Source organism: Zingiber officinale, chromosome 2B, assembly GCF_018446385.1.
Source record: "Zingiber officinale cultivar Zhangliang chromosome 2B, Zo_v1.1, whole genome shotgun sequence".
In the NCBI taxonomy this organism is placed as follows: Eukaryota; Viridiplantae; Streptophyta; class Magnoliopsida; order Zingiberales; family Zingiberaceae; genus Zingiber; species Zingiber officinale.
Genome location: NC_055989.1, coordinates 15653140 through 15725228, shown reverse-complemented (window position 1 = coordinate 15725228; position 72089 = coordinate 15653140). Strand labels below are relative to the sequence as shown.

At 38.7% G+C, this 72089-nt stretch overlaps 4 protein-coding genes across 5 annotated transcripts; 1 reads left to right on the top strand and 3 right to left on the bottom strand.

The window, feature by feature from the left end:
* Positions 1–226: 226 nt before the first annotated feature.
* On the bottom strand, positions 227–3822 carry LOC122045391. 2 transcript variants are annotated; one of them, XM_042605598.1, is made up of 11 exons: positions 3478–3822; positions 3237–3416; positions 3052–3165; positions 2638–2973; positions 2396–2572; positions 2039–2326; positions 1847–1969; positions 1755–1779; positions 1141–1688; positions 765–1079; positions 227–671 (listed from the first exon to the last, which is right to left on the bottom strand). In XM_042605598.1, exons 1-11 carry the CDS (start codon positions 3670–3672, stop codon positions 387–389), a joined length of 2586 nt encoding a protein of 861 aa, XP_042461532.1. In that variant the 5' UTR covers positions 3673–3822; the 3' UTR covers positions 227–386. The 2 variants fall into 2 exon arrangements, with proteins under 2 accessions (XP_042461532.1, XP_042461529.1); XM_042605595.1 differs by having other exon boundaries at positions 1141–1779; positions 3478–3821.
* Positions 3823–43379: 39557 nt separating this feature from the next.
* On the top strand, positions 43380–44617 carry LOC122045390 (transcription factor MYBC1-like). The gene has a single exon (XM_042605594.1). The coding sequence runs from the start codon at positions 43477–43479 to the stop codon at positions 44326–44328; it is 852 nt and encodes a 283-aa protein (XP_042461528.1). The 5' UTR covers positions 43380–43476; the 3' UTR covers positions 44329–44617.
* A 2258-nt stretch (positions 44618–46875) lies between these two features.
* Positions 46876–48560, bottom strand: LOC122045389 (cysteine proteinase inhibitor A-like). The gene is made up of 3 exons (XM_042605593.1): positions 48253–48560; positions 47977–48160; positions 46876–47095 (listed from the first exon to the last, which is right to left on the bottom strand). The coding sequence occupies exons 1-3, from the start codon at positions 48355–48357 to the stop codon at positions 47088–47090; spliced, it is 297 nt and encodes a 98-aa protein (XP_042461527.1). The 5' UTR covers positions 48358–48560; the 3' UTR covers positions 46876–47087.
* A 1349-nt stretch (positions 48561–49909) lies between these two features.
* Positions 49910–63292, bottom strand: LOC122045387. Its single transcript, XM_042605592.1, has 8 exons — positions 62926–63292; positions 61950–61983; positions 53243–53476; positions 52673–52762; positions 50675–50740; positions 50508–50599; positions 50311–50358; positions 49910–50243 (listed from the first exon to the last, which is right to left on the bottom strand). Exons 1-8 carry the CDS (start codon positions 63219–63221, stop codon positions 50126–50128), a joined length of 978 nt encoding a protein of 325 aa, XP_042461526.1. The 5' UTR covers positions 63222–63292; the 3' UTR covers positions 49910–50125.
* Positions 63293–72089: the final 8797 nt, after the last annotated feature.

Here is a 72089-nt window from a genome sequence, read left to right as displayed (position 1 = left end):
AAAGCATATCAAGGGCTCATCAATCTAATGGCCTAATATTATTTTTTGATATCTTATGTAATAGTTGTGAAAGAAACAAGGAATATTTTCTGTGTATTCCTGATAAGGAAAGCCTATTCTACAAATTACAAAAAATGATGGATCCATTTTTGATAATTATACAACATGGTCAGTCCTATTTTTTTAAAATGTCTCGAGATTCATACACAGAGACAAACGAACACTATAAAAAAGAATATTCACCTACGGCCACAGCTACATTACATTACATTACACGAGATTGTTTGCTTTACATGTAAGGAAATGAGTAATTCTCTTCAGAGATAAATAGCTATGAAGATCTCTCGTACAATTAAGTTGGAATTCAGAAAAAAAAAATCACTTCTTTACTGAGGAGGAGTGTTCCACAGCTTCTTCTGTTCCTCATAGCTCCCAATGACTGCAGACTGCTTCTTGTCACCCAACAAACTCGCAAACACATTGTAGTATGCTTCGCTGTCGAGATCATCTACTATGTCAACTGGCTTTCCATGTCTCTCGTCGACTCTAATCTGCCCATCCTCGCTCATGCTTCCGGTTAAGATTTTAATAGGCTTTGTTTCTATCACTGGATTTAGCTTAGAATGATCGACCAAGAAAACAGCTCCAATGAGTTCCCCCAAAAACATGTCCTGCACGTAGTAGAACACAAACAAGCAATATCTGAACATTGGAACAATTAATCATCATGTTCTAAACGATTGGCCAAAAAAAAAAGAGAGTACCACATGATGGTAAAGTTTTGATTCATCCTGTCGTAATTTGTGGAGCAACGATAGCAACCGACGCACGAAATTGGATTCAGGAGTCTTTTCTTCAAGTCTCAATGTTTCCAGGATCCTCTTAAAGGAGGCCACCTTCCGCTGAGCGCTGAGAGGAAGAAGAGTGATCGAAAGGTCGGACCTGAACACCTGCTTCGCTGCTGAAGGATCGAGGAACATGTTGAACTCTGCAAATTTGTTTGTGGGCACGGTGAAGACATTTCCAGTCTCATTCTTCACACCCCCACTACTGACTTGTCCTCCCACTATGTAGACACGCTGCAAGAACATGAATTGAGCCTATGAAATCTGCAGCATAATTTGTCAATCCAAGTCTAACCTCTATGATTTTAGCTGCATTTTTGTCCCGTGCAATGATGCTGGCTAAGTTGGTAAGAGGCCCATTCGTCAGCACACTGATCTTGTTCCTCGGACTCGATGCTTCTGAAACGGACCGCCAAACTTCCAGAGCTAGAGGCTGCCGGAGCGAAGGTCGATCGGTGTCTCTTGGAGCTCCAAACTCGACGGAGTTTTCAGCCGTGTACCTTCGGGGACTCCGGGGCAATCCACGCGCCAGTCCGAACAGAGTGTCGGAGTCGATGAATCCGCCGCTGCCGTGCGGAATGGCCTGTGCGAACTTGCAGCCGAGGCTCGGAGTGCCTAGAGCGGTGACACTTCCCAGACCCACCGGAATGTCGTCGCGGCCCATCATGTGAAGAACGTCGTAGATGACGTCGATCGTCGCGGCATTGGCCCAGCCATTGCCGTTCACTAAGATTCCCTTGAGGTCGATCGTCTCACGAGGCGCCTTGAGGAGATAGAACAGGGCAAGAAAGTCTCCGGCACTCATGTCCATGTCGAATACCACAGGCCTTCCCCTGCTCCGACCTGCAAAATTCGGCTTATACAGAGTTTCTCTGTAATAAGGAAACTGCGTCGGCCAGTTGAATCGACCTGAATGGCGGTGGAAATTGAGAACCTGCATGAGCAAATGAATCCGATGATCCAAGCTTGTTTGTTACTGAAACAAGCTCCGAAGTACTCACATCCAAGAAGCTCTCGAAGAACTCTCTGTTCAGTGGACTACGAACATCCTGATTAGGTTTCGCTCTCTCCGCGACCAGCACTCGAACAGAATCCGGGCCGGTTACCTCCTTGGTGTATCCATCCTGCAACGAAATCCATCGAATCATTGAAGAAGAAGAAGGGATCGTACTTCTCACGGAAGCTTGAATTACCTCACATCTTCCTCTGCCACCGTCCTCAGGGATGCAAAATGGATCGTCGATTCCTGTTTGAACATGCCCACTATGCACTCCCAGTTTCTGCAGATTGAACTTGGGAACGCTACGTCCGTCGAAGAAGGGGTTCGAGCCGTCGTGCACGCCGTAAGGCTCGTTTGAAGTGACCACCGTCATGTTGATGAACTCCATCTCCGCGAACTCATTTTCTCCATCATAATCGTCGCCGTTTCTCATGATCGACACCGCCACGCCCGAAGCAAACGAGTCCCACATGAAGTAGCTCTGCTCCACCTCACGATTGTTAGAAAACGATCCGTAAACCCCTCGCAATCAATAACTGGATCTCCTTACTGTGTAGAACTGGTTATCGAACCACGTATCGCGAGTCATTTTCAGCGACTCGAAGCAGTATCGCGCCTCGAATGTTCCTTGCCTGCGTTCGAATTCATCGAAGAAGTTCTCGGTTATAGGAATCGTGTTGGTCGCGTCCAGTGGCACGAGGGTTACTGGAATCCCGGAATGGAACACCTGCAGTACCACTTCAAGCCCTCAACGTGCACGCACGACCAAGAACAGGACAATCTAACGAATACCTGGTACGCAGCGAAAGGATCGCCAAAAATGTTGGACTCTGCGTAGGGATTGCCGGCGTATGCTGTGAACAAGTTGCCGTGATCGCCGCACTGCCTCGGCTTGCAGGAAGAGCTTCCGTTGACAGGGCAGCATCCCGTGGGGTTGCTCGACCTCACGCCTCCGCCCATGATGAAGATGTGCTCGATGTTGGTCTTCAAGCGAGGGTGGGTCATCAGAAACAGCGCGATGTTCGTGTGCGATCCGATCGCGAGCAACGTGGTTGGCCCTGCGGAGATTGCGTCGGCGAGCACCCGTTGAGCTGTGGGCTGCTTCAGGGGGACGTACCTCCTTTTACCCTGATGCCATGCAACTTGAGTGCTCTTCTTGCCCGATCGAGACGGACGGCGTCGGATTATTGAGGAATTTAGACAAACCTGAGGGAGAAGGCGCCTCCTGAAGCCGAAGTTAGTGTCGACGTCTAGCCGTCCGCCGGAGCCGCCTATGGGAATGGCTTGCCGGTACCGGCAGTAGCTGGCAGTCGACGTGCCCTGCAAAGCGAGGAAAGGGGCTAAGTTTAGGCAGCCACCGCACAGTAGTGCGGCGAGTCGGTGGTCGATACCTGCTCGATCAGAGGATGATAGCCGCCGACATCAGGAAGTATGGTGCCGTCGTCGAGGATTCCGCCGTCGCCGCCGACTCCCACCGGAATTTCGTCGCGGTTCATCATGTAAAGAATGTCGTAGGCGTGATTCACAGCGTGGCCGGCATCGGACCAGGCATTCGCATTGATCGTGACAGCCTGAAACCACGAGTGAAGAAAAGTATACAGAAAGTGATGGAGGTGACGATTCTTGACAAACCTTGAGGTCGAAGTGCGATCGGTTCTGCTTCAGGAGATAGAGGAGGGCGAAGATATCGTCGGTGTCCATGTCAGTGTCCAGGAGAATTCTCCGAGGTTTGCCTTCCGCCGCCATGCCGGAGTTCCAGGCGGCGGCGGCGATCAAACTCACCGGAACAAGGAACGTGAACAGAAACAGATCCTTTCGGCCGCCCATGACGCTCTTCGCTGCTGCTGCTGCTTCTTCTTCTTCAAATCAAGCAATCAAAGGCGTTCACCAAACTAAAGATTCATGGAACATCGAAGAAGAAAGACGACAAAGAAGGAGAGTGTGAATTTGACCAGAAATTTGGTGCCATAAGTTGAAGTTTCAAAAACGACTTGTATTATTCGGAGAAGAAGACGAGAGGTAACATCGACAGGCAGAGACAGCAGAAATACTTTTCAACGGACGCAATAATTATACAAGTAAAGTAAAGTAAATATAATCAAATTTCACAATCGATAAACGCCATCGATCGATTCATATGCCACAATGTGTCATTTAAGATACTAAGATGTGAGCGACGTGATTGGGTTAATTCGGAATGCCATCGCCCTTCGTCAACTCTGCCACGCCATTGCACCGCAAACTATTAAACGATTTTCCTTTTTTGGTTAAGACTTGTATGTTTTGTCCGATATTTAATTATAGATCATACGTCTCGTGATTTAATGTGAATCAAAAGTCACGACCTTTTAAAGTTTATTCGTGACCGCCGATTAAAACGATCACAAAACTCTAGACTATGTTGCTCCGCATCAGCTATACTTTAGATAAATTATCTAGTAAGAAAATCAGGATTAATCAAATGAAACATGATATATATATATATATATATATATATATAAACAATACCCTTTCCTTGATGCCTAAGAACAAAGAGCAAATCTTGTTTTCAAGAATAACTCTAAAGTTGCATAGGTTGAGAAATATATATATATATATATATATAAACAATACCCTTTCCTTGATGCCTAAGAACAAAGAGCAAATCTTGTTTTCAAGAATAACTCTAAAGTTGCATAGGTGTTTTCTCAATGTTAATTAATCGTGTTTGGAATCTGAGTTAGACGAAGGATGGATGAGCTGTTGCTAGCATTGACGGAGAGATGACTGGGACACCCTTCTCATATGCGCCCATAACAACGGATTCTCACGTGGCGCTGACGGACGACGATAACTGAGTCGGCGGTACTCGAACTCTGCGCACACTCAGACAAGCACACGGAACGTTAGAGGGTAGAAACAAGGAAAAACCCCCGGGACAGGCCCTCCGACGCTCAAGTCAGATACTTTTCCCCCAGAAGAACAGTGTATGAAGAATAAAGAAAAGTAGAAGACAAGTGCGAATGTGCGAGAGAGCGTACTTGCATAAGGGAGAGGATCTCCCTTTTTATATGACAATACGTACCTCTGTAACCTGATTGATGTTAGGATATGTCGGGTGTTAGGACCTGTCTGGTGATGGAGGACATGTGGCACCCTCTTGTAGACTGGAAGAAGTTTCCATTCGTAGATGATTGCAAACCATTGGAATATTCCCTGACATACAACAGTTATTCCCTGACAGACAGTTATGATTCCCTGACTTTGTTGTCGTGTAGCACCTTCTGTCTTGCCTGGGTATGACTAGGGCAGCTCGGGATGATCTGTCAAGTATAACTCCGGGCCTAAGTCTTGAGGGGCAGGGACAGCTATGGTGAGATCGCTCTAGAGCTGATCGGGAATTGACCTACTGAGAGAACCAGACTTGGGTATGACCAAGCTGTGAAAACTCGACCAGTTGGAGCAGGTCAGACATCACTCTGACTGCATATCCTGATTCAGATCTGGGATCCTGATCTGTAAGCACCCAACCGGGCATCCTGTGTCTGACGACACCCGACGGTCCTACCTCTTCTTTCCCTAGCTGCTGACAACCACGTTTCCTTGACTGTTGACTGTCACTTCCCCTTGACTTCTGACTGTCACGTCTCCTTGACTTCTTACTACCATGCCTTTTTGACTTCTGACTGTCACATCTCCTTAATTCCCAACGATCGAACCCTACCATTATGCACCGTATCATTAATTATAGTCATTAAGTTAATCAACAATCATAATTCTCATAGGCGGGAAGTTGACACACTTGTATTTTTTTTTTAAATATCTGACTAATTTTAGAGATAGACTCTAAACCCGAAAAGTTAGCATCCTTTTGCTTATAAGAATCCTAATCAGCCTTTCTAAATTCCTAAAAAAGGAAATTCTTTTACAATGTTATTATGTTCTTGCATTAAAAATAAAATTGTCACCTTCTTTTAGGATGACTCCATACATTTTGAAAGGAGTGAGTAAATGATGGAGGATATTTACTTTAATACAGCGGCTTTTTATAGGAAGAGATAAGGTACCTAACAATTTATTTTTTTACACATTAAAACTTAATCTTAAAATTTATTATAGGAAATATTTATATAGATATCAACTATGTCAAATGGTGAGGAGATGTTATCACGTTCTTGATAAGATGTGAGTTTGTTAGTTGCACTTGTTTAGAATGCAAGATAACAATCAAGCAAACACATGCAAGAGAAGTCAACCGCAATCCACCTTTTTTTTAACTAACTAAAACACAGAAATAATTTAAGAGGCTACTTTTGAGAATTTGTTTAAGGACCAACGTGCATTCCATGTGGGGGAAATAATTAGGCCATCATGAACTTAATTACGTTAATCAATAGGGAGGAGATTATGTGCTTTTTCAACTAAATTTTATTTAATTAAAAAATGTGGCTTAACTCCACCCACACTCTTAGTCTTTTCATGATATTTTAAGCACTAAAAGAACCTCTTTTTCTTTCCACAAAGTTTAACTCATTAAAGACCTTGATTTTTCAAAAGTCATTCTTAGAGTTCACATTTTTCATAAGATAGTTTTCACTTTTCATACTTTCCACGGCTTGCATTTGATATGTCAAACAGTTTGACGTACGAAACTCTCATTGAGATGGGATTTTGGAGAAGAGTATATTATATGTGGTCTTTAATTGGTAGTCGTATAGACTACATAAGATTAAATTGTATAGTATATTTTAACAATTTTCTTTAAAATTGTATATACTGAAAATAATAATAATAATATATATATATATATATATATATATATATCTCTATATATTTATATATCTATATATATATCTATATATATATATATATATATATATATATATATATATATATATATATATAGTTGATTTTGAGCAAAAGCCCTGGTGTAGGATTATTTTTCAAGGTATTGCATAGACGGTAGATATATGATATTTCTAGTATAACAGTTACCCGTTGAATCTCACAGGAACTCATGATCTAAAATTCATTCCATCATGCGTTTCCTGTTTGTGTACTTGAATTTACCTCCCTCTATACTCATGGGATCGACTTTAAGGGGGTTATTTAAGGGGGCCATACTTCACTGAAGCAAGGGCTCGGGGAAGCATTGCAGGTCTACATTCAACACTTCAATCATGTGACAATGGGCATCCCAGCGGTCTCCTTATATGTATTGGTGAACACCTTCACTTAGGGGCTCACCGAGGGGGAGTTCTTCCGATCGCTGATTCAAAAGCCGTCGAGGGACTTCGACCACTTGCAAAGGAAGGACACAGAGTACATAAATGTGAAAGAAGCTCAAGCAGCTAGAAGAAGGGAGGTGCCGACCGAACTCGCAGTAGAGCCTGAGCGGCGTTCGTCGAGCAGCCATCAGCCTCCCAAGGGGCCTCGATCGGGGGGAGCACAGTCACATAACGAGCCAAGGACGCATGTCATGCAGCATGTGGCAGTCGGTTGCCCAAAGACTGCAAAAGGGAAAGTGTGGATGTCAATGTTCTGTTCCTTCCACCAGTCGATGACGCATAATACACGGAACTGCTACGACCTGACGCCAATAGCTAGTAGACCGAATCCGCATGGGATATCGCCACTGATCCTCATCTCCTGATCGACAACACAGACGATGATCAGCCTGGCGAAGGGAGGAAGAAAGGACGATGGTCGAACCACGCCCTCATCAATCTCAGAGGGGGAACAACCATAGTCCTACCCGAGCTTCTGCCGAGCGGAGCAAACCTTCTGTTGGTGCAGGTTGCACTAATAATTTAATTTTGATATATGACAAATAGGCTAAAATTAGATGTGGTGTTTGTCTAATTGCTTTACCGAGTGTGCAGGAATTGACAAATCCAAAAGATTGGACAGCAGGATGAAATCTAGCTAGGTCCGGTGAATCGGATAGCTGGTGCAAAGTCCAAATAGGTTGACGGGTCAACCGGATATCTGGTAAGAAATCCAAATAGGTCGACGGACTAATCAGATATCTGACAAGAAGTCTAGATAGGTCGACGAGTCGACCGGATATCTGGTAGGAAGTTCAGTTGGGTCTACAGACCGGACAACTGGCAAATTGGTAAGTAAAGGTAAGTCACTAGAGGAAAGTGACTCGGTGAGGACGCGTCCTATTTGAGGGGATAGTAGGTATCGGTCTAATTTAGGTCCATTTCAGAGACCTAAATTGAGACCCTGATTAGATTCTGGTCTCGGGAAGACAGGATCTAACTCATAAATCTTTATAAAATATTCATGAATATATTTCTCTAACTCTATGTTGTAGAGAAAAATGTAGACCTTCGAATTCTATACACGTAGCAACTGACAGAGCTTGATTCTGAGTTTGGAGTTAAAAGTTACGGCCTTTGGAAGATTGTTGTGTCAGACCAGCAGTCGGAGGGGCTTTCAAGTAGTGGAAGGCGCCTTGAGCTTGCTTTGTGTTGGTGCAATATCCCTCAGGTCAAGGGTGACCTGGTTAACCAAGCTGAGTCTTGGTTAGGGTTTAGATGTTTGACAATAAGATATTGATCGAAGAAGAGTCAAGTAGGTCAAGGTTGACCGGATACCTGACTGGGAAGTCCTAACTGGCATGTTAGGCAGAAGGAAATTCTGGTGAGTGAAGCCAGGTGAAAGTCCTAGTGAGTGAAGCTAGGCAGAAGGAAATCCTGGTGAGTGAAGCCAGGTGAAAGTCCTAGTGAGTGAAGCTAGGCAGAAGGAAATCCTGGTGAGTGAAGCCAGGTGAAAGTCCTAGTGAGTGAAGCTAGGCAGATGGAAAACCCTAGTGAGTGAAGCTAGGTGAAAGTCCTGGTGAGTGAAGCCAGGCAAGGAAGGAAATCCAGATGGATCAAGGATGATCGGACATCTGGTGTTGGGAAGTCCAAGTAGGTCAAAGGGATTGACTGGATACTTGGCAAGGAAGGAAGTCCAGATGGGTCAAGGTTGACCAGACATCTGGTGGAAGTCCAAGTAGGTCAATGGAGTGACCGGATACTTGGCACGACGAGTAAAAGTCCAAGTGGGTCAAAGGATTGACCGGACACTTGGTGGGGAGTCTGGCAGGTCAAGGGAGTGACCGGATGCGAGGCATGATGTACCAGCAGGTCAAGGTTGACGGATGTTGGTTAGGAGGTTTGGGACTTGGTTTTGGGCAAAACCAAGTTCGGATCGATCCGTGGATCGATCCAGATGTGGATCGATCGGTGGATCGATCCATTTCTTCACAATCGATCCACGGATCGATCCGTGGATCGATCAGAGGTCTGATCGATCAGCCGTCGACGACCTCAGTCCCAGCAGATCCGGATCGATCCGTGGATCGATCCAGCGCTTTTCGAGAGGCGCTCTGAATCGATCCGTGGATCGATCCAAAGCCTCCCCGATCGATTCGGAACATTCGAATCGATCGGGATCCGACCGTTGCGTCGGGTTTAAAGCCGCAGGCGAGCGTGGTCTTCGGCATATCTTCACGAGCTCTTCTTAGATTCATTCCAGCTCCTCCACAGCTCTCTACAAGCACGTGATCGCCAGTTCTTGAAGGTTCTTGGAGGCTTTCCAAGTCAAGAGGCGGATCTATTGCAAGAGGAAGAAGTTAGGGTTAGGGTTTTTACTGCACATCTTGTAAGCTTTTGCTTAACTTGTATTTCCCTTTCTTCTTCTTGTATTGAGAGTGTTGTAGGGCTTCTCCGCCTTTGGTAGTTACCATAAAGGAGTGTTATTCATAGTGGAGGGTGTGTGCGTTGGTGTGGATCCTTGGATTAGTCACCTCTTGTGAGGTGGATACCAAGTAAAATCCTAGTGTTAGCGTTTTGTGTTTGTTTCTGTATTTTCCGCTGCACATCCAAGAAGAAACAAGCAACGCCAAGCAACGAAGCGCACCGAGCGAACGCGACGAGCTATTCACCCCCCCCTCTAGCTACTTTTGGTCCTAACAAATGGTATCAGAGCGAGGCCGCTCTTCACCGGAATCATCGCCGGAAGGGTCAAGCATATCAAGAAAAGCTAGAGGGTGAAGAAGTTGGAGCAAATTCTTCAAGTTCAAGACTTCATCAAGCTCAACTTCAAGATGCAATTCCAAGATGGACTTGGATTTGACACAAGGGTGGCTCCACCATACACTTCCACAAGTTTTGATTCTTGGAGATCAAGAATCGAAAACTTTCTTATGATGGAGATAGAGCAATGGTTTGCTCTAATGGAAGGCTTCAAAGCTCCAACGAACTCCAAGGGCAAGCTTCTAAAGAAAAGCAGATGGAGCTCGGAGCAAATTCAAAGGGGCGAGGCAAATGACAAAGTGACCAAGCTTTTGGTCAACTTATTGCCTAGCCACATCTTGGCTCAAGTTGGAGAATTCGAAGATGCCAAGGAGCTTTGGAGCAAATTGGCCAAGCTTCATGAAGAGATCCCCTCCACTGTACGAGATCAAGAAGAATCCAGAGAGGGTGACTCTTTGGAGCAAGACCAAGAGGAGGACTCCGAGGTTGAGAGATGCTCAACCTCCGAAGAAGAGGAAATCCAAGAAGCTTCATCCTCAAGGGAATGCAACGAAGGGAACAAGGAGAGAGCATACTCCTTGTTTCATATTCAAGATGATGAAGCCTCCACCTCTAGGATTGAGGGGGAGCAATCCTTGGTGACACCGGATCAAGAAGAAGGAGAAGCTTCTACATCCGGGTCAAGAGAAGAAGAGGAGGAAGAAGCTTCTACCTCCACAAGTCAAGAAAAATCAAATGGAGGAGAATCAAGGTCCGATCAAGAGGAAGCTTCTACCTCCGGATCCAAAGAAAAAGATGCCACCCCTACAAGCAAAGGTATAAATATTTCAATTAATAATAAAAATCATATTATATGCTTTGAATGTAGGGAACATGGGCACTACAAGAGCAAGTGCCCTAAATTAGCCAAGAAGAAGGGCCAAGTGGCACAAAAGGGCAAGGTGAAGCCCAAGGAGGCCATCCCCAACACAAAGAAGAGCAAGGAGCATATTATATGCTTCTCTTACAATCAAAAGGGGCATTATCGTAGTCAATGCCCCAAGGGGAAGAAGAAGGTCAAGGCTCAAGGAGGGACTAGTCAAGGGGGAGCCTCCAAGGTAAAGAAGAAGGTAACATTTATTGAGCCTACTCCTTTACATTATGGTAAAAAGCATGATAGGTCTAACTTTTATCATTTTAATGCAATTTACCATAAGAATAGAAAGCATGAGGGCTTTAAGGAAAAGCATGTGGCCCTACATGCTAAGACTATCACTCCTAGGGTTAGGAATGTAGGTAATAGTCTAGGCAATAACTCTAAGGATTTTAGATACAAGCCTAGAAACCAAAATGCTCATGGACTTACTGAAAAACCAAATTCTAAGGATTTAATGATAGAAAATCAAGTCTTGAGATCAAGACTTGATAAAATGGAAAAGGCCTTAAAAAGGATGGAAAATATCCTAAAAGGGCAAAATGAGCAAAACCTAGGGCTAGGAAAGTCAAAGCCATCAAATAGCCATAGAGGTTTGGGATACAAACCAAAGGCTAAGAAGGATGTGCCTAGTTATCATAGGGTTCCATATAGTTATGGAACAAACCCTAGGTTTAGTGGTCAAGTCAAGAATACTAGGGAAGTCATCCCTAAGAGTATTTTTGCAACCAAAGTGACTAAGACTTCTAAGAAGTCTAAGAAAGTCACTAACAAGGTCACAAGGAGGCTATCCTAGGGTTGACCTAGAAAATGTGACCAAGGCTTCTAAGAAGCCCAACAAGGTCACTAGGAAGGTATCTAGGAAGTTATCCTAGTGAGTACCTAGAGCATCCAAGGAGCACCAATAGGTGTTGGGTTCCTAGGAGCATCTTCTCTACCCATAAATGGGTTAAGAGTGTCAACTCCAATTAGAAGGGTAGTTAACCCAACTTTGAGGAAATTGACACTCAAGGAGCATTTTCAAGGTTTTGTTAACCTTTGAAAATGAAATGGAACTATTATTTACTCCTTGAAAGAGTAAAATGTGCCTAGTGGTGAAAATTTGATTTTAATCTTAAAAGGCACATATTGGGAAATTCATAAGAGCTACCAAGTTGGGATTTTGGTATGTTCTTAGGAAATTTAAGGCAATCCGGGCCTTAACTTTAAAGTGCTACTCTTGTGGAAAAATGAAATATGCCAACATTTGAGGAATATGCTTAATTTCAATTGGCATAAATTAATCAAGGGAATTAGAAATGCCAATTTAGGTTTTGGCGTTTTCTTGACGCACTTAAGGGCAATCTAGGTTTAAGTTGTAAGTTTAGCTAAGGTTTTAAGGATACTTAGATAGTTAATCTAGGTATATTTTATTTATGCTAAATCTTGCCATGATTGTTTGCCCATCATATGCCATGACATCATGTCTACTTTTGCATTCATGACTTATTATGAAAAATACAAAAATACCATATCATGACATTCATACATCATGTAGTTATAGGATATTTTCTTTTGAAAGTTATTTCCTTTTGATGTATGCCATAACATTATCATGCATTAGTTCAATTCCTTGTAATTAAGGACAAAAGGCATTTAACAACAATTATTAACAAGTGACATCCTTGGTGGATATCTAGTATATATCTAAAATGCCTAGATAGATATGCATGATCCCTAGAATAGGGCAAAACCAAAATCTTACATCTCACAAGGACTATAAGATGACTTGTATGTGTTTTAGTGCACATCAGATACAAGTGAGATGTTAGGAAGATGAACAAAACTCAAAATGTTGATTTAGTGCATTCTTTTGAGTTTTAGGCTCATCAAAACACATAGTTATGTGTATTCCCATCATTGGGAAAGCTAATGTACAAGTCATGTGCATTATGCCCAAGGAACATGATGGGATATTGGTTTTGAAAATATTTTTAAAATGTTTTTGGAAAACCTTGGTGAAGGCTATCTTTTGATAGTAATCACCATTGAATAGTTAGACACAAACTTGAAGAAAACACTAAAGTTTTGCAAGTTTTCAAGTTTGTGTCAATCTTTGAAAATATGATGTATTTTCATAGAAAACTATTTTTCCTTGATAATATATGCCCTAAACAATGTCTACACGAAATTTCATAATTTTTGGATTTTTGTAGAATTTTCTAGGGGTTTCTGAAGTTGACTGAAATGGAATTTCAGCAACTATCAGAGCTCCGATCGATCCATGGATCGATTGGAGTGCCCGAATCGATCCATGGATCGATTCAGAAGGCAAATCCCGCGAGCAGTAGCTCGCTGGATCGATCAGCCGATCGATCCAGGTAGTCTGAATCGATCAGTGGATCGATTCAGAAAGGTTCAATCGATTGGAACCCAACTCCAATCGATCCAAGTTGCTGATTTTGGCTGGGAAAGCCTGATTTCAGCACTTTGAACCTATTTTAGTCTAGGTAACCATTCCAAACCCTTAAAATACATTTGTATACATAAAAAGGGTGTTTTCGTGTTGAAAACAAGGATGGAATGGTAAAGGAAGGCTAAGTTGAAGTTTAGGTTGAGGTTTGTTTCAAATTTTGAACATTTGAACCTCAAAACTTCTAAATCTGGGTTTCCTAAAGGTTTAGGGATTCCAAGTCATTGTTGGTGCAATGACAGAAGTTACCACCATGTCTTTAGGGGAGGACTCTTTAAAGACATGATTTTTCATAACCTGGAAGGTGGTTCCATTGTGAACTTGCTCAAGGTTGAGCATTTAAACTTGAAATGGGGATAAATGGGGAGTGGATATCCTCATCATTTCAAGTGGCAACTCAAGTGGTTGAAAATGCTCAAGGTTGGGTATTTGTCAACATTGAGGGAGAAGTTAAAGATAATGAAGGGTATGGGACCTTCAATATTGAGTTGATCACAATGAGTGAAATTGTGATCACGATGAGCAACTCTTCAGGGGGAGAGTCTTCAACAAATGGAGTTGTTGAAGTGTGCCCAAAATTGGAGCATAGGTTGATGTGTGTCCAAAGACGGGTTGATGTTTTTGTAGGGGGTTGATGTGTGCCAATAGGGGGAGAATGAAAGGAAGTAAGTTAGGTTTTCATTACCTAGAGGGAGTTTGCCCTCTTAGGGGGAGAATGGAAAGCTTAATTTATGGGTTCATTACCTAGTGGCATGAAGAAGGAGGCTATAGGATTAGCCTAACTTACATGTGGGATTGTAAGTGTTATTGTGGTATTGTCAAACATCAAAAAGGGGGAGATTGTTGGTGCAATATCCCTCAGGTCAAGGGTGACCTGGTTAACCAAGCTGAGTCTTGGTTAGGGTTTAGATGTTTGACAATAAGATATTGATCGAAGAAGAGTCAAGTAGGTCAAGGTTGACCGGATACTGAGCGAAGTCCTATCGGCATGTTAGGCGGAAGGAAATCTGGTGAGTGAAGCCGGTGAAAGTCCTCTTGAGTGAAGCTAGGCGGAAGGAAATCGTGAGTGAAGCCGGTGAAAGTCCTAGTGAGTGAAGCTAGGCGAAGGAAACTGGTGAGTGAAGCCAGGTGAAAGTCCTAGTGAGTGAAGCTAGGCAGATGGAAAACCCTAGTGAGTGAAGCTAGGTGAAAGTCCTGGTGAGTGAAGCCAGGCAAGGAAGGAAATCCAGATGGATCAAGGATGATCGGACATCTGGTGTTGGGAAGTCCAAGTAGGTCAAAGGGATTGACTGGATACTTGGCAAGGAAGGAAGTCCAGATGGGTCAAGGTTGACCAGACATCTGGTGGAAGTCCAAGTAGGTCAATGGAGTGACCGGATACTTGGCACGATGAGTAAAAGTCCAAGTGGGTCAAAGGGATTGACCGGACACTTGGTGGGGAGTCCTGGCAGGTCAAGGGAGTGACCAGATGCGAGGCATGATATACCAACAGGTCAAGGTTGACCGGATGTTGGTTAGGGAGGTTTGGGACTTGGTTTTGGGCAAAAACCAAGTTCTGGATCAATCCGTGGATCGATCCAGGATGTGGATCGATCAGTGGATCGATCCAGATTCTTCCCAGCGAACAGAGAGCTTCTGGATCGATCCGTGGATCGATCCAGAGGTCCTGATCGATCAGCCGATCGATCGGGACGAGGCTGCTTCGCGCGATAAGCGCTGGATCGATCCGTGGATCGATCCAGGCGCTTTTCCAGAGCACAGAGGCGCTCTGGATCGATCCGTGGATCGATCCAAAGCCTCCCCGATCGATTGGGAACATTCGAATCGATCGGGATCCGACCGTTGCGTCGTGTTTAAAGCCGCAGGCGAGCGTGGTCTTCGGCATCTCTTCACGAGCTCGTCTCAGATTCATTCCAGCTCCTCCACAGCTCTCTACAAGCACGTGATCGCCAGTTCTTGAAGGTTCTTGGAGGCTTTCCAAGTCAAGAGGCGGATCTATTGCAAGAGGAAGAAGTTAGGGTTAGGGTTTTTACTGCACATCTTGTAAGCTTTTGCTTAACTTGTATTTCCCTTTCTTCTTCTTGTATTGAGAGTGTTGTAGGGCTTCTCCGCCTTTGGTAGTTACCATAAAGGAGTGTTATTCATAGTGGAGGGTGTGTGCGTTGGTGTGGATCCTTGGATTAGTCACCTCTTGTGAGGTGGATACCAAGTAAAATCCTAGTGTTAGCGTTTTGTGTTTGTTTCTGTATTTTCCGCTGCACATCCAAGAAGAAACAAGCAACGCCAAGCAACGAAGCGCACCGAGCGAACGCGACGAGTTATTCACCCCCCCCTCTAGCTACTTTTGGTCCTAACACTTTGAAGGTGCCTTCCAGTGGATAAAACTTGCAATTTATAGATTTTATCATCATCGAAGATAGGGGATAATACTTGCTTGTGGAGGCGCCTTGGAGGAGGTTGAAGGCGCCTTCCACAGCCTATATAAGCCCTGTTTGTGCATGATTCAAGACACAACTCACATACAAGCTTCTACGCATCCTATTGAGGTTTCGACTGCTCCAGCCTACTGTTGTGACTCTGCTACAACACTGTTGCACCCGACTACTGCTGAGGAACCGACCGACATCAAGCCTAAGCTGACAATCTTCACAAGTGTTGGATAACGAGCTGTAATTTGTGTATTTAAGTATTTGCAATAGGACAAGTGCAAGGTGTTGCACTTGTTCCGGTTTTTTATACTCGATTCCCTTTTTCGGAGGTACCAGAAAAGATATTTTAGTGGATTGCCCATCGATAGGTCCACGGGAACTGGGTCTTGGAGTAGGAGTCGCCAAAGGCTTCGAACCAAGTAAAACCGAACGCGTGTTATTTTACTTGTTTTTTTATTTCCGTCTTTTCTCGTAGTTTTCCACTGCGTACTGAGTTCTTAAAAATGAAAAAGACCAGTTTTCAAAAAACACGTGATTCATCCCTCTCACGTGCGACTCGTTCTAACAAGTGGTATTAGAGCAGATTCTGCTCTGAATTGGTGGAACTACCAATCAAGTCAGAGGGAATTATTTTATTTTCTTTTCAAATTTCAGTTTTTTGTATTTTATTTGAATTGGTAAAGTTTACCTCTTCAAACAATTCTTTCTCGTTCGATTTTTACTCGATGTTAGTACAACACAACTCGAGTCATCGATATTTCTTTTTTTTTACTTCAAACTTTACTAATCCAAGACCTATTCTTGGGACATTCCTTCTGATTTTTTTTTGCAAGAAAAATGGATCACAAATAGATGCTCGGACGAAACATCAACGAACCACCACCACATGATCAGGATTTCAACTACTGGAGGCAAGGAATGGAGTGCTTCTTGGAAAGCAAAAAATATTGACTACTTGCTGATATTAAAAAGGGCTTCTCGGGATTCAGAGTTGAATAAAAAGGTAACTGAGTCAATTTATACTATTTTACCTAATAATATTTTATGCAGATTAAAAAGGTTCGAGAATGCATACGAGCTTTGGACCCAATTGATCAAGCTTCACAAGGAGCCATTGAAACTAGAGGAGCAAGTCAAAAGTGAATCCAGACTTGAGTTAAACCCAACGGAGAAGACTACAAAACTAGGAGTTGCACTTAAGGTTAGTAATATTTACCAAAAATATACATGTTAATTTAGATATTTCTAAAAATGTACATGAAAATAGTGTATTTGGCATACTTCCAAAAATATCCCTAGGATATTATCTAATAAAACAAATCTAATTACTTTAGAAAATTTAGAAAATTAAAAAATAATTAATAACTCTAAAAATTCAAATGATCACCAAATCAATGTAGACAAAATCAACATATTTCTTAACACGACATTTAATAAAATAGATAAAATCAATTTGAGTAACTCTACTTCTAAGAAAAATTCAACTAATAATACTAAAAATATAGCTTTACACAAAAATAATTCAAACAAATTAACAAATTCAGAAAAGTTAAATATTAATCTTAAAAATTAAAATTTAAACTTAAACAAATCTGAAAATTTAAATGATAATAATGATAAAGTTAATATTGATCTAGATAAAATTAATAAATTTCTTAATAAAATATTTAATAATCTAAATAATATCAAGACAAATTCAATTCAAAATCAAGACAACAAGTTAATTAATAAAAATTTAAATCTGAAAGATAATTCAATTAATTTAACAAATTTGAAATTAAAAATTAATAAAAACTTAAATAATTTTTAACCAACAAATTTAAATCTGAAAGAGTGGCTCTCACTTGGCTACCCGGATTCATAAACTCTAGTACTTAAGCCTAGAGGTCTAGAGTTTGAATCTTGGGGAAGACAAAAATCCACTGGCCAGGGGTGAAAAGTCCTAGTGAGTAACGGCACGGTCGACGGTCGACGACACGAGGGTCACCAAATGGGCCGCCAAATGGGTCGGGTCGTTACAAAAGACAATTTAACCAACTTAATTAATTCAAAATTTAAAACTTAAACTTACATTACAATTAATTAAATCTTAATTAAAAATTTTATTAACCTTAATTAAACAAAACAAAAGTTCAATAATTTAGGGGAGGCACCAAACTAGTTCGTATATCCAAAACAATAACTTACCCGGCAGGGTAATTAGGACTAGTTTAAAAAGGGACAAAAGTTTTGTTGGATCGTGAAAGTCGCTAGAGGAGGGGGGTGGGGGTGAATAGCGATCGAAAATTCGTAGCGAGTTAGAGTAAGCAGTCGAAAAATAAGAGCAAAACAATGCTAACACGAACCGGTTTTACATGGTTCAGAGCCTTCGTCGACTCCTACTCCAAGGCCCGCACTCGTCGAGTGCTTTCGTTGAGCAATCACTAATAGTTTACAAAACCAGATTACAAATGTAAGTACAAGAACTTTAGAGAGAAAATACCGACAACAATACAAAAAAAACTTGAGCTGCAAGTTGTTAGAGAAGCTTCGCAGAGTCGCAGAAGCACAGCGCAGTAGAGCAATCGTTGGAAGACGTTGTTGTTCTCAGCTTTGGTGGAGGCCTTCTCTTATAGAAGTGCTCCGGGCGCCTGGATCCCTTCTGGGTGCCTGGACCATGACGTAGGCCCGACCAATCAGCACGCTCCTCGTGACGACAGGATAGAGTTTTGCCTTCCGAGCGCGCGGACCGATTTCGGGCGCCCGAACCAACTCCGCGCCTGGATCCCTTACGGGCGCTCGGACCAACTCCGAGCGCCTAGATCCCTTTCGAGCGTCCGGACCATCTTTCTCCAGAAAGTCCTTCTCCTGCAAGAAAGTGTTAGTCCGAGGCAAAAACAAAAGCTAAACTACTCTGCAAAACAGAAGTTAACACAACTATAGTAAAAGAGTAGTAATTAGATTCAGTCTTACCGAGACTAGAATCTAGTCATGATCTCAACTTAGATTTCCGAAATAGTTCTAAGTTGGATTGACGCCTACTGTTCCCTCGAACGGGGAATGCGTCCTGATCAAGTCACTCACCTCTAGTGACTTATCTTAACTTACCTGTCAGACGCCCTGTCAACCCGTCGACCCGTTTAGACTCCATGCCAGCTATCAGGTCAGCCTGTCAACCTAGCTAGACTTCATGCCAGACATCCGGTCAGCCCGTCGACTAGTCTGGACTTTGTACCAGTTATCAGGTCAATCTGTCGACCTAGCTGGGCTTCGTGCCAGACATCCGATCAGCCCGTCGACCAGTCTGGACTTTGTACCAGCTATCAGGTCATCCTGTCGACCTAGCTGGGCTTCATGCCAGACATCCGGTCAGCCCATCGACCAGTTTGGATTTCGTGCCAGCTATCAGGTCAGCCCGTCGACCTAGCTGGACTTCGAGCCAACTATCAGGTCAGCCCGTCTACCTAGCTGGACTTCGCCTGCACACTTCGTCAAAGTGTTAGATCACTATGAAACTAACTTAACATACTTTGTCATTCATCAAAACCTGAGTTAGACCGTTAGTGCTAATCACACTAACAAGTTTTGGATGATAGTAAGTTAAGGAAACTCTGGCTATGCATGTCTAGAAAGATATGGTTTCAACCTAGTGCATTTGGCTTAGTGGAACTAACTGAAGTTACCTCTTACAGATCCTAACTAATTTTTGAATAATCGCCTTGTAAAATATTTTGAAAATACATCATTTGAAAAAATAGTCTATTTTCAAAATTATATTTTAAATTCTTTTGATTTTTTTCCTTAAATTTTTTTTTTTAAAGTTTCCTTGAAAATATTTTAAAAATATCTTTGAAAAATATTTTTAGAATATTTCAAAAAATTATTTTTGTTTGGGAAAAGTTTACCTAAAATTTTGTGAAACTATTTTTCTTACTTTAAATTTTTCTTTAAATTACTTTAAAAATATTTCTTCGATAAATCTTTCTTTAAAAAGTACTTTGAAAGTTTGTCTTAAAAAATTATTTCGTTAAAAGTACCTTGGAATTTTTTTTTAGAAAATTCTTCTTTAAAATTACTTTCAAAATTAAAAAAAAAAATCTTTGAAATTATCTTTTTAAAATATTTTTTAATTTTAACTTTTGATAATTATTTGCAAAAATCTCTTTTCAAAGTTAGAACTATTATTCAAATGAACTTGGTATCCAAAATGTTTTCTTAAAAATATTTATTCCTCCCTAACATGAACCTGAGTTTTTACCTTTGTAAAGTTTTATTTGAAAACATTGCTTGCAAAAGTAGTTGGTTTTTCAAACCTTGCTTCAAAATTCCTTGAAATACTTGACATAATTGTTTGAAACTTGCTTGAAGAAGAAAGTTTGTAAAATCCTACTTGCTAAACCTTTATTTATTTAATTACGCTTTATGCATTCTTTTTTATATATGCCAAAGGGGGAGGATAGTGGTTTAGGTTAGAAAATCAACTCACTTTAAAACATTTCATGCTTAATGCTTATTTGTATTTTTTTTCTAACTTTAACCCAGATTGTCATTACATCAAAAAGGGAGAGATTGTTGGTGCAAGTTGCACTAATAATCTAGTTTTGATGTATGATAAATAGGTTAAAGTTAGATGTAATGTTTGTCTAATTGCTTTATCAAGTGTGCAGGAATTGACGAGTCCAAAGGATCGGACACCAGGCTGAAATCTAGCTAGGTCTGTGGGATCGGATAGCTGGTGCAAAGTCCAGATAGGTCGATGAGCCTACCGGATATCTGGCAAGGAGTCCAAATAGGTCGACGGGCCAGTCAGATATCTGGAAAGAAGTCCAAATAGTGTTGGTTGCTACTCGGAAAACCTAGAGGTTCCACTGTACAAAAATTTTGTACAAAGGTCTGAACCTTTTCCTAGCTACCATGTGTTCTTTTAAATTAAATTTTGGATCGCCTGCGGAACTTAACACGTTTGATCCAAAACTTAATCTATTTGTTCTTTTAGGTTTTGACTTGGATCTCCTGCGGAACTTAACACGTTCGACCCAAGTCACCTTAAGTTATTAATTTCATTAAATATTAATTTCCATAATTGGTTCCCAGTACTGACGTGGCGAGGCACATGGCCTTCTTGGATATGGGAGCAACTACCACCGACTAGACAAAACCTCTTATGGAAAACTAATATTTAATTTCCTAAAATAACTTTAGGTTAACCGAAAAGAACAATCAAATTACAAGGAAAAGAAAAAAAACAAAAGAACACAACATCAAAAAACATATTCGAAATTCTAGAATCGTAAGCCTCTTGTATTTGGTATTATTTCCATAAATAACTAGTATGATGCGGAAAGAAAAATTACTAGTTATGCCTTTTAGAAAGACCTCTTGATCTTCTACCGTATTCCTCTTCTAACCTCGAACGTTGTGTGGACAACGATCTTCCGAGATGAGAAATCACCAACCACCTTCTTCTCCTCCTAGCTAGGTTCGGCCAACAATAAGAAAGCTTCACCAAGGAAGAAGATCAAAACACCAACCAAGCTCCAAGAGATGCTAGCTTTCTCTCCTTCTTCTTCTTCTTCTCCAAGTAGTATCCGGCCACCACAAGAACTCCAAGAGGGATGAAGTATTCGGCCGCCACAAGAGGAAGAGAGGGAGAGGATGATGGCCGGCCACAACACCAAGGAAAAGAGGGAGAGAAAATAATAGAGGTTGTGTCTTGTGAAGGCATCCTCACCCCTTCTTTTATATTCCTTGGCCTAGGCAAATTAGGAAATTTAATTACAATAAAATTTCCTTAATTCCCTTGACATGATTTAATTGAGAAAAATAAAATAAAATTTCCCCAATTAATCTCTAATGGCCGGTCACCTCATGTAGAGCAAATAGGATAATTTTAATCAACAATTAAAACTTCCTTATTTGTCTTTGGAAATTTTTTTAAAAAATAAAATTTCCTTTTAAAATCTCTTCATGGTTGATAAAAAGAAATTTCCATAATTTTAATTTTATCAACATGTGAATAATTTTAAAGAGAAAATAAAACATCTCACCAATCTACAAATAAGGAAAGAGATCTAATCTCTTTCTTTAATCTTTTATAGATCTTTTACAAGAGAGATATTTTAATTTAATTCTATTTAATAAATTATTTCTTCCACATAATAAAAATTAAAATTAAAATTCTTTTTTAATTTTAATTTGGCCGGCCCCCACTAGCTTGGGTTCAAGCTAGGGCCGGCCACCCCAATGGCAGGCCCTAGCTTGGTTCCCAAGCTAGCTTGGCCGGCCCCCTATTGGTGGGTATAGAAGGTGGGTATAGGTGTGTATAGTACTCTATAAATAAGAGGCTATGATAGGGACCGAGAGGAGGAATTGGTTTTGGTCTCCCGATAAAATTAAGCATCCCGTGTTCGCCCCGAACACACAACTTAATTTTATCAATAATAATTCATTCCACTAGAGAACTATTATTGAACTACCGCACCAATCCCAAATTACATTTTTGGGCTCCTTCTTATTATGAGTGTGTTAGTCTCCTTGTGTTTAAGATATCGAATGTCCACTAATTAAGTGAGTTACTGACAACTCATTTAATTAATATCTTAGTCCAAGAGTAGTACCACTCAACCTTATCATCATGTCGGACTAAGTCCACTTGCAGGGTTTAACATGACAATCCTTATGAGCTCCTCTTGAGGACATTATCAACCTAGTATCTCTAGGACACAGTTTCCTTCTATAATCAACAACACACACTATAAGTGATATCATTTCCCAACTTATCGGGTTTATTGATTCATCGAACTAAATCTCACCCATTGATAAATTAAAGAAATTAATATCAAATATATGTGCTTGTTATTATAATAGGATTAAGAGCACACACTTCCATAATAACTGAGGTCTTTGTTCCTTTATAAAGTCAGTATAAAAGAAACGACCTCAAATGGTCCTACTCAATACACTCTAAGTGTACTAGTGTAATTATATAGTCAAGATAAACTAATACATAATTACACTACGACCTTCTAATGGTTTGTTCCTTTCCATTTTGGTCGTGAGCTACTGTTTATAATTTATAAGGTACTGATAACATTATCTTCTGCATGTGACACCACATACTATGTTATCTACAATATAAATTAATTGAACAACTACAACTAAATGTAGACAATTTGACCAAATGTGATTCTTTATTCATAATGAATGTTTACAAAGCTTAGGCTTTCAGTATACACTCCAACAAATAGGTCGACGGGCCAACTGGATATCTGGCAAGAAGTCCAGATAGGTCGACGGGCTGACTGGATATCTGGCAAAAAGTCCAGATAGGTCAACGGAATGACCAGATATCTAGCAGGAAGTCTAGTTGGGTTAACAGATCAAACAACTAGCAAACTGGTAAGTAAAGGTAAGTCACTGGAGGAGAGTGACTTGGTGAGGACGCATCCCATTTGAGGGGGCAGAAGACGTCGGTCTAATTTAGGTCCATTTCGGAAACCTAAATTGAGACTCTGACTAAATTCTGGTCTTGGGAAGATAGGATCTAACTCATAAATCTTTATAAAATATTCATGAATACATTTTTCTAACTCTATGTTATAGAGAAAAATGTAGATCTTCGAATTCTACACGCTTAGCAACTGATAGATCTTGATTCCGAGTTTGAAGTCAAAAATTATGACCTTCAGAAAATTACTGTGTCGGACCAGCAATTGGAGGCGCTTTCAAACAGTGGAAGGCGCCTTGAGCTTGCTTTAAAGGTGCCTTCCAGTGAATAAAACTTACAATTTGCATATTTTATCATCATTGAAGATAGGGGATAATATTTGCTTGTGGAGGCACCTTGGAGGATGTTGAAGGTGCCTTCCACAGCCTATATAAGCTCTATTTGTGCATGATTCAAGACACAACTCACATACAAACTTCTACGTATCCTATTGAGGTTCTGACTGCTCCGGCCTACTGTTGTGACTCTGCTACGATGCTGTTGCACCCGACTACTATCGAGGAACTGACGGACATCGAGCCTAAACTGACAATCTTCAAAGGTGTTGGGTAACGAACTGTAATTTGTGTGTTTAAGTATTTGCAATAGGACAAGTGCAAGGTGTTGCACTTGTTCCATATTTTTGTACTCAATTACCTTTTTCGGAGGTACCGAAAAAGGTATTTTAGTGGATTGCCTATCGAAAGGTCCACGGGAGCTGGGTCTTAGAGTAGGAGTCGCCAAAGGCTTCGAACCAAGTAAATCTGAACGCGTGTTATTTTATTTGCTTTTCTATTTTCGTCTTTTCTCGTAGTTTTTCGCTGCGTACTAAGTTCTTAAAAATGAAAAAGACCAATTTTTCAAAAACCACTTGATTCACCCCTCCTCCTCTCATGTGCGACTCGATCCAACACCTTCAGCTCTAGAGGAGGAGAATAGGAGTAATGCTACTCGTGGAGAAATAGGAATGATCACTAGTGGGTCGACTGGCGGTGATTCCAAAGAAGCGAGGAAGTCGCATGCTCGGCGATTCGAGATCTATGTCATTAGCTGCAGCAAGGAGAAGGCCAAAGGACCTGAGATCAATTTCGGCCTAAGAGACTTAGAGGGAGTGGAGATCCCTCAGGATGACGCGCTGATCATCCTAGCGGTAATCGCTAACTACATTATTCACCGAACCTTTGTTGACACAGGGAGCTCAGTTAATATCATATTCAAGAAGGCATTTGATCAGCTGCAAATCGACTGAAGTGATTTGTTGTCCATGACAACTCCACTCTACAAATTCACAAGCAACGAAGTGTTGCCAATCTGCCAAGTCTGCTTGGTCATCTCTCTCGAGGAGGAGCCGCTAAAGAGGATAAGGACCACAAATTTCATTGTGGTGGATGCGCCGTCAGCCTACAACGTCATATTGGGCCAACCAGCACTCAATGAGTTCTGAGCGGTGGTGTCCACCTTCTGCCAGAAGATCAAATTTCCGGTGGGCGACAAGGTGGGTGAAGTCAAAGGTGACCAGTTGGTCGCTCGACGATGCTACGTCGAGATGATTAAATCCGAAGCAAGGGCCGCTCGGAAGAATCCGCGCTTGGAGGTGAATGGTATCACAGAAAAACCTCCTACGCTGGTCTATGACGAAAAGGAAGAGATACAAATTCACCTAAGCAAGTTGGAGGCAACTACCTTTGTCACCGCCGACCTAGAAAGTGAGAAGAAGGCAGAGTTGGTCTCATGCCTCAGACAAAATCATGATGTATTCACCTGGTAACACATGAGCTCCATGGGATTTCACCGAGTGTGGCTCAGCACGAGCTTCATGTCCGACAGGATGCTATGCCCATGAGGCAAAAAAAGAAGGACTTCAGTGTGGAGCAGAATCTGATCATCTGGGCGGAGATCAAAAAATTGCTTGAGGTTGGACATATCCGAGAAGTCCAATTCCCAAGCTGGCTCGCTAATGTTGTGTTGGTCTCCAAGTCGGGCAACAAGTAGAGGGTCTGCATCGACTTCCGTTACTTGAATAAGGTGTGTCTGAAGGATTTCTACTCGCTGCCCAGGATTGATCAGATGGTGAACTCTACGGCGGGCTACGAGCTGATCTACATGCTCAACGCATACCAAGGATACCACCAAGTGTCGCTCGTCCGGGAGGATCAGGAGAAGGTCAGCTTCATCATGGTTGATGGAACAAATTACTACAACGTTATGTCGTTCGGATTGAAGAACGCCGACGCCACCTACCAGAGGCTGATGAATAAAGTGTTCCGTCGGCAGATCGACCGTAACATGAAGGTATATGTCGATGATATATTAATAAAATCCCTTCGAGCTGTTGATCTTTATGCAGATATTAAAAAAACATGCCGAAACTTAAGGGTTTATGGGATAAAGCTGAACCTGAGTAAATGTCTGTTTGGCGCGAAGAGTGGCAGCTTCCTCAGATATATCGTCACCGAACGAGACATCGAGGTGAATCTGAGCAAGGTGAAGGCACTGTAGGATATGCCCCCACCCAGCAACTTAAAGGAGGCCCAACGACTAACCGGACGGATCACCGCGCTGTCAATGTTCATCTCCAAGTCTTCCGACCGATGTCATCCATTCTTCAAGGTGCTGCGCCGAGCGACGAAATTCCAATGGGATGCGAAGTGTGATAAGGTGTTGGAAGAGCTTAAGGAGTTCCTCAATTCCTTGTCTGTATTGGCCAAGCTGAGCGCTAGTGAGCCGCGCTGGATCTACCTGTCATCCACCGAGTATGTGGTTGGCTCGACATTGACAAAGCAGAATGGCCACGAATAACAACTCATGTATTTTTTGAGTCATTATTGAAAGATGTAGAGTCCCGCTATACCTGTCTTGAAAAATTAGCATACGCATTGGTGCTAGTCGCTCGGAGACTATCCGTATTTCCTGGTTCACTCGATCGTCGTGATAACCAACAGCGCTCTGAGAAGAGTCATTATAAATCCAGAGGTGTCCGGACGACTGATCAAGTGGACGATCGAGCTTAGTGAATTCGACATTCAGTATCAGCCCCGAACGACGATTAAACCCCAAGCCTTAGCTGATTTCATCACAAAGGTCCAGAACATCGAGCCAGATGCAACTTAGAAAATATACGTCGACCGATCGTCCACTCAGCAAGGCAGTGGGATCGACATTCTGTTGATTTCACCCCAGGAGGACTGGATGCAGCTACTCGTTCGACTAGATTATTGGGTGATGAATAATGAAGCCGAATACGAAGCTTTGATAGTCGGCCTACAAGCAGCTCGGCGCGTCGGAGCTATAAGAATCCTCATCCACTCGAACTTCCAGTTAACCGCTTAGCAGCTATTAGGGGCATTTGAAATAAGCAGCTCCCGACTCAAGCTATATACAGAAGCCTTCAAGAAGCTGAAGGCAAATTTTCAAGAAGTCGTTATACAAAAGATCCCCTGATCAGACAACTAGGCAGGAGCTGAACTGGCTAAGTTACCTAGTTCATTATCCCCGGTTGTTATAGACCACCCGATCGAGCAGGTCTCACTGATAGTGCACATCGATTAGATGGAGGGAGTCTCCTTCCCAAGCGACTAGAGGACACAATTCATTGAATTCCTCTGATCAGGCAGCACCCCGTCCGATCAGGAAGCGACTCGTCTATTGAAAAAGAGGGTCGGACGATTTACACTGATCGGGGACCAACTTTATAAGCAATCTTTCTCGAGGCCACTGCTCAAGTGCATTGGATAAGAAGATATATAGTACATCTTCCAAGAAGTACATCAAGGCTCCCACGGAAATCATCCGAGCGGCCGCTCATTATCCCGGAAGATCCTTCTGGCCAGATATTTTTGGCCCACGCTTCAGGAAGACGCTGCTCGGGCAGTAACTACTTGCCTGTCGTGACAAAAATATCATAATATCCCGCACCAACCGACCGAGGAGATGAAGGCGTTCATAGTGTCTTGCTCATTCGACTAATAGAGCATGGACATCATTGGACCTTTTCCAATGACGATCGCTCAGTGAACATTCCTGCTCGTCGCCGTAGATTATTTTTCAAAATAGGTGGAAGCTGAGTCGTTAGGAAAGATAACCGAGTAGATGGTCATCAAATTCGCCTGGCAGAACATCTTGTATCAGTTCGACATCCCTCGTCGACTTGTCTCAGACAACAGGAGGCAGTTCGCTAGACGGAGGCTTAGGGAGTGGTGTGAAGGCTATGGTATTCAGTAAGCCTTCACCTTAGTGGCTTACCCCTAGAGCAACGGCCAAACAAAAGTCACTAATCGGGAGATACTCAAAGTTCTACGAGCTCAGCTCGACCACGCAGGAGATAGCTAGGTCGACGAGCTCCCCAGCGTCCTATGGGCCCTTCGCACGACTCCAAAGGAGGCGACCGACGTAACACCATTTCATCTGGTGTACGGCGGTGAAGCGTTAGTCCCGGTGGAAGTCGGAGTAGAATCCGATCGGGTGCAGCTCTACAATAAGGGGAACGTCGAGAGAAGACTTATGGAGCTCGATTTGGTGGACTAGTCGCGGGATAAGGCTACCGTTCGACTGATAGCGTACCAACAGTAGATGAAGCAGAATTACAACCGGAGGGTGATCTTGAGGTCCTTCTAGGTTGGCTATTTGGTGTGGAAGAGAATAAAGTTGTTCAACGACATCACTAAACTTGAAGCCCCATGGGTGGGACCCTATAAGGTCATGCAGAAGCTTTGCTCGGGAGCCTACTATCTGGAGGATGAAGACGGAAGATAGCTCGAGTGACCGTGGAGCGCGAATCATCTCCAAACCTATAGGGACAGGTGAGAGGTGCGTGAATAAATACAAATGTACCTGTATAAGTGCTTGTATGGCTTATGGATGCAGGATAAATATGATAAAATCACAAATGTTCCAGACTCTTAAGCCAATCAGCTAAGTTAAAAGTCGAGCGACGACTATAAACCCTAGTCTTCATCGACAGTCAAGCGGCGACCTTAAACCCTCGTCTACATCAGCGGTCGAGCGGCGACCTTAAACCCTTATCTACGTCAATGGTCGAGCGGCGACCTTAAACTCTCGTCTACATCAGCGGTCGAGCGGCGATCTTAAACCCTCATCTACGTCAACGGTCGAGCAGCGACCTTAAACCCTGATCTACATCAGCTATTGAGCAACAACCTTAAGCCCTCGTCTACGTTAGCAATGGAGCGGTGAAAGGTAGAAGGAATGCCAATTTGGTAGTTGGAAGGAAATTGGTAGGCAAATGTTAGGCTCTCTACGTCGTACCCATCGAACCTGAACTTGGTAGAAGTATACCAGAGCTAGGGGCAGGGACGAGGGGTTGCGAAGAACTGGCCATCGAAAAAGGGGTCAAAGAAGAACCACAAATAGTTTCAGATAGGAAAAAGTAAAGGAGCTTACATGAAAGATCACCGAAGAAGAAGAAGCGGAGCATCGCGGAGAAAATGTGAAGACGAAAGCATGAGGAAGAAGAAAATGATGATGCATGAGGGGTTTATAAGCCTCCCGGTCGATCAACCTGAGTCGTCTGATCCAGGGTTGCGAAAAACTAGGGGAAGATCTAGCTGTTGAATTTGAAATGGCGCCTGTCATGTCGTCGGTAGATATCCACCTATCACGTCAAATGTGCGGCGGTAGAAAGTGGGACATGTGGTGTTCAGCTAGCGGAAGACATTAATGAGGCTTAATTAAAAGGTATGATCGCGTGCTCGGTCATAATAATCAAAGATTTACACGGTCTTCAAGAAATATGGATGACGTCAAGACATTCAGTTGAGGAGGCTCAAGAAAAGAAGAAAATTCGTCAAGTGTTGTCATTCATCGTCTCAACCGAGCACAGATAAAGGATTAGCACACATCGGAACGGTTGAGGCATAATCTGCTTTGAAAGGCATGGTCCGAGTGGTAGTTGTAGGCCTAGCCTGGCGATATGAAGTCGAACGGTGAAATCGTGGAAGCCGCTAAAGACTCTACTAATCTAGTTAGTCGAACTTACAGCCTCCTTTGACTAGACTTGAGGGAAGGCTTGTGATACGATGATAGAGGGAGGCCCACCTGGCACGAGGTCAACTACCAAGGTGGAGTTCAAAGTCAAGGTGGTCAATGTCTAGGTGTCAAAGGGTTGAATGGAGGATAATTATAACGGTCGGTCGGGACAGTCAAGGCCCGATCGGCGGGAGGCATGTCCGAGCCGACCACCCATCTAGCTCGGGATGATACGTAAGACAATCGACGCTTAATACGGAGCAACAGGATGCCAAAGGTGACCGGATAGCTGGGTCAAACGGGGGAGGGCATGTTACTACATGGTCACTGCACGGAAGAGCAACTGAGGTTGATAGTGCGGAGGGGTCCCAGCCGAGCGGCTACCTCGCTTGGCCAAGCAGCGGGACCTGGCCATGGATGGAGCGAAATCCCGGCCGAGAGGCTATCCCGCTCGGCCAAGCAACGGGACCACTGTAGTATCTCTTAACATCCTTTTGGGAGATAATGTTGCTGACACGAGGCATGGTTGACAAGAGGATCGTACGGCGGGAGTTCTACTGTCTTATCAGGGATATGCATACCCTATTAAGATATGGTGTTAGAGGTACTTTCCTGACAGATCCTTTCATAGGATGTATTGGAGAATGCACTCATACCTCGAGAAGCATGCATGTCGCCCACCAGGGCTCTATATAAAGGGGGATCCATCACTGGCGGAGGTACGCGTTATTACTGTTTGGCGCTAGTTCTACTATTGCTCTACTTCTCTGTAGTTCCGGTGACTGACTTGAGTGTCGGAGGGCCAATGCCAGAGACCCCTTCCCTGACTTGGCATTGACATTACTTGTTTTGTAGAACGGAGATAGATTTACAGTCAGTCAACAAAGTCGCCACATCTCCAGTTTTTCACCTTCCCGCTTTCGGACAGGATCAACCATAATTATTATTGTGGCTATTACTTCCAAACAACAATACTAAAACCAATCGAAAAGAAGTTCTCCTGTTATGTAGTCTACTCAGGTTATCAAGTAGGAGTATATTATGACTAGGAAGAGGTTACCATAGCTATTCAAGGATGTGTAACTCCCTCATTTCGAGGTATCTACTCACTGGAAGAGGCCTTTGATTTAACCAGATCAGTCATTGGGCCTAATTTCTTTATTAGTACGCTACTCAAAATAGGAGGAACAGCACTGATGAAAATAGACCAACTAGAGAAAGCCCAAGAAGCACCTGAAAAGACATATCCACAAGCTATTACAATTTCTTCTCCAAACAATACAAAACCTAGAGTCCATAGGCCCAATTATTTAACATTGGGTCAATTAAGGGTTGTTGCAATAGCCACATCCACAAAGAAATTCAGAAGTGATTTTGTTGAGCCTGCCCAACACCATTTTAGATGAAATTTCCATATATGTGAGGTGCCTTGCAGAAGACTCTATTTTTCAAACCTTTGGTGAACTATGCGAAGCTTTAAAGATTTTACACCAAGAAAAGGTCCCAAAGGGGATGACAATTATTTATGAAGGAGAAAGCAACCCCAAGCTAAAATGCCACAAACGAACCAAAGCCTGTGAAAATTCAAAAAAATATGGATCTCAATGCAACCTCTTATATGCTTTTTGAAAAGTACATATAAACATGGACACATATGAACCACGAACAATTAAAGGAAGAGTAATTACTCCATTCCTTTTAATGGACTATGGTTTTCTCTACAAGCTATAGGTACATGGTCCAGACTCCCTCTAGGACTTCCCAAAAAAACTTAGACAAATCATCTCTATAGCTCTAGAAGAAGAAGAAATATTTGTCATATATACTTTTGAAAGTTCACCTCTAAAATGGGTAGCCTGCTAGTCACCTCATTAAAATAGACATTGATGAACTCAATAGTCGCCAACCAGAGTTTGATGACTATACTTCTAATTTTGACATCAATTGGGAAGCTTTCTCACCCTTACCAGACCAATTGAAACATTGGAGAGCTTCGGTTCATGGCGCTAAGTGGTCATGGGATAAACTAGAAGACTCAAATGAGTATCTTCTAGCAGGAGAGACATACACAGGGAAAATCTATTAGCCCAGAGACATGAGTACTAGATTCCTTCAATTCTCTTTTGCAACACAACATTCAACTCTACTTCAACATTACCAAAGGAAGGCTGATACATGGGCCATGAAATGGTTGGCAAGTTCCACTCTATCCTTTAGAGCCTATAGAGCATCCTTAGCCAGGTCGCAACAATATACAGCCCACGAACAATATGCAAATGCTTCTACAATAAGACATGAGGCCCAAAGTCCTGCCCCAAGATCTCCAACCCACTTACAAGAAGCCCAAGAAACAAATTATACTCCCTCATTGGATTCTGTCGATGAGCAAAACCTCATCAACATGATGGAACCATAGGGACCCACCTTATTGCCCTTCTCCACTTTCTAGCTACTCTTTCTTAGCCACTACTCTCCACTTTACAGCTACTCTTCGTCCTTCTTCACTTTACAGCTACTCTTTCTCAGCCACCACTCTGGGTGGAATCATCCTTCTCCCACATTACAGCTACTCCCTCTTATCCTCTACTCTCAAGGAATCGTCCTCTCGTCTTTTCTCTATACACTCATGAGAAAAGAAAAAGGGTTCCTTCTCCCCTAAGGAACATCCTCCTCTCTTCCCTCTTCTATAAAAGCCTTCGCCAACCTTGGCTCAGTAGACTACCCCCACTCCCTAAAAGCAAGCATCAAATTTCAAGAAAACCTCTAGTTTTTCAATCTGTAAGTATGAGTATTTCCTTTCAAATATTCATATAAGCAATCTGTGAATATTTCTGCCAAGTCTTGTTAGTCATGTATATACTCTATGTTTAAAAGTGTCTATCAATTAAAGTGTTTCTGTGTCAGTTTGTATCTATGGTTGCAATGAAAATTTAAATAAAGTGGCCTATATTTTCCGTTTCTATTATTTTTCCTTCCTCAGCCCTTATCTAAGTACCCAAGAGAGAATATTAACTGTATGAGAATTCTTACGTAAAATCTGTGTTGACTATCTAAGGTTAAACGGTCAGTCCCTCACATACCAACAAAAAAGTTGGGGGTCCAAGTTTATTTTTCTCTACAGGTGAGGCTCACTGGAAGGAAGAAAAACTGAAAAGAAAATATAAAACCCACTCTACTTTTTACTATTCAGTCTTTACTATTTATAATTATTGTTTTAATATATAGTTCATTTTTTACTGTTCATAATTACTATTTATAATTACTATTTACAAACACTATTTACAATTATTGTTTACAATTACTGTTCACAATTATTGTTCACAAACATTATTCATTGATATCATATATATATATATATATATATATATATATATATACACACACACACACACACACATTACAAGAATAACTAGGTTTAGCAATCAAAATTTCGACCAGTAATTGATCGCTAACTACAAATAGCAACCAAAAACTTCAGTCGTTAACATCCTTTAGCTACAGAAAGTTTACTTCCATCGCCAATTTAGTGACAGAAATAAATAATGATCTAAATGCATGAAATATAGAAATACAAAATTTGTAAAACTCACAATGATATCCTGTAGCAGATCTTGATCTTCGTTTGTCGTCAGAAGAACGATCATGAACGAATCAAAAAACTCTTCAAGATTTGACGAGCCAAATCCCTCTCCACTAGATGTTCTCCTTGCCAATTACTTGCTCACTCCTTTCTTTCGATTCCTTGGATGCCTCATATATAAAGGCGAGGAAGATGAAGGGTTTCTCATAAAGGACGAAGGTGAAGGGGAAGAGACACCCTTTCATCTTCGTAACTCCTACATCTCTCACTCGTCCAAGTCAATCCTCAAAGGTTAACTAGTTACAAAGACCATGTAAGTCATATAGATATTATAATCAAGTCATACAGACCAGAGCAAAACACAATTAGTCACAAAGACCAGATAAGAACATCCATTCATACTTTAGGAAAAAATGATTTATGCGACAGCAAGCACACTAAACAATTATTGCTAAGAAGATTGTTACACCTTATATAGTTGCTTTATAGAACAAATCAGAGACATCAATAACTTGTTTTTACCCTAGATTAAATTATTTTTATTTATATCAATATAAACATCTCTAATTCCTCATAATGACTATCATGTTAGGAGCATATTCCATATTCAAACATTCACAAATATTTCTATACAAAATAGAAATGGGTCGATTAGTGAATAACATCAAAAGATGTAAATATATTTAATCTTCATTTTTAGTTAGAATTTATTCATTATAATCAGTCACTTTCCTAATTATGCTCCATAGACCGAATCCCCCATAGCTAATAAGAAACATGCTAAAGTACCAGGAAGTGTTGTATTCTGATGTAGTCAACCAAGTCAAGTTAGATCCTGTTGTGTTTAATCTTTGTATCTAAGTGTGCAAGAACTTAGGAGCACAAGAAGTTGAGTGAAAGATGTACCTAGCAAGAAGGATGACATGGGAAAGAGTCGACAGGTTTGGTGCCTCCGAGGGACGAAGTGTTGTGGAAGAGTACGCTAGCAGACGAGAAGAAAGCGTGCGGCGCTTCTGAGGGAAGAGAAGCATGAGTGGAAGATTGCTCGAGGAGAAGGCCGGAAGATGGTTTTGGGTGAGCTCAATTTCAGATGGTCGAAATCACCCAAGTGACCGGAGAAGGTATTGGACAGTCAGCACATGGCTAACCGATCCGAGCGCTCGAACCACTTTGGTGCCAAAAGGGTGCCTCGACACAATGGATCAATTTTGGGTCCACATCAACATCGGTCTAAGTGCCCGGAGTTGGTCTGGGCGCCTAAGAGTGGATAAATTCTTATCCCTTTATCATTGTGAAGCGGATTGAGATGACCAGCTGGGCGACCAGCTGGGGCACCCAAATATGGTCCAGGTGCCCAGATCGTGTCACGTCAGCAAATGGTCAAATTCGACCAGCAGGCTACTTGTAAATCAAGTAAAATGAGTTCTATACTTTAGTTTTTAGTTCTGTTCTTCACATTTCTGAGCTTTCAAAATTGTAAGAGGCTACTCCGCCTTTGAGAGGAGATCTTAGTGAGCTACATTTGTCTTAGATTAGCAATGTTGTGATTGCAAATCAAGTAAATATTCCTACCTCTTTCTTTATTTAATACATTTAATTTTTTATTTCTTAATAAGTGTTTGTCTAATTTAGTCCAAAGATTGAGAAAGATTTGAATTTTTATTTCAGGTAATTCACCCTCTCCTCTTGTCGGTTGTAACGAGATCAACAACAACTACAACTATAAAATACCGTAAAAATAATAATAAGGTTTAATGGGCGAACAACCTTAACGGAATTTTTAGGAATTTTTAAAAATTTTCTGAAGATTTTTCGGAATTCGTATGAGGTAGTTTGCGGAGACAAATTAATAGGCATGGGAAAAACCTGTTTAGGAATATCAAAAGGTAGGAGTTGATTTAGGAAAGTACTTAGGGTTTGATTAAACCAAATCTAAGTTTCCTAAATTAATTTATTTTCCTTTTATTTTCCTTCCCTCTTCCTATTCCTACTCGAGCCCCTCTCTTTCTTCTCTGCCCGATTCCTCGCGATTTTTCTGCTCTGCTCAAGTCCTTCTTCTTCGACGCCAACGCCCTCTCCACAAACCTCTCTTCCTTCTAATCGCCTCCAGCTGACCTTCTCTCGGATCGCTGATAACCATAATTTTACTGTATTATTTTGATTCATATAAGCATGATTTGATGTTGATTTCATAGGTTTAAATCATGGTTACATCACATTTCATGCATTATATAGATTTTGGGCTTAATTACAAATTATCTTATTTTTGGTGTTATTTGATGCTAATATTTGATTCTTATTTTGTAGGCATCGAAGAATCTTGGATTTGGATCTATTCGAACCGAAATTGGGCTCGAATCGGAATTTAAACGAGAAGATCAAGCTTTGGATCGATTTGGACCGTTCGTTGAAGATTGGAGAGATCTGAGCCATCCGTTGAGAATCTGGTTCATCCGACCTAATGAGGAGCAGATCTGAGTCATTGATGAAGATCCGAAAGTTTTGATCCAGATCTGAGTTCATCCAGTCGTTGATCCAGCCCGAAACATTCTGGACCGTTCATCAAAGATTGGACAGATCTAGACCATCCAGTGAATATCTGGTCGATCCGACTTATGGTAGAGTAGATCCAGACCCTAGATCAAGATCAGCACCTCCGGATCGGATTTTAGGCGAACTTTCACCGTTGGTCAAGCTCCAAATCGCTCCCAGCCGTCCGTTCAGATCTGGATCTGATTCAAAACAGAAGCTACAGTGTTCTTTCTGCTTCGTCGACTCCTTCACAGCGCTGTTCTTCGCATCCCGCGGTGCTTCTTCGGATTCCGACCCCATCTCCACTTCTAGATCAATTTTTCGACCAATTTCATCAGCGACGATGTCCTCAGATGCTTGCGACCAGCTTCCGGCGATTTGACCTCGCTCAAAGGTGGTCCTACGGTGAGAATTGTGCTCTGCGACACTTTGCTTCTGCCGCGCCCGTTTTGGAGGTGTTCTTCCGATTGGTGGTTCCGTTTCCATCCGTGAGCTTTGGCGGTGTTCCTCCACTGCTACTGGACCATTCCCGACGACATTCCATCCACCATCAGCTCCATTTCAGATCTGAGTTCACAGCACACAGATTGTCAGATTTCTTGAGGTTGGCAGCGTCGATCTTCATTAGTTCCGTTTGGAGTGGTCTCTGATGGTGCCGGTGAAGGCTGAGTTGAGTTCAGTTGCTGAGGTTGTCTTCCCCGATTACAGTTGGAGTGTTCTCTGCTGTTTCCTTGTGTGACGGCAAGGAGAAGTTGCCGTGAGAAGTGGTTTGGTGTAGAGATGGTTTAGGGTTTAACTTTTGCATTCTTTTTACTATTGATAGATTTACATTTCAGTTTATTATATTTTGATTCAGTAATCATAGTTCTTTAGATTAATTGTTTTAATTCAAGTGCATTGGGTAATTTAGTTTCAATAGAGTTTGAAATTGTTCTTAATTCTGCTTTAGCTTAATTGTAGCACTATTGAATGGTTTAGTTTCTGTAGTTAAGATTGTAATTGTTGCTTAAGATTAGGTTTCATTATTGTCCAGCTATTTCATACCTTAGTTTTAGTGTGTTGTTGATGAAATTCATTACGTAGTGTGACAATGCGTATTGGACTAATCGGTGACACCTAGTTAGGTTTACTTTATGCATTAGATTAGTTCTTATTTTTTGTGCTTTTCATTTGTTAGATTTATATTCAAAGTTCAAACCCCCAATTCCATATTAAAAATCCCAAAAATAGGAATAAAACACAATCTTATATTACATCCTACCGTTGGTTCCTCGAGGTTCGATCCTGGGCTCGTTATTACAACGTTAATGTGTCGTTAAGGGGTTCAGTGGAAAATACATTTGTTAATTTGATTTACGAGTGTGACAGACTTCGTTACCAATCGTCGCCCTTGTGACAGCGATCTTCGGCCGGAAGAGGGAGCACCGAGCCTCTCCCTCTTCGTGCGTTGCTGCTGCACCACCAACGGATCCACTATCGAGTCTGCTTCGTCGACTCCACGTCGATCTTCCCCATTGTTGAGCTCGGGATGACATCGGCTAGTCCCCGACGCTAATTTCTCTTCCTCCTCTTCCCTCCCGAGCTGCACACCACCGATCGCCTCCTCTGTGCTAGCCGTCGTGCACCACTCGACCTCTCCCTCTCCTAGTCGCGGTCAACAGGAGCTCGCCGAAGGGATGGATCAGCACAAGCATTGCGTCTCTGCCCTAGCACCGGCAACCGACCCTTTCCTCTGCCCTATCGCCGATTTAGTGTCGGCTGCCATCTCTCTGTCCAACAACCGCCGACCCTTTTTCCCTTTCTTCACGCCGCTGTGCCCTAGTTCTCCTCTATCGTCCCTCTTCTATCCGAGTTCTCCACTTGGTCGTGCCCTAGCGGAGATCTTGGGGAGGGTGCAGTTGATTCTGATCCGTGGCCAACACCAGCAATTGAAGGGTAGGTAAGGGAAGCTATGTATGTTGCTGGATTGTTCGGTGTGATGATTTCTTCGTCTCTTCTTGATTCGATCAGGGAGGCATTTCCAGTAGCAGTTACTTCTTCCAGCAGTAACTTTCCTTGCCTGTGGATTAACAGGAGCAGCTAAGAAGTAAGGTAAGATGTAGAGCATTTGATACATGCTATAGATCATGGTTTTGATTAGATTATTTTAGATAGTTGTTCATGTCTAGATTGATTTAGGTTTAGATTTTTATCTAATGGATGGATTAGGGTTAAGGCAACTAACCCTAGTTAACCGTTGGATTAAATCTAGTTAGGTTAATGTTTATGTCGATTAGGGGTTTTCCTAAATTAGTCTTGGGGATTTTATTTAGCTATTAATTCATATGAATGTTAACTAAATAAAATATATTTATATATCGATTGATGCAGGACTCTGATTTGAGACGAGCGTCTCGACGTCAGATTGGTTGATACGATTTTCTATTGAGACGGGTACTTCTGACTTATCTTCTTGATATAGTCATTTTAGATATGCATAATAATTTATTTCTAGTAGTAATGATTATGTTTGCATCTGCTTTGGTATGTCACTATTTGGTTCTTGTAGTTTGCCTATATTCTTGTCTGTTGTACACTCATGGTTATATTCTCTTGTTTGTTGTCATGTTTACTCCTGTTCATAGGAATAGTGACATACATTGCCCTACTGTGTAGTAGTCTAGTTATTTGATATATCCGATTTGTGTACCTAGTTTAGGTTACCTGGATCATTGTATGATTTATTTCTTTTATGGTGCATGTTATATGGAGGTGTATACTGTTCTACATGTTTAGTGTCATGCACAATCTTGCATGATTGCATGCTGAGCGATTGTCGGCTCCATTATTGTTGAGCACATCGCCAGTTACATGATCTGCACACACAACCACTCATGGGTTAGTGGTATATCAGGCAGTGTGTGTGCAATTTTCTCTATCAGTGCTTCGTTGGTCCACTCATGGGTAGCGTGTCGCAGCGTGGTAGCACGTTAATGGCCCTCCTCTGGACTGTCTCAGGGAGATGAGAGCATTGCGCTCCCCCACTCTGTTTGGGGTAGGAGGATAGGTGTACTCTGACAATATCTTGTCCACTCGGTCACTCAAGAGCAGTGATGGCAAAGTGCACAATTGTCATAGCCCTACCCACTCGGTCTCACTATCGTGTGTGAGATGGTTGACTGGTAACAGGGGTGAGACATGTCATTTTGCATCATTTTGCATGATTACATTTATTGCTTGTGATTGTTGCGTATTGTTTGCTGCATTTTGGTGGTTGCATATGTTTGACATGCATACAGGTGACATTTTGTATATGGTCTGACGACCCTTATATTCCGAATAGGAGGTTCTGGTGAGTACAATTTTTTTTAGCCCTTTTCAGTCTACATTTCCTACTTTTGTTCAGGAAAACTGTACCGCATAGTTATTACTGTTAGTTATAACTTATTATGCTTGTCTATCTGTATCTGTTGAGTTCTTGGACTCACCCCGTTACTATATTTTTTTTTTCAGATATCAAGTAGAGGTATGTAGAGTCGCTTGGAGTATCCTGTCTGCGGGTTCCCACGTCACATCAGAAGATTGTTACCATTTTCATTTGTGTTTTAATTGTATAAAGTGTATTTAGCATTATATATTCCGATTTTATTTTATGGAGTGTTGTTATGTGGTATTTAGTGTTGTTTGTTGTGTTGTGTAAGCCTAGCCGGCTAGTAGTCCTTGTTTTGGTTTGTAATGATTTTTATCATTTTTCGCTGTGTTTTTTATTTTTAGTACAACCGTGTGGGTTGTTTAGTATATATAACTGTGTGGTTGTGATTTAGAACAGTCGTGTGGGTTATTTTAATATATAACTGTGTGGTTATCTATATTTTCCAGCCGTGTATGGTTGATGTATACTTGTGGATGTAGATATGATTAAGATTGTCACGTTTACAGGGGAGATGCTGTCGAAATTTCTTCTAGCAGGGACTACCTGGGGTGTGATAACAACTACTTCAACATTAAAATGCAAATAACTTCTATATAAAAAAATACTATGAATATTTTTTGACTTTATTTGTTTAATTTTTTTTTAATGATTCTAATAATTAATTAAGTATATCCTTTTATTTATTTATTTATTTATTTTTCCAATCTCAATCGCCAACCTATAGTGGTGCAGTCATGATTTTTAATCAGGTGAGGCAATTTTTAAAAATTTTAAATATTAGTATAGGTCAATTTTTACAATACAAAGCTTAAATTTTGAATTAAAGGGTTGAAAACAAACTTAAATTCTAAAATTTAGACCTTATTGAAACAATGATCCGTCAATCTTCAAAGCTTATCTATAATTCAAAGTTGAAGAATCATTTATGATCTTACTTTCTCATAATATTTAGTATTCTTACATAGGAGACCTCTATTCTAATCTAAATAATCATCCTGACTAGTAATCTAATAAAATAAAGTTTATACTTTACAATTCTTCTTCAATTAATGAATATGAAAGAATAAAGAAACAACTTACTCCTCTTATTGTTATTATGGTTGGATAAAGGGGAAAAGAACTACTTATAAAGGATTGTTAGCTGGAAAAAATAAAAGGAAGAAACAACATAGAAGAGAAGATAAGAAGGGAAAAGCTAAAGAGAGAGTTTTACCTTCTTTATTAGCAACTTCAATTAGTTTCGGTGAGCTCGACAAAGATATAAAGAGAGCAACGCTAGACAAAACAGGGATATACTTGCAGTGCCTATAAAACCCTAGTGATTCTGTCCGAAAGTTGAGAAGATGACTAGTTGGGAACATGGCTCTGGTGTTGACTAGAAGAAGACTTCTACTGTCTTGCAAAACCATGAGCGTTAGTACCGGGCCAGGGATGGGGTCCCCGACGTTTATCCTTCGACTCTCAAGTCAGTCCTCGGTTCAGTGGAGAAGAATAGTAGAAATGAACAGTAGCAAAGAGCATGTAGAATAATGAAGCATCGCATACCTCCGTCTGTAGGTGGAGACCCCCTTTTATAGTGTCACTGTAGCGTCTGTGCATGCATCCGAAAGTATGTGCACGTTTTCCAAAGCTTCCTAAGAAGAGACAAGTTGAAAAGTGTCGCCTTTGATACCTTTCCTAAAGCGAGCACGCAAATCTCTGATGTGACAGGCTAAAAGCTTCTAAGGTATGATTTGCCTGCAAGACATTCTCTGTTATCGGCGGCACAAATTTTCAAAAGAGTACGATAAGACGTGTATGTGGATTCCGCTGTTGGCCGACCGGAGGTCGTTCAACCTAGACATCGCAAGCTCGGCCGTGCTGAATGGAGCTATCAACTTGTTCTTCACTCAGTCTTACTATTGTCAGAGAGGAGTATTGCGCCCGATCGGACCTAAGTTCCAATCAGCCAGGGTGGTGGACCAGATAACTTAATATTTGGCTCTTAACCTCGGCTGCAAGTACGGAGGACGACCGCTTAGACGGTCCGGTCGGCCTTTTACTTCTGACCGGCTCTGATGGTCCGCTCGGCCAACTTCACCTGATTTGCGCTCTATGGTCTTGTAGTTCACCGAGCCTTGCGATTTTGATCATTTGACTTTGACATTCACGTCAACCGGTTTTTTACTGTTTTGACTCGCTTTTGGGGGGCTATCTTTATCACCGTATCACCTAGAGAGCATGAGAAAAGGAAGAAGATGTGAGGGTCGAGGGTAGTAGCTGATGTTGTATTTCTTACTTGCTAAAGAAGAGAAAGGAAAAAAGAAGAGTTTTTGTGCTTGAGAAAAGGAGAGGAAAAAATAACATCTTTATTGTCTTGGAGAAGAGGAACAAAAGGAAATGGATAGAAAAGGAAAGAAAAAAAATCAAAGAGAGATAGGTCAAGACACGATGGTAGTGTATGACACGGTAGTGACATACAGTGCGGTGGGGGTTACAGCATGGGTAGGAAGAAAAGGGGAAAAATGAAAGAAAATATTTCCTTAAAATATCCTAATTGATTTTAAACTGATCGAATTTATTTAAACCTTAAATTTGGGTAGCACTCTCACTTTGTATTATGTGATTTAGTTCCTCTCATTATTATTATTATTTATTTTATTTTATTTTATTTAGTTCCTCTAAATATTATTATTATTATATATTTTATTTTTAAATTAAACCCTTAATCTTTTAAATAGTGGTATCACAGGATAGTTTAAGTCGAGTTTTCTAATAATGTGATATTTTTAGTTTTTTTTTATGACGAATAATAATGAATCAGCTATCAAAATGACGTTGACGGATTTTTAAATATATAATATTAATTATTTAAAATAATTATCAGGGGCGGTCGGACCTCCCCGTCCCACGTGGCTAGGCCACTGCCAAACTATTTTTTAAATTTTATTCAAGGACTAAGCCACCGCCAACTATTCGTTTAATTTTGTTCAAGGACTCTCGATTCTCATTCCTCAGCTCCACCGTAGAATAAAATTCCTGCAACTAGGCATGGCATCTCTTCTTGCAAATCCCATTGCCCTAAATAAATTAATAAAAAAAAAATCTGTTATCTTATATAGAGAGTAAATATATAGGTATCGACTAGGGCTACAAATAAGTCGAGCTTAGGTTGACTTCAGCTCGAGAAAATTAAAGAGGTTCGATTTGAGCGAGTTTTTGAATTTAATCATGAGCTCAAATTCGACTCGAAAATAATGAATTTAAAATATAAAAATAAATACACACAAACTGAGATTTAAATCTTCAATCTCTAACAACTTTATGAAATATTTTAATTATAAATACCTCCTCAACTTATTACTTAGTTTTAAAATAATAATTATGTTAAATATTAAAATATTAAATTAGCCGAGTTCAAACAAGCTCAATGAGTCTTCGAGCCAGTGTTAAATGGGCTTAAGATCATTTCGAATATTAAACGAACTGACTCAATCTCAGCTCAAGCTCAGTCAACTTTGAGCTCGAATCGAGGTTTGACCAAATTGCTCACGAACGGTTTAATTTATCCACACCTCTAGTATCGGTTAATTCCTAAATATTAATGTCTCATAATTACGTTAAAACGCCTCATAACAATAAATTAATTTATTTAAAGATTTCATGTCACTGGCCAATGTCCGGCCAAAACAGTTGCACATACGGATGCTTATTTGATTAGGTTCGGATTAATCAGATTATTCGGATTTTATAATTTTATAAATCCAATCAACAATCAAACTGAATTAAATATAAATCAAATCAAATTATCTGAAATTAATTCGGATTATTCGATTCGGATACCAATTAATTAAATTTTCTTTTCATTTCAAATTTTTAATCTTTTTCAAATAAATAAACTCTTAATAATTTACATTTATAAATAAATAAGCTCCAAATTTGATAAAATAGTTTCATTTAATATAAGAAAAAAAACTTACAAAGATTTCAAAGATTATATTAAAAAAAATTTAAAAATATATATATTAATTCCTTATTCAGATTTTAGACGAATTATTCGGATGGGGAGTTAAATCTAAAATCAAACCATTAACCCAATTAAGATTTTGGGCCAGTTCATTCAATCGGTCCGAATTCCATTTAATCAAATCAAATAATCTGAATATTATTTAGGTCGAATGAATTAATGAATTGACCCAAATAATGAACAACTATAATTACACAGACGTCATCTACTATAGAAACATCCAAATAAATTAAATGTCCACATAGTAATCGATTCTCGATGAAATCGGTGAAAATACCTTTTTATACGATAGGATGTTCGAGTTTCAAATTTATCTTTTCACAAATTTATCGATGTGAATTTATTACAGAAGTTCACATAAATTAAAGAAAATAATTATAATTTAAATCTTAATAAGAACGAATATTCAATCTCGATAATGTTTTTTTTAAAAAAAATCGTGAAATGGTGAAACTTACGCAACTGGTCAGGGTGTGGGTGTGGATGTGGGTGGGTTGTCACGTCGAAATAACATATAATTCATAAACCAATCGATCAGCGCACAGACAAAACGGAATCACACGTCGATTAGGCCAAAAAAAAATAAAAAATTAGAAAAAAAAAAAAAAGCATTGCTCCGTCCCCTGTTCAGTAAGACCCTGATCTCGTGCCCGCCACTTGTTTGTAGTGGACCCCGCCGAGGGATATTTTTGTACGGATAAGAAAAGAGGTATATTATCGGGTGTAAGTAATTGCCCGGATAAATATCCACCTCGAACTCCTCTACTCCCTTATCATTCTCTAATAGCTGTCACGGCCGCCGCCGCCGCCGCAACCCTTCCGGCGTCTCTGTCTCTTCGTCTACGCCGATGAGGCAAGAAGTGACCGAGGAGGAAGCCAAATGCTTTGCTAGGTGGGACTGGGAGGAGCAGCTCCCTTCGCCTCAAGAGCTGGTGCCCCTCTCGCAGGCCCTCATCGCCCCTGATCTCGCCCTCGCCTTCGGCATCCCCTCCTCCTCCGCCACCTCCGCCTCCTTCTCCTCCGCCGTCCTACCCGAGGATTACATCCTCGTCGCCCACCACGACGCATCGGATCTCTACGCTTCCGGCGGCGGAGGGGAGGATGATCCGGAGCCGCCCAGGACGCTGAAGCGGCCGAGGCTGGTGTGGACGCCGCAGCTGCACAAGCGGTTCGTGGACGCCGTCGCGCATCTCGGCATCGCCAACGCCGTGCCCAAGACCATCATGCAGATCATGGGCGTCGAAGGCCTCACCAGGGAGAACGTGGCGAGCCACCTCCAGAAGTACCGGCTCTACCTCAAGCGCGTGAAGATGCAGGGCCTGGCCGCCGCCTCCCCCTCCCCTTCGGCTTCGCCGCACCCTTTTCTCGCCCGGGCAGCGCCGGCGGATCCCTTCTTACCCTACATGCCCGCGGCGATGCTGCAGCAGCAGTACCACCACCACAAAAACCCAGATCCGACGCAGCAGCACTACTACCATCAGAACCAATTGTTCCTGAATCGACCGGCCCAGGGGCAGCCCGTAGCGCGTCCGGCGGCGGCAATGGGGCCGGGAATGGTGTTCGTGCCGGCGCAAACGACAAAACCAGCACAATCCGCTCCTCTGGTGAATGATTCGGAGTGGAACAGGAAGGGCGAAGAGGACGACGCTGCCAATGGCGTTGCGAGGAAGAGGGAGCTGACCCTTTTCCCAACCGGATAGGCTGGATTCCGCCGCTGCTCTCCTTTCTCTCGTGGTTAGTTTTGTACTTTTTCTTGAAGCTTCCTCGTTTTTTGTTTTGAATTCTGTGATCTCTTTCTTGATCATTGCCGGCGGTGAGCGTTGGGAGAAGGAAGGATCGGCAGCGATTTTTTTTTTATTATTATTATTTTTAATCCTGTATCCAGTTCTATCGGCAGGCATCATACAGAGTGGTGCTTGTCCCTTAATTTACCAAACTGATGTAAATCTACAGCTTGTTGTTGATAGGATATCCATCTTCATATCATCGGATATCATATGTACTAATAATTTTTTTTATTCTATTTAATTATCGTCATTCAACAAACAAGAGTATACTAAAATTAATATTATATCGGATCATATACGAAAGTAAAGAAGATATATGATTGGCTAAAAACAGTAGTTCTATTGTTGATTAAATGAAGATTCTTCATCGTCCTATGTGTCTATGAATATTTTTTTATTTATTCTGATGATCGATGAAAAAATTTTATGAGGTCATGTTAATCACCTCAGACTCGATATTACCCAGCCTAGTTAATTATTTTTTTTTCATTGTCCTATGTGTCACAAAGAATATTAGCAATCTGTCCGGGGAAAAGGTCCCAGCGCATATCCTCTGACATTCAAGTCAGTGATCGAGTCGAGTAGATGAATAATTGAATGAACAATAGCTACGAGCATGTAAAAATATGTAGCATCGCATACCTGCACTTATAGATGGAGACTCTCTTTTGTAATGTCATTGTTGGTATGTACACGACCCCCACAAGCTTAGCTAAGTTGGTAAGTGGTAGGTTGATTGTCACATGAGATCTTGGGATCGAATTTCGGGGTTGGTGGGGCGTAAATTCCTGCAACTTGTGTAAACTCACCTCACCTGCCGCTTGTCTTCTCAGTCACCGTGATTTACCTCCTCCGTGTTGGTTCTAAGGTGCGCTGGCGGGGGTGCTAGGGGCGAATGCATCCGCCTTTTGCCACACTATTTATATATGCACGAATCTCAAATCATTTCGAGAAAAAAAAAGACCATAAAGATATTCTAACATCTTTCCTAAAATGAACTCATAATCTCTGCATTTGATTGAGAGGGAGCTTCTAATGTACAACTTACACGTAGAATATAATATTTTCTATCCTCTATGGCACAAAACGTCAAAAGAGGAATATTGAATTGATGTATCATTAATGCGCTATGAGGATGAGCCAACTGAGTCCCCTCCAACGTCCGATCAGACCTCGTTCTTGGATGGGATCGACTCGGCTAAGGAATATTGACCATCATGAGAACTCGGCCTCTATAAGGACTCGGCTTGTCTAGGAAGAGTGGTCAGTCGATCAATCGGCCTTGGAAGAGCGGCGCTTCGACAAGGAAGAGTGGCGGATCGATTAAGAAGAGTGACAGATTTGTCAGGAAAAGTGACGGATCGGCCAAAATGACGGATTGGCTAGAGTGGTGAGTTAGCTAAGAAGAGTGGCAAATCGGCCAAAGTGGTAAATCAGCCATGAAGAGTGGCAGATCGGCCAAGAAGAATGATGAATCGGTCAGAGTGATGGGATTAGAAAGAGTGACGGGTTAACTAGGAAGAGTGGCGAATCATCCATGAAGAGTGGCTCAGCTCGGCCAAGCGTAATGACGGATCGGCTAAAAATTAAGTTAAATTTTTATTAATCTATTTTAAGATCGAATTTAGATATACCGACCGTGCGGATTAAAGACCTACACTAACCTGATCGGGTCTTTGATGGACCGACCACTCCGGATGGGTCTATTTCAGAGCACTACGAACAAACAGTGGGCTTTTGATCATCAAACAATGACTAAAGGCGATTGTAGTTGACTAGTATTAGTTTGTCAAAAATCACTAGATGGATAGCAATCTCGAGTTTGTGGATTACATGATCACATACGCGACTATTCTGTTTTATTTTTTATTTTTTAAAAAAATTATGTTATATTTTAGTCAAGAATGGTCAACGACTAATCAATAGTCAGTGTCCAAATGGGATCCTCGTCCATCGATAATTCAAAGTTGTATAATTCGTTACGTATTATTATAAATTTTCAATCATATAAATTTAGTTTTGAAAAGAAAAATAAACTTTTTTTATCTCTTAACGACTTGAGATGATCAGATACCTCTAAACCGATTAATTTTCATCAAAATGAAAAAACATGATCATAATTAATAATCAATAAATCATGAAGAATACCAATGACCAAAAATAGTTTAAATCATTTACTCGTAGAATGTGAATAAAAACCTTATTATTATTATGTTTACATATATTAAGTAGACAATCTTTTTAGGTTCACCTTTCAAATAAATTCAAAACACAATTTATACACATTCAAAAATCAACTTATAAAATATTCATCCCTAATAAAATTCAATTATTCCTAAGTTTTACCATTATACCACACCCAAGGAGCTTAAACTCAATTTAATTAATTCCTATATCGCAGTCATATTTCTTCAACCATGTTATATCAGGAACATTCGTGCAAATGTCTTCTTGGGAATATATCAAACCATCTGCACTTCATTAATACTTAAATATTTTTTTATTTACTCAAGAACTTAGTTTACTAAGTATCATATCCAGTATTAAGGGAAATTAAGAGTAGAACTTTTTCTATAGAGAGATCACAATGTAGGCTGCATATGCTCCTGCTACATCTTATTTGCTCCAAGGTTCTTGTAGGGGGCTTCGAACATGGACTCTTAGCAAACTCTTCAATCACCTGATAATTGAAAAGAATCAAACAATTTGTTACCTCCGGTTAGTGATCACGTTGATAGTTTTTCAAGTAGCACAAGTAAACAAGGCATGCTTGCAATAAGGATCTTCAGTGGCTCACAAGGTATCAGGAAGTTGAATTTGCAGTTACAAATGAAGTAAAAGAATCATATTCAGTTGTCAAAAGATAACTAGGCCCATGCTCTTAGAGAGAACCATACAAAACAAAATGAAAGGCTTCGAACATAAAAAAAATAAAAATAAAAAATGTTAGCCATGCCAAGACTGAGATCACTCATCTATCTATCATTTCAACCTAATAAATTAGCTACTTTGGTTTTACAAAGTCACCCAATTGTGTAGGAACCCCAGTAGCTTTTATCCCAAGTTCACAGAATAATAATAATGAGGAAAATCAATTTCTGTATTTACAACACTATTTTGATGTTAAATGTTGTTAACATGTTTGTTCAACGTTGTTGTCTCCTTGTTTAGGAGCATTCTTCATAGCCCACATGAATTTTTAAACAAAAATCATGTCTCGTACTGTTTTCCATTTTTCTTATTGCCCTAAGCCTGGAAGAGCTTATAAGCTGAATTATGCAAATTTGCTAATAGAAGGTAGCAAACATGAACAGGATCAATAAAAGAATGATGATAAGCAACTTCCTATCCATTTTTTATGAAATATTGACAGGCATTGACACAAAGATTGAATCAAGTGGGAAGAAAAAAGGTTTACAAAAGGATACAGGAACAGGACAAGAGAAACTGAACAAAAAGTATAAATTTTGTCGAGGAATCAACGGTAATTTCTGTATGTTTATTTTATTTATTGATGGAATTGAACCCAAATCTATCACTGAGAATTGACGCCAGATTTACCTTGTTCGCCAACATGCCTGAATTCTTCAACCTGTTTGAAATTAAGCCATGGCTTCACCCACACTTTGGCCTCGTACAGCTTCTTCTCCCCTCCCTCAATTGCCTCCACGGTCAAGTGATGCAGAGTTCCAGCGACAACCTGCTCCCTCGCCTTCACAACACGCGCGAACTCCAGAAGCGCATTCTGCGCATCGACAGATCGAAAAACATTGGTCCGGAGAAAAAGCCCTAATTTTGGAAGAGAAAAAAAAACAGTAATTAGGAGGAGTGCGAGACCTGTTTCTTGTTGTGCTCGTCGACGGCGAAGCGAGCGAGCTCCTGGATCTCGGTGCTGTTCTCTCTTCCTTCGGATTCCCTCACGTTGCCGACCATCCGTGCCATGGTGGTCGTGGGCGTCCTCTCGCTGTTCGGATCTCGTCGGCCCCTGCCTCAGCCGGGAAGAGCGAAGAGAGGAAGGAGGAAGAGATGATCGGACCAGGAGGCAGAACGGAACGATTTATGCTGCGATTTTGCTTAGGACCGAAGCAGGTGGTTTTGACAACGATGACTTCTCTGCTAAGAAACGGAGTAGCCTCCTCAATACTCGGACAAACGAGCCAAATTTATTTATGGAGTTTATTTAAATTTATTTATTAAAAAAATGACAGCTGTAGTCGAACTTATATATCCTTATAATTTAATTAAATTTTTTATATATTCATAAATTTTATATTATTTTTTATTTTCAATGTATCATATATATTAGATTTAGAAAAGACAAAAAAATTTTTATAAAATTATTCATCAATAATTTTTACATATACTATTTTTAATCATTTTGTTATAATATATGCATAAATTTTTATTATCTATAAATTTAATGATAAATACCTTTTTGGTGGCAGATAAAGATTTCATTCATCCTAGATGCCAAGTAATTAAATGTAAAGAATATTTTTTTAGAATATTTGTATTAAAATAAATTTATTATCCTCTAACATGCCAAGTTAGTACCTGTGGGGACATAAATATCTTTTACAGAATGTATAGCTTGAAGCTTGTATGTATTGTCCCATTATAATTGATTGTTTTTTATGAGATTTGGCGAAGGAAGGAGAACTTTGACCTTTGATGTTAAAAATAAACTCGTCCTGTTAATCCAATCCGAATCTATCTGAAAAAAAAAAAAATTAAATTCGATTTAAAAATTTTCAGATTCAAGTTTTGGAGTTGGGAGTCAGTTTAGTTTTAGATTTAAATGGGATTCGAATTTATCGAAATTTAAGATTTAAAAATTTTTTAGAGATTAAATTAAATTTTATTTTAAAATTTAAAATATTCTAGGTACATAAATAACATAATGCAATATAATAATGATAAAAAAAATTTTAAAAATTAAAAAAAAAAGTTTTTTTTTTTTTAAGATTGGATGGATAATTTGAATTATTCAGGATGAAATTTAAGATTTTCGGATTAAATTTAAATTTAAATTCAAATTGAATTTGAATTAATTTTTTTTTATATTCGATTTTCAATCTGACCCAAACTCATCCCAAATATCTGAATTGACACTCATAATTTTAAAATAATAATAATAATTATTATTATTATTATTATTTTTTGAAGTCACGTGAAAATAACCTCTTAATGAATATAAAATAAACCTATATACAATAGATATGATTCAATCATTCCTTGGAAGTCTTCAATGATGGAAACTTATCAGACTGCCGTTTTATAAGATTTGAAGGATCAACGGTTAAATGCTAATTAAAAACCAGTCATTTGAATTAAAATAAAACATTGTAATCTGATGTAACCTATTGTGACTCCAGTTCTGAGTGATTTATAGTTCAACGAACAAGTTGAATTTCTGTGAGTGTTTTTAAGCATATTAGAATATAAAAAATGAAAAGGACAGCAATGCACTCAGTTCCCGTTTAACCAGGATCTATTATACGCAGTTTTTTTTTTTTTTTAAACTGGAACTCATGACCACCAAATAATATTTAAGATCAATGACATGCTAGGAACAGAGAGAGATCATCAAGGTGTAGTCAACTTAGTGCGATGAATCTGCCATTACATTAGCTTGATGCTTGTGTTCATCATGAATGATGAACCCCAACTGTTTTAACAATGGGACATTAATTCAGAATTTAGGAAGCAATTAGCATACCTTTATAAAGCTATTTGGGAAATATTTTGGACAAAGTGAGTTCTTCCCTCGTACAATCAGCCAATACAGTCCATAACAGGGGACGTGAATTAAGGCCATGGACAAGTACCTGCAGACATGGAAATCAGTATCAGAATTGATATAAACAAAATAAAAGAATGAAGCAGAAAACTTACCAAACAGGCGACCAAGGAGTATCAAGATCCAAGAAAGGATACGGCCACCTGACAAGTACTATACTATTAAATTTTTCGATGCTTAAGTTCGTTGGCGAAATGATGCTATCATGAAAGACTTGCATAACGAAGTTGTTGTCTATCTAGCGCTAACAGATTTATAATGCAGAAACTGGCAATAACTAGAGTGCTCTCACCAAGACAAACCGCAGGCATGAAGAATCCACTGGAATGCCACATAACTGCAACTCCAAAACACAAAATACGCCATTCGGAACAATGGGAATGGCTGGAAAAGAAAATTTCTTGGATGTGTTGGCATGTCAAAATATAGTGACTAAGGGCAGGGTTAAAGTTTACATACCAGGTTATTGAGGAAAGTGTCGATTAGAAGGAACACAGCATTAAGAGAATGTATGCAGCTCATTATCTGCCAAATCATATGCTTTTCAGTGACCCATAAAAGATAGAGCAAGTATAAAAAATATCATAACTCATTTCACAATTTGATCTGATACAAAGATTTTGCTTTGGTTATATAAAACTGTATATTCCTCCAGCTAACTAACAAAAGTCTTCCATGTCAAGAATTTAAGTAAATCAATTGCCATTGTTATTTACGATCCATGTTATACTCATCTGTGCATTAGTTAATATTAGTGTCTATGCTCCATGTTAGTTAACATTAATGCAGAAAGGGATGTGACAGATTCTGTCAAGAAATAACAACAAAGAAGGAAGGAGACACCATGCGCAACTGCATATTGTGATCAAGGGTGTCGAAGGTTCTCTCAAAAAGATATCGTGATCAAGTGTAGCAACTTTGCTCATAATAGCTGTGGTTAACTCATGCACAACATGTTGTGATAGAGGACAAAGTTGCCAACGCACTTGCAGCAATTTCATATCACTCACAAGAACAAGATAATCTGTGGTGTAAGTCGATCTTGAGAAAGCAAAATTGTAAGGTACATTGGGTTCCAAAGCTACAGTTCATAAAATGTTATAGCCAGACATCAAAGCTTATTAACCTATGAAGCATCGCCAAGTAGTTCCATGCTTACTATTTACTTGCGTCTTTCATTGCCTTAAATAATGCTTGACTTTACAACTTCAACAAAATTTTATAGGCTTTGTTTTATAGCATGTTTAATGGATTCATTCATGAAATTTTGCCATAGTTTGACGCTGGCTGGCAACCTAACGCAACCCTCCTCCTTTATCCGGGCTTGGGACCGGCCATGACTTGGTTAGCAACAATAAAATAAGATAAAATTTATTTAAATATAGATGATGATATAATAGGAGATAGAGCTCAATGGCGTAAAAGGATTCATACAGCCGACCCCACTTAGTGGGAAAAGGCTTGGTTGTTGTTGTTGTTGTTGTTTTATAGCATGTACATCTCTAATATTAACTTTGTGTATATATTAGATTTAGTTTTGGCCCGATCAATTATTCTTAAAATTTTATTTAGTATGCTTGATGATGTACCTATTGGTAATGTGATAGCTGTTGGAAACATAGATTATCTAATACATGAACAAAAACTTGGATGCATTCAGAGATTACACCAAAAAAATGACAATGGATGTCAATATTGGCATTAACATCGAACGCTCCAAAATGTAGTAACAACAGTAAAAACAATTAAATTAAATATTAATTAATAAATAGTATACAACTAACAATATTATAACAATCAAGTTAAAAAAAATTATATTATTTATATTACTAATAAATAAAAATAAAAAAATAATTATATAACTAATGTCAATTAATTATTGTATTAATTAAGTAAAAAACCAATAATATTATATATTCATTTATTTATTAATATTTCATTGATTTTATTATTTATAATTGTTTTAAATTGGAGAACAAATATTAGGCTATCTTAAAGATACAAATTTTGCATAGCATATCTTCTTGAACCATCACTCGTAATCTTCTAGCTTAAAGTATGAGTAAACTAAGGTATTATATACACTAGCAACAAACGAAGCAATAAGTTGAATGACTAAAATAGCCACTATATAAATTTCTAAATACAATCTCTAAGCAAGAAAATGATAGATTCTAAGCAGTAATAGGTAAATCTGATTTACGGCATACGAGAAATTAGACCAACCTCTAGATATTGAAGGGAAAAAAAGGGTGGAAGAGTGACATGTCTACAAACTGTTTGAGATAATTGCAATGTTAAGGAGAAAAGCATGCTTTAAGTTCAAGTGCCTAAAACCAAAGGTGTTACTAAAATCAAATAAACATTAACAGACACTAATGATTTATGAATCTATATTTAGGCAACTAGCAAAAAAAAAAACTGCATCCTAAGTATACAGAGGTTCAGGATACTCACAGCATTAATACGAAAATGTTTAGAGGATGAATATGGTGCTAGGACAGTCCAAAATACTAAGTCTGTCAATAATGCTGCACCTGCACTGGTCTGTAAATCAAATTATTAATATGAAGTTTTGAGATTAGGCAAAAGGAGCAAGAACATTCATCAGGGAAAAATAAAGAATGAGTTAATAATATTGCCAGTTAGAGAAAACATTTAAGAACATGCCAGGAGGAAAAAAGGAAAATGTCATTTTATTCAGATCACATTAATTAAGATACCAGAAGAAGAAAAAGATTGTGAAAATTTTGGAACATTCAGTTTAACTTTTAATATTCATGAAAGGAGACTGTTTTATCAGCATCCATGAGCCTTCATTAAAACATTTTCCATGTTTTAATTCTTAGGAATAGTTTTATTTATTGGCCATAAGTGCTAGAAGAAAAAAAGAAGACTGAAAGTCTGGAACACCAGTGATCTGATTATGAGTAAGTTTTACGAATCGGAAAGGCAACTTGTACCAGCACTCTCCAAGTACACTAAACCATTTCAATGTTGTAAAATGAGAAAATGTTTAACTCTTACCTGATAGACAAGTTGCATAGTGTATCCCAAGAATCCTGCTCTTTTACCCTCAGCTTGAAGGTCACAATATCGGTGTAATCTTACTACATTCATGTTTTTCTTGGTTGTGAAAGGTATAGTCACAGGATTATTCTGCTCAACTGTGTCTTTGACTCTATTGGCCTCCTCATCATGCAGAATAGGTGGTGTCTTTGAATAAATCCAACAACCATGAGCAGACAGGATGGTACCAATCTACACAAATCACCAGAAATTAATTCTTACTCCAAGATTTTCTACTGAAAAAACAAGCAATTTGTAGCAATAAATATTCCCGTGTTTGGTATTGGCAGTGATAAACCCAAGAAAAAAGACTCAGTCCTTGTGGCATCGGAATGGTAATGCAAAATAAAGAACTTGACAATCTTTAAAAATGTTTAAAAAGTAAAGGATGAAATCAAAACAAATTTATTTAATGTAGGAACTAGGCGATATAAGATGAAGTGGAATAGTTATATCCACATAAGAAGAATCTGGTGCTTTATAAGAATATAAATTAATAAATAATTGAGAATACTAATGTTCAATTATCAATAAATAATGTAAAATCAACTAATTAATAATATAGAGAAAAAAATATAACTTAATTATTGGAATATCTATTCATATTTTGTGATTATCTTTATTGTGTAACCTCTATTAATAGTTTATAAATGATTAATTACCAACATTAATACAAAAACTGATCATTTATTATCAGTATGAAACTTTTATTAGACGATAACTATAAGTAATTTATTAAAATTACAAATGAGATCATACAATAGAAATTTATTTGATTAAAATTGAAAAAACATATACCAAATATTATTATGTGATATAAGAAAAATATCCTTACAGTTAGTATGATTCCTTTCCGTAGTACTATATTTTAATCTATATATTTTGTTATTAAGTTTCAAATAATTTTTTTTAATAATTTAAATTGGTGAATTTGCTAAGTCTTCATGACACAGTATTTTCTTTAACATTTTAATAAGAAAATAATTAACTTCATTTATTTGGATATATATTATGTTAAAATTTTGAAGAATAAAAATGCTTTTTATCTTTAATTAAATTATGTTACTACTAAATATTGTTTGATTTTTGTAAACCTTATCTTACAAAACTTTGCATCACTTCATCTTCAACTCTTTTTTTCTCTTCATAAACTCATGAATGTAGCAACAATTCTACATTGTAGACGACATTGCTATAAAGAGCAGCTATGGAAATGATATCTACAATGACCAACAACAGAAAATCAATTGATGACATTTTCAATACTAGAATCAACCTTTCATGCTACATTTACTTTGTCTAAATTGTTATGACAAGAATTTGTATTTATTTCTCTACAATTTATTTGATTTTATTTCAAGAAAAAGATGGCCATATTTGAGGGGCATGCTTCTAAAGGATTGGTGGTGTAAGTATGATCAAAATGCTCCACATATTTATTTGATCAGGGATTGTGTTGTGTTGAAGATATAATACATAGGTGATTAGGTTCTCAATTAGGAACTTTCACTAAAGAATAACAGGTCCACAAGAATAGGAAAAAAAGGATATAAACAAAAAAAAAAAAAAAAATACATAAAGAAGACTTATAAAATCTCAAGCACAATAATCAAGATAGTTTTGATTTTGAAGCCTGAAAAGCAAGGAAGATTTAATTCACCCGAGAACCTCTCACAATACATAAATCATCTAAACATCAGAAAGCAAATCTCAAGTTTTACAGTCTGTTTGAGAAAGGATTCCTCAGAAACTAAAGAATGAAGGCTTGTGACACAACAGGAGCAGAGTTAGATCTCCATGATATTTCACACTCATGCTCTGCAATAACATATTAAAGAAAACTGATTTGAAAATGAAAGCCAACAAATATTGCTGCATAGAATGGCAATGGAGATCAAAACCACTGCCAAGAGAAATAATGATGGAACAAAGGAGTGATAGTAATATTGGCTAGCAGTTTTGAAGAGAGTTAGGGTGATTCTCATACCATGAACAAAATGTTCTATATATATTTCCTTTTTTGGATCAGGGACTAATTATTGGAAAAATGTGAATGGAAACACGACTTGTGAGTATTGGTCCCACATCGGTTGAGTGGCATTACGACTGATAAATAGTGCATAAGGAGGTGTGAATCCAAGGCTAAGATTGTACCAACCAAAGGGTTCTTGTGTGAACACTACTGCACGAAGTGGACCGCGGTCGAGGCACAGTGTGCCTACATGCATCAGTCAAAAGTCGCCATGAGTCTCTTTTGCGTATGTTTACTCAGCCTATGTGGCTCAAGAGAAATGTGACACTAGGCGTGCCACATGTTGTTCATGCTTCTTGCCACATTGTTCATACAAGCCACGTTTGGTTGCTTACGACACATGCCTTAGTGCATGTTAGGCACAAGTGTCATGCATGCGACAAACACACATGCCTTAGTGCATGTTAAGCACAAGTGTCATGTATGCACAAACACACATGCATGACAAGTTGCTCAACACTTCTTTATAAGGAGCAAGGAGCTAGGAGAAAAGGCAGAGCTTGTGAAACAAGTTGTGCAAGCAAGTCAGAGAGGAGAATTCTGTGAAGAATTCGTATAAAAAAAAGGGAAAGCAAAAGAGAAGAGTGATTCCCTCATTTCGTCCTCCTTTCATTCTATCGTGCAATTTTTCGCTGGGTAAACGCTTGTGATAGTATTCAGGTATACACTCAGTTCGCCACGTCAACCTGTGCTAGGTTATATCGTGGTTTCGCCATTTTATCATGGGAAACAGACACCCAAGCGTGACCTCTTAGCACAGCTAGAGGGGACAAATTTATTTTAAGGAGACTATCTTGCTGCAGGACTCGGCGTCTTTTGTTTCCCGGGCGACGCTCCTCATGCAACTCGGACACAGGCTCCGTGTTTGTTCAGCGTCCGGCTTGAGCCATCGACATCAACATCCTCGACTCAGCACCCGGAGCACTCGCCGACACAACAACTTAACGATCAGCCTACTCAGCCAGGCCTACAACTTGAGATTATCAGCTCAAGTCATCTTGACATATAAGTAAGTATTGTCCCTTCGATAGATTGTGGATAAAAATTCAACACTAATGCCCTAAATATAAATGATAGACTAGGAGTCCTCCCTAAAGAATAGAAGGTCCTCAAGAATAGAAAATGTACATAAAAGGAATAATGCATAAAAATAAATAAATTGAGTCACATCAATTGAGGAAAGATTAAAATCACAATAACCAAGAGAGATTAGTTTATCCAAGAATCTCTCAGAATGTATAAATTGTCTAAACGTTTAAGTGGACTGGGTTGATTGGGCTTGAGCTTAAATCCAGACTAAACCTTTGTGCCCTATATTTTAACTGAATAATTATAGAAATTAGTATTGAGTCATTCTTTCAGAAGATTAAGAAGTTGTTTATTAAGAATGGTTAAATTAAATATTAGGAACAGTTAGTTGACTAATTATTAAGATTAGATGGAATTTTCTGAGTTGATTATTTGGTTAATTTAATTGATTTGATTATTGGACAATATTGCTGAATTAATTATTGGGGATAACAAAAGGAATTAATATTATTTAATCTTAATTCATAGAAGTATTTATATGAGTTATGTTTAAACTTATTCTTTATTAAGTTGAGGAATTTAATGGAGAGATTTAAATTTATGAATTTGGTCAGGTGACAACAATAACTAATGTATGATTTAATAATTAACTGATTAAGAAGCTTAATTTGAATCTGTTTGTAATTTAAGTGTATGATTGATTCAAAGAGGAACTCCGCCCGTTATGAACCAATTATGATCGGTCCCAAGCTCGGATAAAAGAGGAGGGTTGCGTTAGGTTGTCCAGTCAAGGTTAAAACTATGGAAAATATTCAATGAATGGATTCGTTAAACTATTGTGCTAATGTTAGGTTATTCCCCGGAAGGAACACGTTGTAGGGTCCGACTATAACGTCTCTATAAGAACCGCTACATCTCCAGAACTCAGGTGTAGTGCTAAATATGCAAGAGTTCGCGTTGCAAGGTCTGATTGTAACGTATTGGCAAGGACCGCTACATCTCCATGAGAACTTGAGTATAGTGTTAAATAAGCAAGAGTTCTCACATCATAGGTTGGATAAGAACAGATATGATAGGAAAACTAATAATCTAAGATTTGGAATATGGAACATAGAAACCCTCACAAAATGGAGGTAGTAAATATGATGATTAGGAGAAAAATTAGTATTTTGTGTATACAAGAGACAAAATGGGTAGACAAGAAGGCAAAATTGATAGAGAACTCGGGTTTTAAGTTATGGTGTACAGGAAAAAGTAAAACAAGAAATGGAGTGGGTATTATTGTAAATAGTTTGTTAAAGGATAAAGTTGTAGGAGTAGTTAAAAAAAGGGATAAAATTATCGGTCTTAAGATAATAGTAACGAAAGGAACTATGAATATAATTAGCATATATGCACCGCAAGTAGGATTAGAAGAAACTACCAAATTAAGGTTTTGGGACGACATAGATAAAATATTACAAAATATTCCGCCAAATGAAATTATTTTAATATGAGGCGATCTAAATGAGTATGTCGGAGTGAAAAATAAAGAATATGAGAGGGTACATGGGGTTATAAGTTTGGAACGAGAAATGAGGAAAGAAAAACTATATTAGATTTTACGATAGCAAATTACCTTATATTAGCTAATATGTTTTTTAAGAAAAGAGAACACTTAGTCACGTTAAAAGTTGGAATAATAAATCGCAAATTGACTTTCTTATGGTTAGGAAGAAGGTTCGAAAGATTTGTAAAGATTGCAAAGTCATCAAGGTTTAACTACCCAACATAAGTTAGTAGTCTTGATATACGCCTCAAACATAGTATCAATAGAAAGAAAATATATACGACTTTTAGAATTAAGTGGTGGAAGTTAAAGGATGGAAAGCAAAATATATTTAAGGAGAAGGCAAGAGTACAAGCATTAGATGAAATATACAGTGATTCTAATACGACGTGGGATGAGATGGTATCAAAGTTGAAAATAGTAGATAGGAGTGTACTCGGTGAGTCAAAAGGACATGCACCACTAAGTAAGAAATCTTAGTGGTGGAATGAGAAAGTACAAGAGACAGTGAAGGAAAAACAAATAGCTTATAAAGAACTATATATTTGTAAAAATGAGAAAAACTTTAAAAAAAAATATACAATAGCTAAGAAAGAAACTAAGAGAATAGTGAATAAAGCAAAGAATAAAATTTTTGAATGATTATATCAAAAATTGGATACAAAAGAAGGAAAAAGAGACATTTATAGAATAGTAAGTAAGAGAAAGGAAAACAAGAAATCTTATCCAAATAAAATATATTAAAGATGAATGTAATAGGGTACTAGTAAACAATGGAAAAATCAAAAAGCAGTGGAAGAGGTATTTTCATCAACTTTTTAATTAAGGTTTAAGTAAGCAACTTAACTTAGGTAATTTAAGTAGGTTAAATGAGTATAGAAATTTAAATTTTTATCATAGAATTCAAACTTCAGAAGTAGAACAAGCTTTAAATGGGATCCACAATGAAAAATTCGTTGGACTAGATGATAATCCAATAGAGGTATAGAAGTGCCTAGGGAAACAAAGTATTGAATGACTTACAAAATTATTTAACATGAAATTGAAAACGAAAAAAATACTTGATCAATGGAGGATAAGTACTCTAGTTCCGTTATATAAGAATAAGGGAGATATACAAAATTATGCAAACTATAGGGATATTAAACTAATGAATCATACCATGAAACTTTGGGAAAAAGTAATAGAAAAAAGATTAAGGAAGAAGACCATAGTAACCGAAAATTAATTTGGGTTCATACGTGGAAGGTCGACAATAGAAGCTATACATCTTCTTAGATAATTAATTGAAAAATATCAGAAGCAAAAACAAGATCTACACATGACATTCATTGACTTAGAAAAATCTTATGATAGAGTCCAAGAGAAATTATATGGAGAATTCTAGAGCAAAGATGTGTTAGCGTAACATATATTGAACTAATTAAAGATATGTACGAGAGAATGTAATGACTAGAGTAAAGACTTCAGGCGGAGTAACTGAAGCATTTCTAATAAAGATAGGGTTGCATCAAGATCAGTTCTAAGTCCCTATCTTTTTACACTAATTATGGATGAACTCACTGCACATATTCAAGACATAGTACCATGATGCATATTGTTTGCAGACAGTATTCTAAAAATCGGCCTAGGTGGTAGGCGCCAGCCAGCCGCACCGAAAACATACTAGTTGGCCAACCTAGGCGGCCTTGGCACCTAAGCAGGATTAGGCAGCCCTAGGCATCAACTAATCAGTTGAATCATCTAAGCGCCGCGAAAATAGTACGTTTTCATGATTTTTTTTAGTTTAGATTTTTAAATTTAAAGCTCAATTAAAAAAAACTGAAATGTAACATTTTTGTGTTGGGCTTAAGTTTTATAAGCCCTAAACTTTGTTTCAACAAGAAAATCGATTTGTTGGCTTGCCCTAGCAGCTAGCACTAAACTTCATCTTCAGAGCAAATGAAAAAGCCCATATTTTGGAAAATCAGAGAGTTAAAAGGCTGGAGAAATCTATTTGAAGAAAAAATTATTGTCTAAGTGTTCCTTAACTAAGCGACTTGAAAGGGATTGAATTGAAGGTTGGTCAAAGCCTCATCCTTTGAAAACGTCATTTCATCAAACACTCGTAATATTCATTAAAGCCGAAAGGTAATTTGTTTTCATTTTGATACTTGCAAATTGAAAGATAATTTATTTTAATTATTATGTAATTTATGTTGATACTGTGGAATCCGCCTAATCCCCGCCTAGGCGGTCTAGGCGCTAGGCGCTGGTCTGACACCCGATTAGTGCTTAGAACCTTGTTTGCAGATGATATTGTTTTGGTAGATGAAACACGTGAAGGGGTAAATGCTAAACTAAAATTTTGGCGGGAAACACTAGAAACGAAATGTTTTAAACTTTAGTAGAATAAAGACAAAATATATGGAATTTAAGTTTAGCAATATTAGACATAATGAGACAATTGTTAAGATAGGAGATGATGAGTTGCCTGAAAAGCTTTAGATATTTAGGATCATTTTTGCAAAATAATGGAGGGATTGAGAAAGATGTCTTATATAAAATACAAGCGGAATGGTTGAAATGGAGGAGAGCGTCGGGTGTTTTATATGACTGTAAAGTACCTCTAAACTTAAATAAAAATTCTACAAAACCATAGTTAGACCTGCTATGTTATATGAAGCTGAATGTTAGGTTATAACTCGAACACATGAGCAGAAGATGAGAGTTGCAAAGATGAGGATGTTAAGGTAGATGTGTGGACATACGAGAATGAACATAATAAAAAATGAGAGCATTAGAGAAAAAGTTAGAGTTTTATTTATTGAGGGAAAACTCCGAGAGACACATTTAAGATGATACAGACATGTACTTAGACGATCAATAAATGCTCCAGTTAGATGAAGTGAAACTATTACAAACACGCATATCAAATGAGAAAGGGGAAGATCAAAAAAGACTTGATTAGCAGCAATAAAACAAAATAAAATTTATTTAAGTATAGATAATGATATAATAGGAGATAGAGCTCAATAACGTAAAAGGATCCATATAGTCAAGTGGGATAAGGCTTGATTGTTGTTGTTATTGTTGTTGATTCAAAGAGGGAATTAACTAGACTGATAATTGGTCTAATTTAGTTTTTGATCATGAAATCAATCTTAGTACATGGATTTGCAGATGAGATTTAATTGGAGGGTCAGAAATGGTTTATTCATAAATTAAACTGTTCAAAATGGATAAAGTATATAATAGGTCATGATAAAGAAGTACTGCCATACTCATCATTGTCAAGCCATATTTGTCTCAATTTGGGTATATATTAGATGCATCTGATCTCTCCATTGAGCTGGAGCACTATTCAAGAAAGATCAGTAGTAATATTTAAATAAAATATATCATTTTTTATTAAAAACAAATTTGGGGTTCATTGTGATGTAGCATGAAGATGCTCTTGTACCAAATTGATGCGACACTAAATTCAAACTTCAAGCTCACGCAGAGAATTGAGAGAAAATTCACGTGATACAAGGGATCTATGTCATATAGACATTAATAAGAGCAATTTTATTAACTTGGAGATGATAGATATTGAAGAATTAGACCTCTTTTATAAAACGCAATCTACACAGACTAGGGAGATAATCAAATTGCAAACAAGCAAATAACTCGATCCAAATTAAACTCCTACCAAAACTGCTCTCTTCTAAATTTAAAGTAACCAACACTATTTGACACTCTAAAATTAGGCAAAATTGCTACTTAAAACAACTCCTTAAAATTTTATCCTCCTAAGAGGAGATCTTACAAAAATAAATACCCCAAAAGTCTAAATTTTTGAAAACATTAATTCATAACTTGCATTATCCACTCAGCTGATCAAGCATGTGCAATACAATGGTTGTGTACAGTTTTCTACAGTTTTCATAGTTGGTCATGTTCCATGCGTTTCATGGGTGAAGGAATAAGAAAGATGCCGAATAAAAAATGTACTATCAAAAATATCATAGTTTAAAAATAAATGCAGTACTCATATTTGACTAGATAAAATAAGCATCAGTGGAGGAGCATACCATGAAATAGACAGTGACCAGTGCAAAAGTCCATCTGCAGAGATATTTGGTTAATAAGTGTAGCAAGTATGAAAATAGAAATCACAAAGTGACTCAATTAACCCTAGCTTCAATCTTAAGGAGAGCAATTAGCCTTTAGATATAAATTGATTACTGAAAGATTATCATAGAAAAGGCAAGGCAAAGAAAATAATAACAATATTGATAATAATTCCTCAAGGACTGGCAAGTTGCTGGTTCCTATAAGGAAATGCCTAAACTGAAATACAAATACCTGATTTTTTTATTTTAAATTTTACAAGTATAAAGGTAATAAAAGAAGACAATTCAAATATCCCATAGAACATATCAAGGCTGCGAAACTACTACTTCTAATTAGAGTTGCACTATTCAAATTGAATAATAAGGTCGCATCTGCTCCAGTATGTTCTGTACTTCCCTCCTCCAGTTATCAAACTTATCTGGTAAAATTATTCTATGAAGTCATAAGGGGTGTTGTATAATCAAAAGGAGCTAACTATGATCTATTCAGCTTTTAAACGTAATGTTGCTTCTATCTTACATCAGTGAGCAGGAGCTAAAACCGACGATAAAAAAAATTTAATTAGACATTCTTTGCTAAAATTTAAAGCGGCAAGGATATAGAACACGAAGCAAGTTCACTTACTAGCAAACTTCGTTATAGAGCAGGAGCTAAAACCGACGATAAAAAATTTAATTAGACATTCTTTGCTAAAATTTAAAGCGGCAAGGATATAGAAAAACGAAGCAAGTTCACTTACTAGCAAACTTCGTTATAGCAGATAAACTATGATTCTTACAATGTACATTCCCAAAATTTAGCCATAATCCAACCAACCATAATCTTCCTATTTCTTTCCACTAGTTAAACTCAATCCAAATAACCAAAAAAAAAGGAAAGGATAGTGATAAAAATTGTATCGATAAGATAAGGAATGGGTTTCAGAAGCCTAGCTGAGTATAGAAGTAAAACTCGACGAGACCGCGATCGAGGACCATTCGCGAGAGCAGCCCCAGCATGACGAGAGATACGAGGCCGCGGTTGGCCAGAAGCCAGGCTGGGTGCATCCCGGCCCAGCACGGAGCCCAGAGATCGAACGCCCTGAGCGGTTCCGCCCTCGCCCTGGCGGCCACAACCGCTGCCGCGAGGGCAGGGACGACGATGACGAGAGCGCAGATGGCCGTCTGCCATCGAATCCAATATCCGGGCACAGCCTCCATGTCCCCCAGTAACATCGAGCGGAACTCCATGAGCGCCCGATGATCAGAGGAGAGAGGCGAAAGGTAGAGGAAAAAGGCGGACTTAAGCCGACGGGATCATCGAAGTTCGAGAAAAATTCATTTCGCCCCCTGCATAATCCCAAATTACCATTAATGATTGAAATGCTTCAACATGCCGGTAAGATCGTCAACTGAATGCTCTGTTTGTCGAGGTAAATTCGTCATGCAGGTAAGATCGTCAACTGAATACTCTGTTCGTCGAGGTAAATTCGTGAGTTGTTTCCTCCCGTCATCCTTTCCATCCACTTAACAGCTGCACAACTATAATTTGGTAAGTATGAGCATTAAATTGTTGTAAAATAATTTCTTAAATAAATAAATAATTTGACAAGTATGAGCATTAAATTGTTGTAAAATAATTTCTTAAATAAATAAATAATTTGACAAGTATGAGCATTAAATTGTTGTAAAATAATTTCTTAAATAAATAAATATATATATATAGAAAAAATATGTTAAAATTAAAATATAGTATAAACATTTTTAGGTGACCTCTAGGGGCTGGCCCTCGGCGAAAAGAGAAAAGGGATTTCTATAGAAATTTTTTTTTTACTAACGTATAATTTGAATAGAGTTTAATAGAAAATTTAAAAATTAATATATTTCATTTAAAATATGATAAACTCTATATAAAATATATTTATCAAGATTCTTTAAAAAATGCGACACCATATAAAAATATGTTTCCCAAGTTTCTTTAAAAAATGATATACCTACAAATAAAAAAAATAAGTATAAAATAATCATTGAAAAAATCTAGATCTTCTAGCATTTTGAGAAGCAAAATCAATAATAAAGACTTTAAAATCAAGTTTTCCTAACACCTCATTTTCAATACATAAAATTATTAGTCATTTACATTCAAATCATTATCATCATTTTCTTTCAATTCTTCTTGCTCATTCGTTACATGATTATGATCATCATTTTCTCTCAATTGTTCTCGTTCATTGATTGTTAAATCATTCAGTTTTTCTTGATTATTCGATTGTTGCTCATTTGTTGCATGATCATTTAGTTCTTCTTAACTTTTTTCTTGTAATTCATCAACTGAATCTTCAATTGAAGAGCTAGCTTTAAAAAAACTTATGAAGAACACCTTTGTGAGTTTTAATAATCTGTTTCACTTTTTTCTGACTCCCAAATTGATATTTCTTTAGAAACATATTTGTACTACAAATTTCAAATGTAAAAATAAAACACACAAAACTAGCAACAAAGTTAACAATAAAACAAACACAAGCAGTGAAAATAATAGTGAAAGAGCAATAAAGTCTGGTTTGTGCTTGAAGCAATTGATATAATCTATTCTATAATAATTAAAATTGGAATGATTTATTTAAACTCTTTTAAATCTGTAAGAAAATTATAAAGTATTGAACTCTAATATAATATTAAAAATTAATATTGAATATTGACAATAAGAAAAAATATAGATAAGTAGGTAACTTATGTTGTAAATTTATATATTGATGAATGATGATATTGATGAAACTAAAATTTCAATTGGAGAATAGACTTTTCTGATTTAATTAAAAGAGATTCAAAAGAGAAAAGGAAGGAAATTAGTATTCATTATTCAAACTTTATTCTTCAGAGTCTTTTGATTTCTATAAATGAATTAATGAAGAAAAAATTGTACAAGGAATAAAGTCTTGAAAAGGGAAAAAAGATCGCTTACATTATTTTTTTTTATTTTTTTTCTTTTTTTAGATTTTGTTCTGAAATTTTAACGGAAAATATTTTTTTTTGGCCTTTATTAAAACAATATATTGTATATATATTTTTGAACCTTTATTAAAATAATCCAATAATTTTTTTTGGCTTTTATTAAAATAATCTAATTATATATAATATATATTGTATATGCATGTTAAATTTAGGAGCCCCTAAAAATCAGGGGTCCTAGGTCGTCACCCCCCCCCCCGGTGACATGCCACTCCTAATTAGAAGTTCCTAATTTTTTTATAAATTAAATATTTAATTCTTCAAATCCATTAATTTGGAGTTGACTGAACAGATTTCATAAAAAAAAAAAAATTATCCATCATCAAGATAAATTTAAAAAACTCAAATGAATCCTAGCAAATGCCCAACATCATGAATGATTTGAATACCACATCCATATAAAGTGTCCTGCTTAAATTTTGAACTGCCATATCATGAGAGCTCATCCTCTCTTTTACCATCGTACTGTATCTACATCATGAATGATTTGAATACCACATCCATATAAAGTGTCCTGCTTAAATTTTGAACTGCCATATCATGAGAGCTCATCCTCTCTTTTACCATCGTATTGTATCTCGGGACTTATAGAAGCTTCTATCAAACCATATATATGTGATACAAAACCATTTAGGGCATCTACCATAGGGGCTCCTTCGAAGCTTTCATTGTGAGCTGGCAATGTCGAAAAATCTCCCTGCCATAATGGGAGGGAGGTTTTTCGGTTTAATTGAAGAAGTGACTGTGTAATCACAGAGTCGCTTCTTTAGTTTTTTTTATTTTTTTTTATATTATTTTTTAAAAAATATTTGTTAAAAAAATAGACAACGGTTAATAAAATACTTTTAACATGTGGAATCCATAAATGAGTTGTTGAGAGATTTTTGATAGTAGAGAGATGTGTAAGATTTTTTACTTTTAACGTGGCACGAATATAATAATGAAAGAGCTCTTCGAGAACTCTAACTGCGGATGTTCTTAATTGCTATTTCATAGTATAATCGGTCAATAGATCATTTTTTAAATTCTATTATATTTTATCATTCTCGGATATCTTTAGAAGACTATAGATTCCATAATAATAATAATAATAATTATTATTATTATTAGTAGTAGTAGTAGTAGTAGTAGTAGTAGTAGTAGTAGTAGTAGTAGTAGTAGTAGTAGTAGTAGTAGTAGTAGTAGGATGCCATAAAGCTTTTCATTTGGGATGTTTGCACCTCCCTTTGATCTCCTTTTTCATGAACAAGAATGCCCTGTAAGCTCTTGCAAAGCTAGTATAGAAATCCTCATCTAAAGCTTCTTATAGGTTTTTTACTAGAGGTGTCAAATATAAATCCAACTTGTCAATCTAATTCGAGTCTATCCGAAAAATATTAGATTAGGATTGAGAATTTTCGGATTTAGATTAGAAATTTTGAGTTTTATTAGGATTGGATTGAGTTCAAATTGATCTAAATTTAAAGTTTAGGGGTTTTAGTTAAATCAAATTTATTTTAAAAATTAAGATATTGTATATATATAATAGCAAAAAATTAGTATGATTATGATGGAATATTGAGATAAAAGTAAAAAATTATTGAAAAAATAAAAAAAAAATACATCTTTTTTAATCAGGTTGGTCGGATTATCCATGTTCGAATTTAGGATTTTCAAATTATATTCAAATTTGGGTAAGATCCAGATTGAGATTTTTTTATAATATCTTTACTTTCATCCAACCTAAACTCATATGATCCATTTGAATTGACATCCTATTTCTAACCATCACTAAGTTGTAATTGTTAGACCATCTACCAGAGATTTGGGGGAATTAGTCGAATTTAAATTACACTAAATTAAATTCAATTTATCTGTCGAGATGACCTGAATAGATAATCTTAGGCTGCTAGCGGGGGCTGGTTTCTGCCAAGTGCTGAGTGCAGACTACATAGCGGCCGAGTGGCCAGTTCGGCCGAGCGAGTAGAACGGGTCGTGAGGCAAAGTAGCCAAGTGGCAAAGCGGCCGAGCAGGCAGTTCGGCTGAGCAGGTAGAGCGGCCGAGCAGGTAGAGTGACCGAGCCAACAGTTCGACCGAGTGGGTCGTGAGGCAGAGTAGCCAAGTGGCAAAGCTGGTAGATCAGTCGAGTGGGCAGAGCGGCCAAACAGGCAATTCAGTCAAGTGGGTCGCAAGGCAGAGCAGCCAAGTAGCAGAGTTGGCAAATCGGTTGAGCGGGCAAATCGATCGAGCGGACCCAACTTCCCGGTGGACAGTACAACAGAGTGGTTAATCAAGCTGAGTTACGCAAAGCAGTCGAGTGAGCAAGGCGCCAAGTCGCAGATCAGACCAAGTGACCGATCGAGCAAAGCAGCCAACCGAATAGTACTATCGAACGAGTAGAGCTAGCCGAGCGGCTGACCGAGCAGAACAGCCTAACAGTAGAAGGCAGAGCAGCCTAAAGGCAAAGCAGCCCGAGCGAGTAGAGTGGTCAAGCGAACCAAGGCCTGTGATGAACGCAGTTTCCTTGAAACAAATTTGCCTCACCTCCAGTTGTGCTTCAAGGTTTTCTCGGGTCGTATATTTCCCAGGATATAACGGTTAATTGTGATGTACACCAAACACTGGTGGTCACGGTGAACTGAGAGGTACCCGACTGCTATCATGGGTACTTCGCCGAGCAATAGACGCACAACAGAGGAGAAGGGGTGTAGGACTGTAAATACACTAGAGAGGGTGAATAACGTTTTTCAAAAAATATAAATTAAAATGAGTTACGCAGCGGAATAAAGAAAATAAAAAATAATGCTAATACAGATGGTTTTACTTGGTTTGGAGCTTGTGACGACTCCTACTCCAAGGCTCGCGATCGTTGATCGCTTTCGTTGGCAATCATTATTAGTTCAAATAGTTACAAATATTGAGTACAAGAACTGAAATTAGTTGTTTACTGACAAATAAAAAGGAAATTGGAATTACTCGTTCTTTAAACTTTAGAGCAATCTTTTGGTGTCATCGGAGCCTTTTCAGAGCAACATGTAAGAATGAAACTTGTAGTAGTTAATGTTCTAAAAATGTTGGTCGAAAGCCCTTATATAGGCCAGTTCTGGGCGCCTGGACCATGTTGACGTGGCTCGGCCAATCAACGCACTTCAACTCAGCTTTGGGATAATTTTTCTGGTCTAGGCGCCCGGACCACCCAGGTGCCTGCGGCACTTGCCCGGGCAAGCTGGTCTGGGCGCCCAAATCCCTTCCTGACACCCAGACTCCCTTTTTTAGAAGCTTATTCCCTTTAAAAAGGGTTAGTCCAAGCAACAGGAAATATGTTTATCCTGTAAAACAGAGTTAGCACACACATTAATAAAATATGAGTAGTAATTAGATCATATCTCCCCGAGACCAGAATCTAGTCAAGGTTTCAACTTAGGTTTCCCAAATTGACATAAGCTAGACCGACGCCTATAGTTTCCTCAACCGGGAATGCGTTCTCACTAGATCTCTCCTCCAATTACTTACCTTCACTTACCAACTGCAGTCACTTAACTTGTCTTTGACCCACCAGATCTTCCTGCCAGTTGTTAGGTCTGTAGACCCAACTGGACATCGGTCGGTTATTAGGTCCTATGGATCCAACCGGACTTCCCACCAGATATTGGGTCCCGTAGATCTACCTAGACTTCGCACTAGCTATCAAGTCCCACGGGCCTAGCTAGACTTCAGCCTAGTGTCAGGTCCTTCAGAATAGTCAATTCCTGCATACTTGATAAAGTAATTAGCCCACAAAATAGTCTAACTTTAATCCACTTGTCATTGAACAAAATTTAAGTTAGATCATTAGTACACTAACAATCTCTCCCTTTTTGATTCAAGGATAACCTGGGTTAAAGTTAAAAAATAATAATATTGAAGGACAATATGTAGAAAGCAAACAAATGATCCAAGTTAGTTTCGAATTTAAATTAGTTGATCAAGTTTGTTTGGTTATTTTTTCTACATTAACCATTACCCTCCTCCTTTGGCATTTATCAAAAAACTAAGGTAACATAAGGGCAAGCACAAGATAAGTAATGTCAGACAGAGAACTAAAATAACTAAAAGTAAATACTTTGTATATTTCAGAATTAGGGAGAGATTTTGAACAGTGTAAATTTTTTTAATTAAGATTTTCAAAACAATGTAAAAAAGAACTTAAGGAAGAATTTTCTAAGTGAGATTTCCAAAAGAAATTTTAAAGAAAAGTTTGCTAAGGAATAATTTCAAAAGGAACTTTTCAGAGAAAAAAATTCCTAAAGAATATTTTTAAAAAAGTTTCCTAAATAATTGTTTTTGAAACTGGATTCTTCCCCTAAATTTGATATCTTTATTGAACACAATAAACATTAAAAAAAATGAAATCGCAAGAATGATGTGATAATGAACTGATGCATCTAATAACATCAGGGAGAATCAAGGAACATCAAGTCAATATGAACTACTAAAATAGCAAGTAGAAACATGAACTACCGAAAGAGTAGGCATAATGTGGTAAGTGAGAAAAAACATCTAAGGTGAAGACCAAATAACATCAGTCTGAAACTGAACTACTGAGAAGACGAGGAAGAGGGGTCAGAACCCCAAGATCGTAATATGCTCATCAACTCAATATGATGAGTCTGTTCTGCCTCTTAAAGATAGAAAATATCCTGTCGAAGACCGAAGACCTCTGGTCGAAGACTCGTCATGGATACCTCAAGCATAATAACTCTGTCATCTAAAGTACGAGGGACTGGAGGCGAGGCAATCCAAAAAGATCAGCCATGAACTCATGTATCTCTGCCTCCTCTCCTAGAGTTGGGTCAGGCTAAGGCTGGGCTGCGGGATAAGGCTGCGGCTGCGTTATGGGGTTAGGCTGTGACTGAGCTGCGTGGCCAGGATGATGCTGGACCACTCTCCTCCAAGATAGGGCACCCTCATCATCTATATATACACCAGCTAAGGGCATGTTCCTAGCACCTACTATATCAAACTCATTTAGGACTTTGACATCACCCGTTGTGATATTAATACCCAATGATGTTATGTAGGCGGTCAAAATATGATAATAAGGCATATAAACCCATCGGCTAGTGGTAATACCTGCTGAATAGATGATGGTATGAAAGATATGCAAACTGATATCTATATCTAACCTCTAACATAATGCATAGAAAATGAATGAATGAAATGGATGCATCATGGTTATGTCACGAGTAGTCAGAGGCAAAATACATGTGACTAAGACCTTATAGAGGGCATAGTCCTGGACCCTAAGGGTGACTGATCTAAATAGGGCCACAGTTGGTACACGCTGACGCCCCCCCAAAAAATATATATATATATATATATATATATATATATATATATATATATATATATATATATATATATATATATATATATTGTATTAAGCATGATAGGAAAGTAGAGGCAGCCAAATAGTGGATCCCGAGGGGGTAGCACTAGAAAGGGAATGCGGATGGTCGTAATCCTAAAAAGTCTCAAATGATAGTAAGGGATAATGTAACATCCATACTGGCGACCCTAGTGGAATAGGTAAGATCATTAACTCTAACTAAGTTATTATAGAATTCATCACATAGACCTATGTTATGAATTCATGTATCTCTGCCTCCTCTCCTAGAGTTGGGTCAGGCTAAGGCTGGGCTGCGGGATAAGGCTGCGGCTGCGTTATGGGGTTAGGCTGTGACTGAGCTGCGTGGCCAGGATGATGCTGGACCACTCTCCTCCAAGATAGGGCACCCTCATCATCTATATATACACCAGCTAAGGGCATGTTCCTAGCACCTACTATATCAAACTCATTTAGGACTTTGACATCACCCGTTGTGATATTAATACCCAATGATGTTATGTAGGCGGTCAAAATATGATAATAAGGCATATAAACCCATCGGCTAGTGGTAATACCTGCTGAATAGATGATGGTATGAAAGATATGCAAACTGATATCTATATCTAACCTCTAACATAATGCATAGAAAATGAATGAATGAAATGGATGCATCATGGTTATGTCACGAGTAGTCAGAGGCAAAATACATGTGACTAAGACCTTATAGAGGGCATAGTCCCGGACCCTAAGGGTGACTGATCTAAATAGGGCCACCCCCCCCCAAAAAAAAAATATATATATATATATATATATATATATATATATATATATATATATATTGTATTAAGCATGATAGGAAAGTAGAGGCAGCCAAATAGTGGATCCCGAGGGGGTAGCACTAGAAAGGGAATGCGGATGGTCGTAATCCTAAAAAGTCTCAAATGATAGTAAGGGATAATGTAACATCCATACTGGCGACCCTAGTGGAATAGGTAAGATCATTAACTCTAACTAAGTTATTATAGAATTCATCACATAGACCTATGTTAACTGAACTAGAACAATATACTAGATGTTGCAAGTTATAATAGTCAATAACCTCCATTCACATGAAGAAATGACTATCTAGATATCTTGAAAGTAAAGGAACATATATAGTGGAGGAAAATCTAATCCTAAGTTAATCGGTAGGAAACCTAGGATCTACACTAATAGTCGAGGGACTAGCACCAGAATTTGGTTGTTTCCTAATTAACAAAAAACATCCTAAAAATCAAATTATAAATGAAATAAAAAAATAAAGTTTAAGTTTAAAATATTACCGACGCATCGTGAATATTTATAATAGAACTGACAACCTCGATTGATCAGCAGCGACGTGGCTTGAGAACCGAAAGAGAGAAAAAATTTCCTTTTTCCCTTTTTTGCTTTTGCTGTAAAGCCCAATTAAGAGCTTTTGCAAAAGAGCTAAAGGGAAAGGGTTGAGGAAGGGGGTGCCTGCTAGCCCCCTTATATAGGGTGGTCCGGGCAGTTAGACTATGTCAGGGGCGCTATAACTAAGCGCTTGGACTGGGATGAAGGGCGAGGCATCCAGACCTTTTTCGGGTGCTCGGAGCCCTATAACAGGGGCTCCTGCCCTTTGTTTTTGTCATGGTTTTGTTTTTTGTTTTAAAGTTAAGAGAGAAATTAATTTAGTTGTTGAAAAATTAATTTGAGTTTAAAAATTGATGGTTGAAAAATTAATTTAAGTTAAAAATTTATTT

Coding starts and splice junctions, on each gene's coding strand:
- LOC122045387 (XM_042605592.1), bottom strand. CDS start 63,221: ATGGAGTTCCGCTCGATGTTACTGGGGGACATGGAGGCTGTGCCCGGA. Junction 61,984..62,925: donor GAGTTTTACTTCTATACTCA/GCTAGGCTTCTG, acceptor ATATCTCTGCAG/ATGGACTTTTGCACTGGTCA. Junction 50,359..50,507: donor CATGCCTGCGGTTTGTCTTG/GTGAGAGCACTC, acceptor AGTACTTGTCAG/GTGGCCGTATCCTTTCTTGG.
- LOC122045390 (XM_042605594.1), top strand. CDS start 43,477: ATGAGGCAAGAAGTGACCGAGGAGGAAGCCAAATGCTTTGCTAGGTGG.
- LOC122045391 (XM_042605595.1), bottom strand. CDS start 3,672: ATGGGCGGCCGAAAGGATCTGTTTCTGTTCACGTTCCTTGTTCCGGTG. Junction 3,417..3,477: donor GATCGCACTTCGACCTCAAG/GTTTGTCAAGAA, acceptor TCGTGGTTTCAG/GCTGTCACGATCAATGCGAA. Junction 2,327..2,395: donor TCGATAACCAGTTCTACACA/GTAAGGAGATCC, acceptor GAGGTGGAGCAG/AGCTACTTCATGTGGGACTC.
- LOC122045389 (XM_042605593.1), bottom strand. CDS start 48,357: ATGGCACGGATGGTCGGCAACGTGAGGGAATCCGAAGGAAGAGAGAAC. Junction 48,161..48,252: donor ACGAGCACAACAAGAAACAG/GTCTCGCACTCC, acceptor GTCGATGCGCAG/AATGCGCTTCTGGAGTTCGC.